General features: G+C 35.7%; 5 protein-coding genes and 2 long non-coding RNA genes across 16 annotated transcripts; 5 read left to right on the forward strand and 2 right to left on the reverse strand.

Moving 5' to 3' along the window:
* Positions 1-3095: 3095 nt before the first annotated feature.
* On the forward strand, positions 3096-6762 carry LOC141617556 (uncharacterized). Its single transcript, XM_074434744.1, has 3 exons — positions 3096-3103; positions 3235-3884; positions 6572-6762. The coding sequence occupies exons 1-3, from the start codon at positions 3096-3098 to the stop codon at positions 6760-6762; spliced, it is 849 nt and encodes a 282-aa protein (XP_074290845.1).
* A 52-nt stretch (positions 6763-6814) lies between these two features.
* On the forward strand, positions 6815-7468 carry LOC141617557 (uncharacterized). The gene has a single exon (XM_074434745.1). It carries the CDS (start codon positions 6815-6817, stop codon positions 7466-7468), a length of 654 nt encoding a protein of 217 aa, XP_074290846.1.
* Positions 7469-7611: 143 nt separating this feature from the next.
* LOC141623379 (ABC transporter G family member 7) lies at positions 7612-21472 on the forward strand. Its single transcript, XM_074439492.1, has 12 exons — positions 7612-8124; positions 8725-8915; positions 9007-9157; positions 9568-9700; positions 11292-11493; positions 12608-12881; positions 13341-13472; positions 14688-14908; positions 18571-18783; positions 18886-18970; positions 20796-21069; positions 21141-21472. Exons 1-12 carry the CDS (start codon positions 7855-7857, stop codon positions 21149-21151), a joined length of 2157 nt encoding a protein of 718 aa, XP_074295593.1. The 5' UTR covers positions 7612-7854; the 3' UTR covers positions 21152-21472.
* Positions 21473-25993: 4521 nt separating this feature from the next.
* Positions 25994-26425, reverse strand: LOC141617559 (putative mitochondrial protein AtMg00820). Its single transcript, XM_074434746.1, has one exon. It carries the CDS (start codon positions 26423-26425, stop codon positions 25994-25996), a length of 432 nt encoding a protein of 143 aa, XP_074290847.1.
* Positions 26426-30741: 4316 nt separating this feature from the next.
* LOC141623382 (uncharacterized) lies at positions 30742-31909 on the forward strand. The gene is made up of 2 exons (XR_012533342.1): positions 30742-31188; positions 31258-31909. It is a non-coding gene; the product is annotated as an uncharacterized LOC141623382 (long non-coding RNA).
* A 6713-nt stretch (positions 31910-38622) lies between these two features.
* On the forward strand, positions 38623-40061 carry LOC141623383 (uncharacterized). Its single transcript, XR_012533343.1, has 2 exons — positions 38623-38760; positions 39740-40061. It is a non-coding gene; the product is annotated as an uncharacterized LOC141623383 (long non-coding RNA).
* Positions 40062-45322: 5261 nt separating this feature from the next.
* Positions 45323-52194, reverse strand: LOC141623381 (uncharacterized). 10 transcript variants are annotated; one of them, XR_012533334.1, is made up of 8 exons: positions 51862-52194; positions 50796-50984; positions 50574-50650; positions 49999-50042; positions 47602-47691; positions 47431-47511; positions 46624-46794; positions 45323-45780 (listed from the first exon to the last, which is right to left on the reverse strand). XR_012533334.1 is itself a non-coding variant. In XM_074439493.1 (7 exons), exons 3-7 carry the CDS (start codon positions 50635-50637, stop codon positions 45658-45660), a joined length of 402 nt encoding a protein of 133 aa, XP_074295594.1. In that variant the 5' UTR covers positions 50638-50650; positions 50796-50984; positions 51862-52187; the 3' UTR covers positions 45323-45657. The 10 variants fall into 10 exon arrangements, 3 of the variants coding, with proteins under 3 accessions (XP_074295594.1, XP_074295595.1, XP_074295596.1); XR_012533337.1 differs by having other exon boundaries at positions 47431-47715; positions 51862-52191; XM_074439493.1 differs by lacking the exon at positions 46624-46794 and having other exon boundaries at positions 51862-52187.
* Between the last annotated feature and the right edge of the window lie 19895 nt (positions 52195-72089).

The following is a 72089-nucleotide window of genomic DNA, read 5'->3' on the forward strand; positions in this document are numbered from 1 at the left end:
TGTTGCCTTCTTTGACTATGGCATGGAGATGAGTAATTTGGATTTTACTCTAACTGTTGAATGATTCTTAACGTAACCATTAAAATATGATGTTAGGATGAGTTGGTTACGTTATGAGTTTTCCCTACGAGCTATATTATTATTGGATTGTATGAGATGTTGGAGCGTATCAGTGAGGTAGGTAGCTTAGCTTACTGGCCTGACTAATTTCGAGAGAGTTCATAAGGTGATCCACGCCCCTCAACTAAGGAGATATGTTAGTTACTTGTCCCATTAGATTGTCGATCTTGATGACACGTTGATTTGCGAGGAGACTCTTATGCAAACGATTAAGTTCTGTGAAACCATATTGATGAAAAAGAGACTACTTGGAATTGAATATGCTATGACAGACAAGTAACTCATCTTTTGCCTAAGGTAATTTTGTGCTTCGAGGACGAAGCTTTGTTTTAAGGGGGATAGAAAAACCGCATGCTTACTTTAATTTTCTTTTGTTTATACATTTTGTCTCTTTAATTTGCATGCTTTGTGTCGCTATATCACATTTTAATAATGTGAATTGAATATTGTTGTTTAACTTTGATCTTGTTTATAATGGGTTATTGTTGGTGCTTATTGCACAACACGTGTTATTGTTATTACAAATTGGTGGTTTATTTGTGCACAACGCACATATTGTTGATTTACTCGTGCATAATGCACACAAATAAAATTGGCAGTCTACTTGTGCATTATACGCACTTATGGAATTTATTTATTTATTTTTTTGAATTTGTGAAATTTGAAAATTTGAAACATATATTTTTGAACTCGAAAAAAAAATGTTTTTGCAATCCGACATACTCTTAGTTTTGTAGCTATTGACGCTTTAACCTTGGAGTTGACGAAATGATGAGAAGTTCGTAAGGTGGTGTATTTGGAAGTAATTTATGGAACGAGTGTTGTATAAGGGTTAGTAATCAGGTGAAATTTTGGGTATATGAAGTAAGTAGACATTAGAGTGTAAGTAAGAAGGTTCGCGTTTTAAGGGAGAGTTTAAGTTTCGGGGACGAAACTTTATTTTAAGGAGGGAAGTTTGTAACACCCCGTTATTTACAGAGTTATTTACGAAAGGTTATTCCTTGTGTTTTGTACATGTTTGACTCTGAGTTGAAAATCTTATAAATTTAGTAATTATTTATTTATATTAGGATGAGAAACGAAAACTGTTTTAAGCTATCGTATGATAAATCGGCTTGACTTAGGTGGAAAGTACAAGATACTCTTTCCTACCTTGCACCTAAATCACAGCTACTTCTATCTTCCCCTTATACCCTTTCTTTTCCCTAATTTATACAACTCATCTCTCATCTTGCGCTGCCTCCCTCTTTTCCCTTGCTTCCTTTTCAACTCGCATATCGTGTTTCATTCAGCACTTCATCGGAGTTCCGACCTCAATTTTCGATCGCCTCTTTTTCTCCCTCATATTCCTTGCATCATGTAAGTAGATTTTTAATAACTTGATTTCTCAAATTCTAATGTAGGTACAAAAATTCAAAGTGTGGTTTCATTATCAATAAGGATGTTAAATTGTTGTTTGGATTAATTATTATGGGGCATATTGATGTGAGCAATTGTATACTATATTGTTGATACCAAGCATATAAATTGTCCTGAGCATGTTTATTCGACAGTAGAATCGTATGTGAGCTAATTGGTCTGTGTACTTGAGAACCGAGAAAGATTTACGGATAGCTTTAGAATTTGGCTGCAAGTTGATGAATAAAATTATTATAGTGATGCTAAACATGATGTAAGCAATGAGTGAGGAGAAGTAAAGTTTGGTAAATTATATGGAGACGTTGATAAATTTCGTGTTTAATAAGCTTGTGTGCAACTAGTCTGTAAACAATTGACAAAATACTTCATGGAATTGGGTGTACGAGATTTGAGGTGTAGATAGATGAAGTTCAATATGAGAAAATAGTGTAGAGTATACATCGTGTATTGAGTGTTGTATGGGAACATGTTAAACAAAAAAAAAAATATGATGTGGGATGAGTTTACATGATAGTGAGTCGTATGGTAAATTGGAGATACTTTTATGTTGAATAGTGTAGTAATTGAATAATTTGTATTACTTGTAGTTTGCGGATTTGAAGAGAAATAATTTTTCTATTAAGCTTAGCTATGGTTAGCCGTCTTGAGAGGTAAGGACTTTTACCTTTTTCAAATCTAAGTAAAGAGCATGTTCGGTTTGACATTTAAACAGTTTTTGCATACTATTTGGTAACGATGAATTTCTGCTGGCATTTGTGAATTTTGATTATTGTTTTATGTGACCGTGAGTCACCCATTGGAATTATTTGGCGCAAGCCATCTTTGAAAAGTAGCAGGCTCTGGGAGTCCTGCTGGTCTAGAAGGTTTTAAGGTGCGTCAAAGACGTCCCTGGGATTACGTCCCGAAAACTGAACTCTTGGCCCGAGTTCCATTTGGGTGGGGTTTGACCGGCCCCCACTCGCTAGGGGGTTAGACTTTCTCCTTTAGCAGCCTCATCCTACTGACTGTCCAAATGTGAGAGGTGCGCACTATTATAAGTCTGACCAAACACAGGTAGTACCTATAGACCGTGTCAAGGGTAGGACCTTGGCACACAGGTGGTGAAAGTTTTGGTTTTTGAATGTTTTGATAATTGTTATTTGAAATGCTGGTTTCAGAATATTATTTTATTCTTATTCTTATTCTGGTTTTAAGTTTGATTAATTTATCTTTGTAAACTTAACATAGTTTATTATTTCCCTAAAACTCAGCTTTGCTGACGTCCTTATGTTTTGGGTCGTTCCCTCACTAGAACCTGTACCTATTTATGTTTTAGGTACTGTTGATAGGTATAATTGAGATGCTTGAAATACTGCATGGGCGCATACCGAATCCGGGGATTTGTACGAGCGTGGAAGGATTTTGAACAAAGACTCCATCTTAATCTATTTATTATTTTATAATATCGTTGGATTTGAATTTTATTTATTGTTTTATATTTTGTAAGACTTAAGTCTTCCGCTGCAACGTTTTAATTATTTGATAAAGTTTCAAGACATGCATTTTGTTTTTAAAGGATGACCCTGTATTTACCTTGCATTTGGCATTTTCAGTTAAGTGTGGAGTGACAGCCGGGAATTTTCCATCTCTACTTTATCGTTTTGGTCGTGAAAATTTAGGGCTGTTACAGTTGGCATCTCGTGGTCATGATTAAAGTGACGAATCTTTAAACCAAGGCAATTTCCTGGAGCTTAGAAAAACATTTGCAAAGCGTAACAGTGATGTAGCCAGAGCTCTTTTTGATAAGAAGATACCTGGAAATTGTACTCTTACCTCATCTACAATCCAAAAAGAAATTATAAGTGTTTTCGCAAATGAGACAACCAAAAGAATCATAGAAGAACTAGATGGTGGATTTTTTGGTATTCTTGACGATGAGTCAGCAGATATATCTGATAAAGAACAAATGGCTCTTTGTTTGAGGTTTGTTGATAAAATAGGACAAGTGAAAGAAAGATTTTTGGGTGTTGTGCATGTGGGTGACACTACTTCTTTGACACTTAAAGCTGCAATAGAAAAGTTGCTAGGTGCAAATTCTCTTACTCTTTCCAGTGTTAGGGGTCAAGGTTATGATGGTGCTAGTAATATGAAAGGTTCAATTAAAGGTCTTAAAACCTTAATTATGGAGGAGTCTCCTTCAGCTTACTATGTTCATTGTTTTGCTCATCAATTCCATCTGACACTTGTTGCCGTGGCTAAGAAAAATGTTGATTGTAGCGTCCTTTTTTATTCACTCGCCATTTTACTTAATGTGATTACAAGTTCTTGTAAACGAAAAGATATTCTACGAGAAAAACAAGCTGAATGTAACACCCCCATTTATTCGGGAGCCTTTGGCTAGACATTCCCAAATAAATAGGACTGTTACCATCTCGATTTCCCGAGGTAGTAGATACAAAGTCCAACTCACCAAAGTACTTTAAATAAAAACTTTAATGATTACATAAGTTTTACAATTTTAATCAACTAAAACTTAATATAAAAATAAATACAACTCGCAGCGGAAAATAAATAAGTGATATAACTGTATATGTGATTTAGACTTCATCTACGGTTCCAAGTTTGGCTCTCATCCCAATGCACCCAAGTCAGCTACTCTTTGGTACCTGTTAAATCTGCTCCCCATAAAACGGTTCACCGCAGGTGTTCACGAATACACAGTCAACCGTGAAGTTGAGTAGGAATAAAACTAAACAACAAGAACATACAATTATCAAACCAATTCAATTCACTTTCATTGCACAACCCCCTGACAACGTGGTCCTTTCCTTTACTTAGCACAACTCCCTTAACAACGTGCTCACATTACTTTGGTACCCCTCCCTTAACAACGTACCGCAATATGTAATAGTACCCTCCCTCACAACGTACATATTACCATCACCCCAGTGTACAAACTCCCTCAACAACTTACAACTGACTGTCGCACAACTTTTCACAATAATCACATTCCAACCAATGATAGCAATTCAAATCACCTCATCAATACTATTAATATTAGCCAACAGAAATCAATATAATTCACCCTCCGAACAATTACGATATGATCAATCAATATATGCAACATAATTCTCTCTTCCAACAATTACGATAATATCAACCAACACAATTCACATACGATCAATTCACTTTAACGTAAGTAATCTACCATACCAAACATAGATAATTAAAAGTCGAGTTGAGTAGGATTATCCCTACCTGGCAAGCAAGCACTCCAATTACGCATTCCAATAATTAAAGCTCACAAATCCAATTATAAACTCTTCACAATTTCCGTCACCTATATAATAATTACAACAATTATAATTACTAACTTTATTTATTTATTTATTTATTTATTCCTTTTATTTAATTATTCAAATTAATTATTTATTATAATTATTAAAGGTTTATGATAACTAAAAACTCGATTCAATTACGAACCCAACTCACCCGAACTAATTAAACAATTAAAACCCGTCACAAAACAAACACACATCACCCTATACACGGTTTATAAACCGTGACCAACACCCCTCATAAAACCCACCAAACCCGACACCACAAGCCACCACAACCACCACCCGACCTACCTACCTTCTCCCTACACCACGGACCATCCCAACACCCACTCACCACCCATCAAACCACCACCAGCAACCTATAACCCACGCCCTAAAACCACCCGACACCAACCAAACCCCTCTGACACACCCACAAAACCCGTCCCAAAACACCCCCTAACACCACTTATGCCGCCACCTACAACCACCACCCAACTCACCAGACCACCCTCGACAAAAGCCACCAGAAACCACCCCAACCCAGACCTCCTACAACCACCAAAACCCCCTCGAAAACCGCCTGCCCAGAACACGTCCTTCTCCCCTGTTTTCGCCACCACCGCCGCAAACCGCCACCTGCCACCATACCACTACCACCAAAAGGACCAACCACCTTCCCCCGTCACAACCCCTACATACCCAGGTCAAGACGAGGTCAATTAAGGGTTCAATTACCCATTCCAATCACCCACAACCAAACCCGTATAACCTCTGACCAGCCACCTTTAGCCGCCCTAAACACCACCCCACCACGGTCAATGACGGTCAACAATGGCCAGGTCAGAAACTTGGCAGTCCAATGTCGCTATAGGTCCAATTCCCGAGTCCTATGGTGGTCTATATAAGTCATACTATCAATCTAAAGATGCTTGCATGAAAAGAATATAAATCGATTTAAGATGAATAATTACCTCGAGTTGATTAATTGATTTATGTTAATTCCTTCTTCCTCCGTCTCCTAAAGCTCCTTCTTTTAATTTATGAATTATTTTTCAGATTTAAGGTGGTATTTATAGTGTAAGATTTAGAGAATACGAGGCCAATTAGGAAACTTTGTAACTTTCCTTATTCTAATTAGTATAGGAATTGTCATTATAATTATATCATTATTATTATCACATATTATTAGCCTTACCTTAACTATGATTTCCTCATATAATACTTACTAATTTATTATTTGCCATAACTTATTATCATTATTGATATAATTATTATTACTTTTATATATTATTATTTCCATATTATATTATTATTAATTCCCGATATAAATCCCGATTACACTCACACTAATTTAATAAATTTTGGCCCAACCAATCAATGGCACGCGGTCCAACACTCGATTACCAACTAAGCCCAAAGCACAAATATTAGCCAAACCCAACTCCCGACTTGAACTATTAATTTATTATTTAATTAACGTCTTACTTGTATTTATTATTAGAAATGTCATTTAATCACTCATCAAATTACATAAATTATTCTTATAAATTATTATTAAAATACGGAGTATTACACTGAAAATGTCTTAAAAGCATTACAAAAGGGTGAACTTGTGTCAGGAACTGGCTTGAATCAAGAGAAAGGTTTGTGTAGGCCCGGTGATACTCGTTGGGGATCTCACTTTAAAACTATTTTACATGTGTTTGATTTATTTTCGAGCATTCTTGAAGTTCTTGATGCTATTGGTGAATTTTGTGATGGGAGTGAGCTAGTAAAGGTGGAGAGTCTGACATTTACTATGAGGACATTTGATTTTGTTTTTATTGGGCAAATGATGATTACTATTTTTGGGATTACTAATACATTGAGCAAAGTCTTACAAAAGAAAGATCGATATCGTGAACGCAATGACTCTTGTTGATGCGACGATAAAGAGTTTAAAGAAGATTAGAGAAGATGGGTGGACTGCTCACATGGAAAAGGTGACATCATTTTGTCAGAAGAATGAAATTTGTATTCCTATCATGAGTGATATGTATGTAGTTCCAGGGAGATACAGACGCGGAAAGAAACAAGTGGATAATGATCATCATTTTCGAATCGATGTGTTTCTGATCTGGGTTGATCAAATATTGCAAGAGATTGAAGATCGATTTGACGAGAGAAGCAAAGATCTACTAATTTGTATGTCTTGCTTCAATCCTAAAGATCGATTTTCTTCATTTGATATTCCTAATTTGCCTCGACTTGCTCGCTTCTATCCTAGTGATTTTTCACGTCTGGATTTACAACACTTAGAATATCAACTTGGAAACTTTGTTGAAGATGTTCGAAATGATGATCGATTTTGGAATTTAGAGAGTCTAAATGATCTGTCAATGAAGCTTGTTGAGACGAAGAAACATTTGATACACTTAAAGGTCTACTTGCTCCTCAAACTTGTATTGATTCTTCCTGTGGCGACAACGACTGTGGAAAGGGCTTTTTCGTCAATGACTTATATAAAGAATAAAATTCGTAATAGTATGGGAGATGATTTGTTTAACGATAATTTAGTCACTTTTATAGAGAGAGATCTATTTTGCAAGATTACTACCGAAGAACTCATAACCATTTTCAAAATATGAGAACTCGCCGGTTACGATTAGAATAATAGATTTGCGTTGAGTTTGTAATTTGGTATTTATGACTATGTTTTTTTTCCCCGATTATGATATATATTTTTTCACTACCTTTTATTTTTAATCCTAGCTTCGCCCGTGCTTGCAACAAATGAGATTGTGATTGTGACTTTATGAGGGAGACTCTCAATTTAGCAAGCACGGGACACGGGAGCACCATACCTGCGGTGTAAATTTAGTCCTACGACTCAAGTCCAATCCAATACGAATACTCGAATAGTATAAGATTCCCGTTGCGTGTGATATCGATTATCAAACATTAAACCGGCGGAAAATTACAGTATCAGACTCTCAGTGTCACTCCCCCAATTTGAAAGGATAAGAAGAGAGATATGCTGAATAAAATGGCGAATATAGACGGCAAGAAGGCGCAACAATTGTTCTCCAAAATTGGCGGCAATGGCGTCGCCCAACTCCTCGTCGCCACCGCCGCCGTAATCTTTGTCCGCTTGCTTTCGGGACCTGGTAACGAAATTGACGATGAAAACAACCCCAATGATTACGACGACACCGAGGAGTCTACCGCTGACGGAAAAGTGTTCCCCGTGACTATCCGTTGGAGCAACATCACCTGCTCACTTTCTAACAACAAGTCTAATTCTGTAATTTTCTTCTCTTCCTCTTCTTCATTCATTCCTTCATAAGGGCTCCTATCTCTTATTGCCAACATGCGCCAGGTTGACCATAAAGTTAATACCAAGTTAAATAAATGAATTATGACGGCGGGAGGCGTTGTCAAAGGAGTGATTATAGCTCTTTCTTCTAGGAGATTATATACCAACTTTGGTATGCTGTGTTGGTTGCTCATTAGACCTAAAGATAGAGGTGTTGTTTATTTCCATTATTAATGGAAGAAGCGAGCTATGTTATTGTGGACTAGGTCTAGGACTGAAGTTTAACCGTTGATTAACACCGATATGATGCCAAGATCCACAATTTACTTCATAGTGGAGCATGGGAAACGAAAGGGCAGTTTAGTACGTGATAACGATGAAGGACTAAGGAGTAGAGTTCACCCCTTTATTATCCACTTTTTGATTTGTGTTTTTTCTAGCATTCAGCTAACTGTTTGAAATGATTCATTTGTCGTTTAGCCTAATACTTTGGCAGTAGATATGTTCTAGGCAACTTGATCTTGGCTAAAGTCTTGTTTAGTTTCCCAATGGATAAAGGGGTGTAACATTCGAAGATTTTTCATCTAGGTAAAATTTCTGCTGAACAATATCAGCGGTGAGGCTAAACCTGGAAGGCTGCTGGCGGTAATGGGGCCATCTGGGTCAGGAAAGACAACATTAATCAATATTCTAGCTTGCCAGCTTGCAGAGTCACCTAAGTTAAAACTGTCGGGCCTTTTGGAGGTCAATGGCCAACGCACTACAAAGAAATTGTACAAGTATGTGCAGTTTGAGTATGAATCTTATATCAAAGATGGTCATACAGAGTATTTATTATATCCTAATTTGCGTCTGCTCTTGCTGTTCTAGGTCAGCATTTGTAAGACAGGAAGATCTCTTCTTTTCTCAGTTGACTGTGCGTGAAACACTGTCTCTTGCTGCTGAACTCCAGCTTCCACAAATGTCTTCAAAAGAAGAAAGAGATGATTATGTTAATAATCTTTTGAGTAGACTGGGCTTGGTAAGACGTTTGTTTTGAGTACATTTTTCATATTGGGTTGAATTTGGAATATAGTTTTCTTTTTACCTTGTTTCTTATTGACTACCTCCATCCACACTTTTTTCTCTTCTTTAATTTGTTATTGCCCTTTCCCCACACAATAGAAATAAAATCATTATGGTTCACCGTTTGATGTCTTTAGACCTATAGTTTTGGTAATAAAATTTGTCTTAGTCTGTTGTACAAGGGTTCCTCGTATGAGGCTTACACTGATGTTTTCCGTATCTGAACTTCGACAGGTTCTTTGTCAGCGTGTCAGTGCTGTCGAAGAACTAAAAATTTATGTCTAAAATATTTGTTTGCGCTTGTGATGAACTTCATTTCGGGAGTTTCAACTGTTAGCTGTGACTTGGTACTCATTTCTTCCAAAGGTCAGCTGTGCAGATTCAATTGTAGGTGATGCCAAAATTCGAGGTATTAGTGGTGGAGAAAAGAAGCGTTTGTCTCTAGCGTGTGAACTAATTGCTAGTCCTTCAGTCATATTTGCAGATGAGCCCACAACTGGTATGTCTGCTTTTGTTTTCGTATTGCATGCATATATGCCTTTGCTTTTAAGTTTAGTCTCTCTTCATTATTTGGCATATGCACATTTCACCAGTTAAACTTAATATCTCTATTTCCTTTGTCCCATAAAATTGGCCATGTTTCTATATTGGTTTGTCCCTTAACAAACTCATCACTTCCTAAATTTTAGCAAGTTCAATGATAAAGGAAATTAAATTGTTCAATTGGCAGATTAACAGAAAGTTTTTAGATACATGGACATTATGTGATTTTTTTCCATGCTTTCTTGAAAATGAGTTGTAGACTTGTGTTTAACTAGTCCAATCTGTTTAAATGGGGGAACATTATTGCACTATTTTGCAGTTTCTATCTTGATGGAAAAGATCATTGATTTACAGTCTGTTTTAAACAAGTACCCAGGTTTCATGCAATTTAATTTCTGTTCCCCTCATAAATAGACATTTGGGGCAATGGGGAAAAATGAGGCTAATTTGATTGTTTATGATACTCTTTTCAAGTACTATTTCCTTTTATGAAAGTAAGTATCCCAATTTGGGTATCTTAAGTAGTTGTCTGCTGTACTAACGAAAAAGTATTTCTGCAACGGCATGTGTCCAACCACATGACAGTATGACACCTTACACATCTGAAATGATTGATAAGTTAAGCTTACGAAATTTTAATTTCTTATATAGCCTAGAATTTTTTTTCCCTTGAAATGGATTTAGAGTTTACTGTCATACTGTGAGGATGCTTTTTAGCTTTGATGAATGAATGTTCTCGACAAAGCTTGGGCTTGCAAGGTGCTGGCAACAAAGCTGGACCCCCATTTTCCTTCTTAGTTACTTCATTTATCAATCCTTTTAGATCTCGGAGGTGCTGTGACGAGTTTATCTATGTAATCTTGTTTACTTGGGGTGTAAGCACATCTGTGTGCCTGTTATGGATCTGCTATCTGTATGAGATTGAAATATTGAATATAAGTGTTCAGTAAATTTTCTTTATGTTACGCGATTAAATGGCATCTTGGATTTCCAGTTGTGAATAGAGATACACCTTTGTGTCCTCATCATTCATCAAGTGACAAATTATATCTGGACCTAAGTTGGACTGTTGGGTTGATGATATGAAAATGTGGCTTTATATTCTATTAGGCAATTTCTGAAATTCTGATGCACGAGACTTCTAACCATTTGTCTTCTGAATTATGTATATGTCACTCAGGTGAGGTCTCTTGCACAAATGTACAGGGATAGGCCCTCTTTCATCACACCCTCCCTTGGCCTCAATTTGTAGTTGCTGTTGTAATCAATTTGCTTGTTTCTATACACGTCAGTTATTTTGAACGTATATAGGTCATTGATATACATCTTTCTCCTGTTAATTTATTTCTTGGTTGAAATCTGAATTACTATTCTAAAATCTAAACTTTATGATGTGCCTTTTCACTTTAGGGTTGAGGATTTGCAGTTTACCAATACGTTTGTAAAGAATGTAGTTCTATTAGTGCGTGAAACCAAAAATATTGTGTGTGTGTGTATGTGTGTGTTTGTGTGTGTGTGTTAATAGCCTTTCTTTTTTTGATTTTCAGGGCTGGATGCCTTCCAGGCAGAAAAGGTTATGGAAACGCTGAGGCAACTTGCACAAGATGGTCATACTGTAATTTGCTCAATTCATCAGCCTAGAGGATCCATTTATTACAAATTTGACGACATTATCTTGCTGACGGAAGGTTCACTAGTTTATGCTGGTCTGGCAAGAGATGAACCTTTGGTATACTTTGCAAAGCTTGGGTTGGTAACTTAACCTTATGTGTTTTATCTGTTTTACATTAATAATACGGGATTACATCAACAATAAGTACATTATGTACTACCTGACTACCTCTTACATCTTTGCAAATTTGCTTGAACTATTAGGTTTTGTTTAGTTTTTGTTATTACGATTTTGCTAAGTACAGGAAGTTAGGCTAGGGCAGGTGGGACGGGAAAGTTCGCTAGTGCATGCATCTGTCACTAACTTTTTAAAATGTATGGGAGCCAGGTTATGGGGTTATACTTGCGAGGTATCATATAATAGGACTAATGACTTAATGAGCTTTAGTTTGACATTATTCATCATGCCTAAAGTACTAGAATTATGTAGTATGCAGATTGTATATGTTAGTAGCCATCATTTTATGATTCAGCGAGTTTCCCGTTCGAGTACATGATGGTTACTGAATTCACTTATGTATATAGGACTCGGCTTTGATGTTGTTTTGTTCTATTTAGTGGCACAAGGGGTGGGCAGTATGTAGGATATATCTGGTAAGATATACTCTTAAATCTCGGGTTTGGTCACGGTCGGTGTATTACTAATCTCTGTTAATATGACCAAGCCTTAACCTGGTAATTTTCACAACCTTTAGAAAATGGCCGAAGTTTGCGACCTTGATGTCATACCATGGTGTAAGAGGAGAGAGAAGAAAAGTGAGGTGGAAAATCCATCTTTTCCTCTTATGCTCCTTATCACTTATCAGGAACAGACACATTATCTTTTGTCTATCGTATTTCACTTGTTCTTATGAATAGTTTGGGAGATCTTGTTTTATTCAAAACTCTAGTGACTCAGAGCAAACTTCAAAAGCATACTGCACTAGTTTTCTAGACATTTCAGCTTATGACAGGGTTTCCATTTTGAATATATATACTTTTGGCTATGCATGGAAGCTTAGGAATGATATGCTTGAGTGTTCATTGAAATGTTAGACCTTCCTTTATCGCTAGAAGACTACTGGCAATCATCTGGTGTATTTTCTTACCTTTTTGACTGACTAGCATGTCTCCTTATTTTTCTATGTCAATTTATTGGTTGGCTTAGTTCTGTTATTTCTTTGGGGTACTCTCACAGTGAGTCATTGAACAGGTACCCGTGCCCAGATCATGTGAATCCTGCTGAATTTTTGGCTGATCTCATATCCTTTGACTATAGTTCTTCTGAAAGTATTAGCAGTTCACAGAAAAGAGTAGATGCACTTGTGGAGGCATTTTCTCGACAAACTGCTTCTATCATTTATGCCTCCACACTATCCAGAGAAGACAAATTTATCAGAAGCATGGATTCGGGAAGGAAAACGGCCGTAAGGAAGTGGGGTTGGTGGAGGGAGTTCTGGCTTCTTCTTAGACGTGCATGGATGCAGGTTTATTTCCCAGATGTCCTGTTTTGCTGCTTATTATCTGCTTAATAGATGAGTTTTGTGGCGTAGGTCAGTAATAATTTCTAGAGGTATAGAGGATATTTTATGTTTTGATTTTTATTTTAATTCTGCATCATAAACTCAGTATAGGAAAGGACAGAAAGTTTTGTCACTAGGATGAGTCTGATGAGAGTAGTGACATATTTTTGTTCACTAAGAATTGTTCTTATTAGTGCCGATACTAAAATGTTGTTATACTGACTTAGTTTTGATCAATCACTGTATGTTCTATGTGGGTTGTACATAGAGTTCAGCCGGTCAGTCGCCTATGCGCTCTTACCTACTAAACTGACATGCTTTTGTTTTAGACTTTTATACTCCAGAGTTTCTCAAAATATCTGCCGACTTAACCAGATACTGTAAACTTTTGGGTCATTCTTACTAATTATGTTGGCTTATCAGGCATCTCGAGATGGGCCAACAAATAAGGTGCGGGCTAGAATGTCAGTCGCATCAGCAATAATATTTGGGTCAGTCTTCTGGAAGATGGGATTATCTCAGACATCTATTCAGGATAGAATGGGTCTGCTTCAGGTACATTCATGTGCTGGTAGTTCATTTTATATAATGTCGCTAAATACTGCTTGTCTGCTCCCATGGTATTAAAATTCTCCCATTAAGTCGAGGCCACGAAAGAAGACACAACTGTTTTGTAAAGGTTTTAATGATTACTGTGACTGCATTTTACCGTTTGTGAGGCAATATGGGCTCTATTAAGTGAAATTAGGTTGCGACTGCAGTCCATACCTGACCGTGACCAAAACCAAGAATTAACACTACGGTAGTGGCACGCGAAAGTTCACAAAAATTTACAGTACGTTGAAATTTGTTGCCTTTCATAATATCCTATATGTCAATCATCACCATTAACCAAATATTCCTCTCTGGGCCTTTTTTAGACAGTAAATTGGTAAAAGAGCTTAAAGTACGGTGGGTTAGGACTAAGGGTAGTTTGCTATGCAAACTTGAAAAAGGACTTAGTGATAAATATTAAATGGAATGTTGAAAATAAAAACTATTTTTTTATTTATATTTATGTAGTATTTGTTTTAAAAAAATTATTTCATTAAAGGTTGATTTCTTTCCATTAGTGGTCTGAGAACATTCCTCCTTTACCAAAGTTAAAACAACAACATTACCCCAGTGTCGAGAGGGCTTCCGCAAAGGGATAGTGCAAGAGGTGGGGGTGGGGTAGGGTGGGGTGTTGAAGATGATCCATAATGAAAATTGCTTCAAGAATTGCATCAAATGACTTCAACCTACTAAGTTAAAATGTGAAGATGAATAGTGAGACTCTTGAGATCAGTTTCCCATCTAATTAAAGGGCACATGGATAGTGTGAACCCCAGTAGTTTCTTTGAGAAAACTTGCTCTAGGTTTGGCTAGCCATTTTCTCATACAGTACTCTTAAATGCACAATGCAAGGCCCTCACCTGTTGTCTGTTGATACGCATAGTATAATCTGTATTTTGAGTAACTTTGTAATGGGAATGCTTTTTTCTTGTCTATTAATCCCTCCAACTCTGAATACCTTTCATTTTTCACTATTTGGTTGTCTCTGAATTACTTACCAATATCCCACCTGCATTTCATCTCAGCCACACATTTACCCCACTTGGCCCACTTGTATCACTATAGTGGTCATTATTGTTTATATTTATACTCTTTAACACACAATTTCCGTATTTTGGAAAGTAATTGTGGGTCGGATGGAGTATATGATTTTGTATGCCTTTTGGAAACTGTTAGGTTGCTGCTATAAATACTGCTATGGCTGCTTTGACAAAGACTGTTGGTGTGTTCCCCAAGGAGCGTGCAATTGTGGATAGGGAGCGGGCAAAAGGTTGCTATATGTTAGGTCCATATCTACTCTCTAAGTTGCTGGCTGAAATACCTATTGGAGCAGCCTTCCCTTTGTTATTTGGCTCCATTCTTTACCCTATGGCTCGTCTTCATCCTACTTTGTCCAGGTGAAGTTTTAACTTCAAGTTCTGTGGACCAGCTGTTTGATTGAGAGAATTTGGCTAGTACTGCTCTGTGATCTGTCTAGACTCTAGAATTAACTATCTGCACAAACATTTAAGTTGATTGACTTCAATACATGATTTTGCCAGCTGTGAGATTAAATGGGGGTCTCTTTGAGGTTTCGGATTAAGATTATGCTTCCAAGTTTGACTTGTTGGGAATATAGCTGTGCATGTCTTCAGCTACCACTTTTCCATCTACTTTCAATACCACCCTTTGTGAACTCAACTCTTCAGAATATTTGTCATAGTAAAGGTTAAACTTGCAACGTCTTTTACAAAAAAAGCCTTGACTGCTATTACTTGATTAAATATGGGAAAGGTGCCTTAGTTGAACAGACTTCCATTCTGGTTATCTTGCTTAAATGGATGTCTATGTTTATTGTGATTCATGACTACTCAACACAACTTTCTCTTCATATTTCTGTTATTCTGGATGCTACTGCTGTTGAGTATGATGACCTTAGCATGACATTTAGATTGCCTCTTAGTATTCATTGACACCTAAAAGGGTTATGTATTGGGAACTAAACTATAGAGGACACGGTTGAAAAAACTCTTTTTGTTTTAAAACGAAGTGTCCAAGTATCATACCCATGTATTGATTGTTGGACACGGGTACACGAGGTAATATGAAGTGTCAGAGAGATCGCGAACACGGCATTTGTCTTTCCTGTAGTAAATGAATTTCTATATATTGAATCTTCCGAGTGGGAACTCGGATAGATGCTAGTTATAATGGAGCAAGAATCAGGAGTAAGAGTGTTTAATCCAAAATTATGAAGTCAGTGAGTAATATTTGACATAGGCATTGATGCTGCATCAAAATTTTGCTTGTGCTATGTAAGATAACTGCAGTCTGCATGTAGTGAATTTCATTGTGTTGCATCAGTTTTTTGTTGAACTTTCAAATATTTGTCATGGTGATTGTATTTGCCTGGAACTATGTTGAATTTGTTGCTGATTGGCAAACCTTGTCAGGGCTCTTAAAATCTCCTTGAGGAAGTCTGAAAATGTTTATAACAAGAGTTTTAAAGTTGGCTAGCAACTTGAGTGAAAATGCTCGGCCGAGAACTTGTTATTCTTGGCTCATAACTTTTTTTTGGGGCTGATCGCTTCTTGTTAGGGTTTGATTTAGAAGCTAGTGCTTTAGCGTCTTATTTCCATTTTGTGCTGTTAGTTTCAATGTTGCTAGGAAGTTCTTGCTTGTGCCTTTAACTAAAACTTCGGAGTGTAGCTGTCTATAGTCTTAACATATATGAACCCTGCAAGACCAACTAATTTCAGTGCCTCAGTTTTGTTTGGAGGCTAAAATATTGAAGATGATAAAGCCCATCTGTTTGGATGCAGAAATCTATTGGAAAAAGTAAATTTCATGGGACAAATAAAGGAGTAACTGATAGGATTGTTTCGTTTACTTTGGTAGTGGAAAGCCATCCTGTCATTATTCCTCATTGTAAACTTTGTGCGAGTTTACATTTCTGGCAAGGTTTGGTTGTTGAAGTATGAGACTTTTAGTGTATTGTAGAAGTTTCCGGAATGTTCTAGATTTATCCGGAATGTGCTAGAATAATGTAGAAACAACTAGAAGAGTCTAGAAGAGTCTAAAAGGATCTAGAAGAGTCATGTGTGTTCTAGGTTTATGTAGAACAACCTAGAACCTTCTAGACATGTGTATAAGTGGTAAGGAACTCTAGAGAGTTCCGTGTCTAGGTCACTCTAGGATGTCCTATTCTAGAATATTCTTAGGAGGAGGAGGAGGAGGAACACTATAAATAGAGGACCTCTCCTCCCATTCCCATGTACCCAAGGGTATCCCAAAAAAATTCACAACAAATCAATACACAAACTAATTCCTTCAAACTAAACTTCAACTAATCAACCTTCAACTAATCAACTAAACAAACTAATAACTAATCTCCACTCTACTTCCTATACTCCCCCATACACCAACATTGGTGAATTTGGTTGATTGGACATTGTGAGGCGATCAGAAAAGTTTGACATCTCTGTTAGTATCAGAAATGGATTATGTTCTATAGCTTGATGTACCCTTGCCGAGCACAATCGAACAAACCAATAAGCCTAAGGACATAGATATATTCCTGATTCTTGACATGTAATGGTAAAGCATAAAATCTTGGATAGATTTAAGAAACTACGAGTACTATTTATAGAACATATAGGAAGCCCGAGGAGAGAACAACACCCTATAAAATTTCTGGTTGGTGTTATATGTTCTAGGAATCTGGCAACATGGAAATAACTGGAGCTGTATTTCCCAAGCTTTGTATATCGTCCTTCTGGGCCCTGGCTAGAATGTAAATGTTCCCAGTCAGATAATAATTTTGATTTGCGCTTTTATTTTATTTTGTTACTGTATTTTTTAGTACCAGCCTTTATTTTGGAGTTACTGTTTCTCTTTTCTGTGTATTATATTTTTTGGTATGTAACTTCTCCCCAATGACTTGTACAGTTGTACTTGTCATCATAAAAAAGTTCATTACAGTAGATTGAATTAGGAGTTTTTAATTAATTGATGGCTTTTTGAAAGGTCTAGGAGTTCTACAGTCCCAAACTTGTCATCTTTGCTTTTCACATTATCAATAAGCACGAGTTTTGCTCATGCTTGCTACCCAATGGCGGACCTAGGATGTTCGAGATGGGGGGGCACATTTTTTTTCCTACGTTTCTCCGTCTTGTAGTGTCCTTCAAGGACCACATTTTTTTCCTATGTTACGACTTTAGGAGTCCAAGAGTAATTCCTTCGTACATTACCAATATATATATCGTACAATTCTAAAAAATATTACGCGGGGAATAAAATATTAGAACTTTTCGATAGTGTACTTATTTTATATCAAAAATTTAAATCTCCAATTGATACCCCATGATTAAGTCTAGTAAAATTTTTATTTCTGATAAATATTTGATGATTAAAATTGCTAGAATTTTAAAAATCCTAACACAAATTGACGGCTACAAAAATATAGCTTGAGCTTTTGATTTGTATAGTTAATTTTAGGTTTTTGGGAGTGGCTACCTATCTAATTATGGGAGTTCTACTAGTGTTTGGTGTTGTGAATACATGCCTTGTGGCTGTTGGAGCTTGAGATGTCATTGTTTGACATTGTATAAGAACGCTCATCAGCAGGGGTATCTCGAATACTACATCCATCCCAAATTTATTGGCCCCATCTGACTCTGGTGGACAACCCATGTCAACTGTTACCATAAATTTCTCTAAAAATTGTGAAGTTACAATGTAGAATATATCGTAGTTGATTTATCAAACCAACTATTTTCACATCATCGTTTCAAAAGCAAATAATTATTGTACATTATGAGAAAATATCTGTCAAAGACCCGTCTCAAAGTTGACATATTTTGGCCACCAATGTCATATGGGAACAATATTAGTGAGATGGAGGGAGTATTTCCTAAAGTTTCAGTATCAGTTTTCAGAATTCATTAATTTCTTAAATGTCTGTATCTGTAGTTCAACCCTCTGCTCATCGATTGTGAAGCCAGTAATGTTAGGGCTACAAGTGTCGAGTTATTTTTGAGAACTATAATCAGAGTTGCTGACCTGGTTTCCAAACTTGTAGATTTGGGAAGTTTTGTGGAATCGTCACTGTTGAGTCTTTTGCTGCTTCAGCTATGGGTCTAACTGTGGGAGCCATGGTTCCGACGACTGAAGCAGCCATGGCAGTGGGGCCATCTCTTATGACTGTTTTCATTGTTTTTGGAGGATACTATGTTAATGCTGACAACACGCCCATTGTGTTCCGCTGGATTCCCCGTGTGTCCCTGATCAGATGGTAAGTATATTTTTGTACAAATATAATTGTTTTGATAGAATTTTTAGTAGCCTATTTCGTCTGCAGTTTACTCATGAACTGAAATCTTTTCCTTTTTGCTAGGGCTTTCCAAGGACTTTGTATTAATGAATTTAGAGGGCTACAATTTGAGCATCAACATCCATATGATGTACAAAATGGTGAACAGGTATTTCTTAACATTGGTCAATTGATAGTGCCCAGTTGGGTCTCCTCTGTGCACTTCCCTTTGAATGGCCGTATCTCCTTCATTTCTTATTTGAATGGGGCGTGTGTTAGAAAGCTAACGAAACATTCAGCCACCTTTTATTGGTATCACCTTAAATATCATCGGTAAACCTCAAGATATGGCAGTTTAAAGTCAACCCTTGTACACAAGGGTCTTCTCTCTTTTGTTTTGGAGATTTTGCCTTTTCACTTATTTCTTCTTTATTCTTGGCTCCACTTTGCTTTTGCTCCTTGGCTTTTCCTTATCTTAGCACCCACATAATATGACATAATATAGGAAGCAATATAGAGACTTTTGAGAAATGATTAAAATAAACATTAATTAGATCGAAGCGACGATAGCACTAGTTCTTGTGTGAGAACTGCGAATGATAGTATTAAGGATTGATCTGTGTTCTTACATACAATAACAGTCGTAACTGAACTCAGTCTGTTTGAAAGGATGTTTACTTGCCTTTGACTCTATTCCATATCATAGAGCTTGCGGGCATTAGCCTAAAGCCTACAATTAAATCTGGTCTATACAACTTGGCCACTTGGGAATGATACCTCTGAGAGTTTACACTTTCTTGGAAAAGCCAAAAAACCTAGAGACCATCTAGCCTTGAACTCTTGCAGCCATCATAAAAGAGTGCAGATCTGTCCGCATAAGATATATTACGAAAATTCCCTAGCTATGAGGACGAGCAGGTACAAAAATTGAGTGATCTGTGCAGGTCCTTTGTTTTTCCAAATGGATTCATACATCTCCTTTCATTTCCATTTCTATTTCCAATGGGGCCGCACGCTCATTTTTCTTTGGTTCTAAATTATGTAACAGTCTTCATGCTGTTCTCTTGGTGGTGTTCTCGACACCATTTTCATTTGGGTTATTAGGAAACAGCCTCTCGATGTTAGTAAGATAAGGTTGTGTACTTCTCAATCTCTTGCCTCACGATTTCCGGAGATCTGTAGACACGGTTTAGTGTTATTGTGTTAATATTTCTCCTCTCCCGTATTTGGACAGAAGTAGAATTCTCATCTTCTAGCGCAATGTCAGTTTTATGATTTTGGACTGAAGTTTCTTTTCAGTTTTTAAATCCATCTGAGATTTCTTCTGAGCTCCCATTCAAAAGGATCTCCTCTTTCATACAATTTCCTTTTCTTTTCTTCGCCCTTTTTTTGCCTATCTGGCTTCATCCTTTTTACTAGTGTTTTCCAATCTCTCCTCGTTGTCATTGTTTCCCACCTAACACTGACAGTTGCAGTTCCACAAATTTCCTGTTAGACAACCCATAGTCATAATATGAATCGGCCGATATGCGACCATCAGACTGGCTGTGATGGCTGATGCAGTTTGTAATCTGCCCATATTTTAGCAATATATATAGCTGAACATAGGCCTATATAACTTACACAATCAACATAACGATTAATATGGACCAAAACAAAACCAAGCCATGAAAAACACCGCCAAGCCTAAGCATGACCGACACGATCGGTGCAATGGATATGAGAACGATCTTCTCTTGCCTTTTTTGTTCACACCATCAAATTCACTTTCAGGCAAAGGTAAAAGCCGTAGAGACTAGAGAGGTGTTTTTTAAAGCAATTTGCCATAGATAAATGTCGTCTTTTCTTGTTCATGCTTCAATTATGTTCTGTTGGGCGTTGGCTATCAAAATTCTCAGAATGTTAAAATTAATGTTTCTTATTGTCCTCCCCCGCAGCTAAAGTAACCCTAAGCTTGCTTTTTCTTGTCTAAAGATGCAACGTTTGATCCACAGGCTCTGGAACGACTTTCCTTTTCTGACATTCAAATTAAGGAGACTCTGTTCGCACAAAGCAGGATGCTGCTATTCTGGTATTCTACCACTTACCTTCTACTTCAGAAGAATAAACCAAAGTACCAGGCACTCGAAGCTCCTTCCATTAATCAAGTTGCTAACTTGTCGTTACCTGAGAGTGACGATGATAAAGAACAGCCTTCGGATGACAAGACCGAGCTAAACGAACAGTTTGAACCTTCGAAAGAACAAATCCAACCGTTCATCCTGGAAGGTTTGTAGAGTCTTGGGCATATAAATGTTGGCATAACATGAAGAGTTCTTTTATTGATCTATGTCGTACAGGTGCCGAGTAAACAAGAACATTCTAGGTGACAGTCTCGTGGCTTTTCTGTCATGAGAAGATATAAACCCGTCACTTTGGACATTAATTGATGCTATGAGCGTGGTTTGCTACCATCATACAAGATCTCGTGGTCCTTTATCGAAGTACTGTCGTCCAGCTTGGAGGTGTAGCATATTGGGGCAGACAAGTTATCCGGATGTTTCTTATTAGTACCCCCTTCGTTTTTTTGATGTAAAAATTTGCCGCGGACTGTAATAAATTTGCCTGAATGTATTATCTTTCGCATTGTTTTCTTTGCTCTGGTTTCGGAAAGTAACTAAAGTTAATCCAACCTACACGAGTATTTTTTTTTTTTTTTTTTTTTTTTTTTGACAACAGCCGGAGAGAAACTTACAATGTTCTATTAGCAACAAAGTAAGTTACTCGACTAAGTAGCACCAGAAACCCGAGAGCTAAAACTAGCACTATAAAGTCATACCTAGGCAAGACATAAATATTAAATAAAACTAAAACTATCACATATAAGCTAAATCTGCGACCATAGGGTGGAAAAGGGCGGAGGAAGGGCCACGAACAACCGAACCAGCTTCAAAAGCACACTTGACTTCCAGAAGACATCGACGCCAACGAGCCGCAGAGTGTCAATGATACGGTGCACTTCGAAGAAAGACAGAGATGAGCGAGACGACGAAGTTTGCCATCGGTGGAGATAAATCTCCTACACCTTAGAAATCGAACCCTTTGGCCAAAAGACCAACACATCAGGAAATCCACCATGCAAAGAAGAAAGGCCCAAAGCAGTCCATTAACTAGAACCCAGTCAAAAGAAGCCATAAAACAGCATCTTCTGGCGAAACCCACTCGCACATCACTGCTAAAATCCAACTCACCAGGGCAGAGGAGGGAGATGAACACAACATCCACCGGATATAAAGTGACAAACGTCTTTATTAACCCGTAACTGAATATGAAACAGATTGACCCAACTAAAGCTAGGAAGATAAAGCTAGGAAACGGTTTTTATTTGAAAAAACTGTAAATAAGGTAAACAAAAAACAAGCATCAACTAGACCTCTTTAAATGACGAGTACTTCTATTATCTATATATTAACTAGACTTCTTTCTATTTACTCTTATGTTAAAAGGTCGTCATTTGAGCTCACATAAGAAATTTAAATGATTTTTAATTAATTAAAAGATGACGTCAAAGTCTCAAAGATGAATTTGGAAAAAAAGTTAATTGCATAAACACATACAGGAAGAGTTGCAATGGTCTCATGATGATATGAGTTCTATTCAAAGAAGGGGAACTCTCCAACATTTAAAATACCCACACGACCATACGAGTTATTGATGAACAAACAATATGCGAATAGGTCTGATATAGAAAAAAACTTTCGCTTCGTCCGGCCCCAAAGCTTTTAACGGATGCATTTGATTTAGTGCCGCAATAACTTCCTCCCCTATAATCAGCTCGAAGTTCTTATTCATATCCCCGTTAATGATTACGACTCCCCTATTTTCAAAACCACATGGTTGTGAGGAAAAAAAAGAGTAGGGAAATAGTCAATTGCAGCCGTCTTCACCGCCCTTTCTCCTTCAAAAACCGTGTCATGCCATCTAAAATTCTGCCAATATGTGTTTTTGTTTACATTGCCTGACCATACTTAGTGTTTTGGTCCTCATTCTTCACTCACAATGCCCCCAACGTTGCCCTCTCTTCCTCCTCTAACCATAATAATCGCTTTCTTTTCGAATTCAAATAACTTAGGATTTCCCCAATACTCGCCCTCTTCCATTTTTGATGCTCCTGAGCACATTTTGAAATAGTGCACAACACATCCCAGTCATTCTCATCCCAAACCTGTTTAATTTTTATTCCTTTGGATCCTCCTCCTTGACCCCATATTTGCTCAAAACAAAAGCCTCATCTTAATGCTTACATTTCATCTAAAAAAAAGTCTCATCTTCCCCTCTTTGAGACACCCCCCCCCCTTAAAAAAAAATCAAGGATTACTTTAAATGGCAAATGATCAGACCATTCACGATCCATGTGAATCAACTTAGGATGGGGAACAACTCCCTCCAATTCTCCGTTTGTATAGCCTTATGTAGTCTACATTGTCTATTAGTAGCACCTTATTATCCTTTTATCAAATGTGAATTCATAACATCAAAAACCAAATCATTAAGGCAATAAAATTATTGCATGAAATTATAGTCGCCTAACAAAGCCAAGAAGACTGAGACTTTGTTGCTAAAATCCGAAGGAGTTGCCAAGAGAGATGTCTATCTTGCACCGTTGGCTATCCACATAGAAACCCATCATTCTCCACCTAATGTTATCTTTTTTAATGTCAAATCTATGCAATGAACATGCGTGGATAAAAAAACCCACAGTAATCTCCTTCTTCCGATCCATAAAAAAGTAAGACATTCTGCCCGATTGACACTATCACTTCCATACTCACATAACCTTCTAACTTAGACGTATCTTTCTTCATTTCTATACTACTCAGTGTACTCACACAAAAACACCAACATTGGGGCCTCTCTCCGAATCAGATTCCGAAACCCTCCTAGTGCGTCGGCCGTCGGGGTTGTCCGACCCCCAATTAAGGCTCAAGAGATCAATGGGGTCCAATGGGGTGGAACTTCCTCAACCACCAGCTCAACTGAACATACATTCATGTCGAAATTAAACCTTTTAACCTTTATCCCCTCTTGTTCATCCCGTTCTCCCTTAGATCATTTCACATTAACAGCTTTTACCACCATTTACTCGTTATTCTCCTTATACACGCTCAGGATTTTGCTCCATTTTCCACCACCAATCTCACCCCATTCTTATACATGATATTATATCCACCCCCGCATCTCCTCCCACTAGCTGCTACTATCCACATCTGATCCCTTCGTGTTTATTACATCTTCCCCACCCATTTCTCCCCCGTTACTAGAATCAAGACCCTCAACCTGATCGAGACTAGAAGAGTTTTGCTCTTACTGTCCTTTATTCCTTGATTTCTCCCACTCATCCCCCCAACCCATTTCTCCCACTCATTCTCTTAATGTCCTTTATTCCTTTTTCTTTCTTTCTTCCTCAAATGTGGCTGACAATGATTAAGAAACATTCAACTTAACCTCCGTGATCGTCTTAACCACTTTCCACGATGAGACCCTCAACCATTCCCCATATTTCAGCCCCTATCTCATAATAAGGTCCTTCATCTTCACCATGTGACCGAAATCACGCCCATAACAAAAATTTAGGACACTTTCATGCATATTGTTGAATTCATAGCCAAAGCAGGAAGTAGAAGACATTAAAGAGATTTGAGAGCATAGCAATGTAGTTGTATTAATTGTGTTTATCTGAAGTGAGTGAACAAAGTGGTACAAGGTGGTTGTATATACAGTAATTAACAAAAGCAAAGACCCTTGGACAAAATCCTAAACTGGATAAAAGCATTCCCTCTAAGACAACTAGTTTAACTAGTCCTTTTCCTAGATTGTCCTAGATTGTTTGATTGATTGTTGAGAATGTACTTTTCTGTACACTTGGATTTCCTCTGATTTCTTTCTTGCACTTGTGGACGATATATATTATCCTCTTTACACTCCCCCTCAAGATGTGAGCGGAGTCCTGATGAAACTCCCATCTTGGAGAGTAAATACCTGCGCTGGTAAACAGGACATGATTTGGTGAAGATATCAGCTACTTGTTCTTTGGTATTGACATAGGAGGTGGTCATGAGACCCTGTTGGATTTTCTCCCAGATGAAGTGACAGTCTACTTCAATATGCTTGGTGCGTTCGTGGTAGACTGGATTAACAGCTATGGCCAAACCTGCTTGATTGTCACACTTAAGGTGGGCAGGACCCAAGTGTTTGAGGCCAAGGTCCTACAAAAGTTGAAATAGCCAAGTGACTTCATAGGTGGTCATGGCCATAGCCCTGTACTCAGCCTCAGTAGAAGAGCGTGACACCATTGTCTGCTTCTTGGATTTCCAGGAGATGGGGGAATTGCCAAGCAGAATGCAGAATACAATGGTTGACCTTCGACTGTAAGTACAAGAGGCCCAATTTGAATCACAATATGTTGTGAGACGTGCTGTTGAGTTGCTGGGAAAAAGAATCCCTTGACTAGGAGCTGACTTGAGATATTTTAAGACTCTTCTTGCTGCTTGCATGTGATCAGACGTGGGACATTGTAGAAACTGACTTAACAGTTGAACTGAAAAAGCAATATCAGGTCTAGTGATGGTGAGGTAGATCAACTTCCCAACCAATTTTCTGTAGATATCAGGATGAGGAAGAGGTGTGCCTTTCCCTGGTTCAAGTTTGAGGAAAGGACTGACGGGGAGTTGAATTGCCCTGGACTTGTCCACCCCAAAAGTCTGAAGCATGTCAAGGGTATATTTATTCTGAGAGATGAAGGCTCCTGCTTCATTTCTCTCAACCTCCAAACCAAGAAAGTAGGAGAGTTCTCCCAAGTCTTTCATATGGAAAGAGGAATTGAGACAATGTTTCAAAGCTTGAATTTCAGAGGGACTGTCACCTGTGATGACCATGTCATCCACATAGATGAGGACAGCAGTGGTATACCCATCTTGTTGTTTGACAAAGAGTGAGTGATCAGCATGAGACTGCTTGAAGCCACATGTGAGTAAGACCTCTGACAGTTTAGAGAACCACTGTTTAGGGGCTTGTTTGAGACCATAGAGTGATTTGAGTATTTTGCAAACCTTGCCCTTGGAGGCCCGAGTGTGAGTCTCCCCCTGGCCAGAGAAGTGACGGATGTCATCACAGTAGCCTTGGGGTAGCTTCATATAGACATCTTTAACCAAATCTACATCCAAGAAGGCATTGGCCACATCCATTTGCAGGTTTCCCAATTATTCATGGCTATAAGAGCAAACAAGGCTCTTACTGTGGACATCTTGGCCACTGGGGCAAAAGTTTCATCATAGTCTATTCCTTGCATTTGCCTAAAACCCTGAACCACCAATCGAGCTTTATCCACTGACCTATCTGGGTTATATTTTATTTTATAGATCCATTTACACCCTATAGGTTGTCTGCCCTTGGGAATATCAGTGAGGATCCAAGTGCCATTATCATGTAAGACTTGAACTTCCAGATTCATGACTGCTATCCACTTGGGATCCTGGACTGCCTCTTTGAAAGTGAGAGGATCTAGAACACTAGTGACACTAACATGGCCTACAAAGGGTTTGTTGAGATGTAATTGAACAACATTGCCAATTGTAGCTGGGGCCATGACAGGGTTATTGACAACAAAATCCTATGTCCATGCAGGAGCACGTCTGTCCCTTACAGGTCTGGTGGAAGTCTCAGCGACTACAATATCATTAATAGGAGTCTGAACTTGGTCATCTTCTGAAGGAAGAGTGGTCTCCTCAGTCTTGGTGGTCCTCAGAGGGTCAGGTTCCTCATAGGATATGGTAGTTGGTGTTGTAGCAGGTGCATCAGAAAGGAGAGGATGATGTCCTGACTGTAGAGAGGAGATATATTGGATGAACTTTGGAACCCTGCAAGGGAAGACAGTTTCATAAAACTTGACATCTCTGGACATAAACACAGTCTTGGTGGTTATATCATACACCCTGTAGCCTTTCTGAGAGAGAGGGTAGCTAATAAAAATGCATGGAATGCCTCTTGGTTGAAATTTATCCTTGTCCCTACTAGGATTATATACCATGGCCAGACATCCAAAAACTTTCATGGTGCTGTAGTCTGGTGTCTTGTGGAGCAATGCCTCAAATGGTGTGCTGTTCTTTAGCAATGGGGTGGGGAGCCTATTAATGATATAAGCAGCTGTAAGAACACAATCCCCCCAAAAGGACAATGGTAACTCAGAGCTAAAGCTGATTGCCCTGCTAATTTCAAGCAAATGTCTATGTTTTATTTCAACCACCCCATTTTGTTGAGACCTGTCAATGCAACTGGTCTGTTGCCATATCCCTTTGGACAATATGAATTTCTTACTATCCCCTTCTGTGAGTTCCAAGGCATTGTCAGATCTAAGCATCTTGATAGGTTTACCAAATTGTTTCTTGATGAAGTTTTAAAATTACATAAGTAATGATGCAACTTCAGATTTGTGTTTCATAACATAAACCCAAGTTTCCCAGGAATGGTCATTAACTAGAGTCAGGAAGAACCTATGTTTTCCTCTTGTTTCCTTTCTATAGGGTCCCCAAACATCTAGGTGGACCAGATTAAAGGTATTTGCAGCTGTCTCAATTCTATTAGGGAATGGTAATTTGGTTTGTTTAGCCATTGAATAGATAATGCAGATTTTGTGACCATTTAAGGATGAGGAAGTGATAGTTGGTATGAACCTCAACTTGCTGTCAGAGGCATGCCCCATTCTTAGAAGCCACACATCATTAATTTTGTCATTGATGATATGAGAACCATTACATAATCTGTCAGGAGGATTACAAGAATTGAAAACGTGCTACCTGATCTTTGTCCATGACAAGCAAAAGTACCATCTAATTCTACATTACATAAACTAGGTTTTTCTAACCTAGTGGATACAATAGTTATGTTGGGGTGGGATTCTCTGTCCTTATTTAATAAGTAATAAACACCCCTAATTTATATTCCAAGTCCCTTAATCTCCTTGGTTTGGGAGTCCTGTATCACACACATGTTAGCATAAAACACCACAAGACATTTCTCATCTCTGGTTAGTTTATGAACAGATAAGAGGTTGTGTTTAAATGCTGGAACAAATAAAACATTCTTTAAAACTATTCCATTGTCAAATTTGTATGTGCCACCGTGAGAAACTTCCATAAGGAGATTAATTTTTGGTGAGTGCTGCAATTTTACAACCTGATCCAGACCATTGAGGTAAGATATAATATGGTTGGAGACCCCAGAATCTATAATCCACTCACGTTGTGTGTCTGAGGCAAAGTTGCAGTGTAAGTGAGTCATACCTGCAACGTTAGCTTCCATTTCATCTTCAGTTTCTGGGTAGTGACTGGGTCCCATTCCCTTGCTCATCAATTTCTCAAACTGCTGAGTTGTTAGAGTGATGGTGCCACCAAGGTCAGTCTGACCTTCTCCCATCTGAGCATGGGCAGCCATCCTTCCATATTTGTTGTTGTATTTTCCCTTGTTCATACCTGACCTAAACCCTCTTGAGCGAGTTAGATTTTTTGGTTTAGTTTGACGTTAAGAGATGTGGTACATAAGGAATGAGTCATAATAATTATAGTAATCAGGGACTTTGAATTTTGCTGATTGGGTTACTACAATCTTGATTTAGTGGGTCAAGTAATCTCGGATGAATCTTTGACGATACAATGTCTGTGAGACGAGTTATTTATCGTGTTCGTGTTTTGATGAAGAGACCGTATCAGGCTAGTGTAATATGGTGGGACGTCTAATATTACTTAGCAGGTTACTAAACTACTTCATATTATTTGTAGCTTGCGGGTTTGAAGAGAGAATTTTTGTACTAAGCTTAGCTTGGTTGGTCGTCTTTGAGGTAATGACTTTTACCCTTTTCAAATTTAAGAAAAAGCATGTTCGGTTGAACTTTTAAATTGTTTTTTTATAATATTTTGGCAGCGATGAATTTTTACTCGTATTTCTATATTTTGAATATTACATATTGGAATGGTTTTGGCTCAGGCCGCTTTGGAAAAATTTGGTTTCTTCTGGTTTAGAAGGTTTAAGGTCGTCTTTGACGCTCTTGGGATTTCGTCCCAAAAATTTATCTCTTGGCCCGAGTTCATTTGGGTGGGGATTTGTCCGGCCCCCACTCGCTAGGTAGTTAGACTTTCTCCTTTGGCGGTTCCATCCTACTGTCTGTCTAAATGTGAGAGGTGCGCACTTATATGAGTCTAACAAAGCACAAGTGGTGCCCTTAGACCGTGTCAAGGGTAGGACCTTGGCACACAGATGGTGAAAGTTTTTGTTTTTGAATGTTTTGATAATTTTTATTGGAAATGTTGGCTTCGTAATATTATTTTATTCTTATTCTTATTCTGGTTTTAAGTTTGATTAATTTATCTTCGTAAACTTAACATTGTTTATTATTTCCTTAAAACTCAGCTTTGCTGATATCCTTATGTTTTGGGTCGTTCCCCTACTGAAACCTGTACCTATTTATGTTTTGGGTACAGTTGATAGGTACAATTGAGATGCTTGAGATGTTGCATGGGTGTATACTGGATTTGGAGATTAGTACGAGCGTGGAAGGATTTTGAATAAAGACTCTGTCTTACACTATTTATAATTTTATAATATAATTGGATTTGAATTTTATTTATTGTTTTAGATTTTGTAAGACTTAAATCTTCCGCTGCAACGTTTTGATTATTTGATTAAGTTTTTGAGGCACGTACTTTGCCTTTTGTTTTAAATATTAACTATGTATTTACCTTGCACTTGACATTTTCAGCTAGGTGTGGAGTGACAGCCGTGAATTTTCCATCTTTAGTTTATTGTTTTGGTCGTGAAAATTTAGGGTTGTTACAGTTGGTATCAGAGCCAGGTGCGTAAAACTCGTAGAAGTGAAACCCACATGGTGAAAGTTCTATGGAATAACAACAATGTAGAGAAAGCCACCTGGGTAGTTGAATCCGCCATGAGAGATAAGTACCCTCACCTTTTTATTTAAGGTAATTTTACGCTTCGTGGACGAAGCTTTGTTTTAAGGGGAGTGAGATTTGCACGTTTACGCTCCTCTTGTGGCCTTAATGCATGTGTTTCACATACACTGTTTAAGTTTGGTTGTACTCTGCATACATACTAATCCTTGCTTATGATTATCATGCATAATATTTTTTTGACGTTCATTGTGCTTAATGCACAGTATTGGCTATCGATTCTCATTGGTATTGGTTATGAATACTATCGGTTCTCATTGGTAGCTTACTCACTGATGATGTGGTATGTGGGCCGCCTCTGCATATTGAGCACTTCTTGGAATTTTTATTTTTAGTTGGTCTGTGGTCTGCTTGTGAACATTGAACACTTCCAAAAATTTCTATTTTATTTCTTTATTTCTTTATTTACTCATTTTTATCTGGACTTGTGAAATATAGAGGTGGTTGAAATGTATTGGTGCTTCTTCGGAAAAAAAAAAATTATTACTTTCCGACATGCTTTTAGTTCCTTAGTGACACTTTTACCTTGGAGTACATGAGATGATGAGAAGTTCGTATAGTGGTATATTTGGAAGTAAATTAGGGAATAAATGTTGTATATGGTTGAGCAATCTGGTGAAATTTGAGATATACGAAGTAAGTAGACATTGTAGTATAAGTATGAAGGTTCATGTTGAACGAAAGGTTTAAGCTTCGAGGACGAAGCATTGTTTTAAGAAGGGAAGTCTGTAACACCCCGTTATTTTCCAAGTTATGTTTACGGGTTACTCTGTCATTTATTTTATTAATACTGACTTTTAATTAAATGTTGTCAAAATTAAGCATGGCTTTGGAAATAATTTTATTTACACGTCGTATTTAACTATTTCATAAAAAAAAACATCAAAGTTTATATAAAGCCCAAACTTTTGTGTTGGATTTTGAACCAACTTATAAAAAAAAATATTGTTAAAACCCTATAACCCGTTCTATTGCTTATACCACTTTACTCTTTTGCTTCCCCTATACCACCTCATTCACCTTAGTTTCCTCTTTTCTCAACTATTTTCAACTCTGTTCTGGCTATACACTGTCGTCATCCTTCAAACAGTTGGCGGGCTTCGACCACGACTAGTTAATCAATCGTCCTTTCCCCTCTCTTTGGTGCCTTATAAACAGTAAGTAGCAATACCCATCTAGTTTTCAGTAATTTTATAATTCTTGTTTTTGAAATTTTGATTGATGAATCGCTAAATTATATTCCGAATTGTGTTCTGAACTGTATTGTGATTATTACTATCATATTTGGGATGGGTTTATGTCTGATACGGACTGCAGACTGGTTAGTTGGATTTTGATGTCGGATAATGACGATGTGACGGTGCGTGATTAACGAGATTTATGCTTGGAGGTGTGCAATTAATGAGATAGATTTTTGTCATAAAAATTATTTAAACTACTGCCTTAATATGTTAATTAGAGGTTGAGTTGCAGGTAGGCTATGGTGACTATATAGATTTTCGTGCTTGTGAAAGATATACACGGACTTGCATATACCTTGAGGTCTATTGTTTCGTTAGATGAGGAATAAAGGGGAAACTATGACTACTTGTTGGACATCTATGTAACTACAGAAGGTATTATAATGACTTTTGGACAATTAAAGTTAATATATGATCTACTATTGTTTAATGGTCTGGTGTTTGTACTAAAGCAACAACTAAGGGTGAGAGAGTTAGATTCTTTGGTTTAGTTTGACGTTAAGAGATGTGGTACATAAGGAATGCGTCATAATAATTATAGTAACCAGGGACTTTGAATTTTGCTGACTGGGTTACTACAATCTTGATTTAGTGGGTCAAGTAATCTCGGATGAATCTTTGATACAATAACTGTGAGACGAGTTATTTATCGTGTTCGTGTTTTGATGAAGAGACCGTATCAGGCTAGTGTAATATGGTGGGACGTCTAATATTACTTAGCAGGTTACTAAACTACTTCATATTATTTGTAACTTGCGGGTTTGAAGAGAAAGGATTTTTGTACTAGGCTTAGCTTGGTTGATCGTCTTTGAGGTAAGAACTTTTACCCTTTTCAAATTTAAGTAAAGAGCATGTTCGGTTGAACTTTTAAATTATTATTTTTTTAATACTTTGGCACCGATGAATTTTTACTCGTATTTCTATATTTTGAATATTACATATTGGAATGGTTTCTGCTCAGGCCGCTTTGGAAAAATTTGGTTTCTTCTGGTCTAGAAGGTATAAGGTTGTCTTTGACGCTCTTGGGATTTCGTCCCGAAAATTTAACTCTTGGCCCGAGTTCATTTGGGTGGGGATTTGTTCGGCCCCCACTCGCTAGGTAGTTAGACTTTCTCCTTTGGCGGTTCCATCCTACTGTCTGTCTAAATGTGAGAGGTGCGCACTTATATGAGTCTAACAAAGCACAAGTGGTGCCCCTAGACCGTGTCAAGGGTAGGACCTTGGCACATAGATGGTGAAAGTTTTTGTTTTTGAATGTTTTGATAATTTTTATTGGAAATGTTGGCTTCGTAATATTATTTTATTCTTATTCTTATTCTGGTTTTAAGTTTGATTAATTTATCTTCGTAAACTTAACATTGTTTATTATTTCCTTATGTTTTGGGTCGTTCCCCCACTGAAACCTGTACCTATTTATGTTTTGGGTACAGTTGATAGGTACAATTGAGATGCTTGAGATGTTGCATGGGTGTATACTGGATTTGGGTATTAGTATGAGCGTGGAAGGATTTTGAATAAAGACTCTGTCTTACACTATTTATAATTTTATAATATAATCGGATTTGAATTTTATTTATTGTTTTAGATTTTGTAAGACTTTACTCTTCCGCTGCAACGTTTTGATTATTTGATTAAGTTTTTGAGACACGTATTTTGCTTTTTGTTTTAAAGATTGACTCTGTATTTACCTTGCACTTGGCATTTTCAGCTGGCCTGGAGTGACAGCCGTGAATTTTCCATCTTTATTTTATCGTTTTTGTCGTGAAAATTTAGGGTTGTTACAGTTGGTATCAGAGCCAGGTGCGTAAAACTCGTAGAGGTGAAACCCATATGGTGAAAGTTCTATGGAATAACAATAATGTAGGGAAAGCCACCTGGGAAGTTGAATCCGCCATGAAAAACAAGTACCCTCACGTTTTTATCTAAGGTAATTTTACGCTTCGTGGATGAAGCTTTGTTTTAAGGGGAGTGAGATTTGCACGTTTACGCTCCTCTTGTGGCCTTGATGCTTGTGTGTCACATACATTGTTTAAGTTTGGTTATACTCTGCATACATACTAATTCTTGCTTATGATTATCATGCATAATATTTTTTTGGGGTTCATTGCGCTTAATGCACAGTATTGGCTATCGATTCTCATTGTTATTGGTTATGAATACTATCGGTTCTCATTGGTAGCTTACTCACTGATGGTGTGGTATGTGGGCTGCCTCTGCACATTGAGCACTTCTTGGAATTTTTATTTTTAGTTGGCCTGTGGTCTGCTTGTGAACATTGAACACTTCCAAAAATTTCTATTTTATTTCTTTATTTATTTATTTTCTCATTTTTATTTGGACTTGTAAAATATAAAGGTGGTTGAAGTGTATTGGTGCTTCTTCGGAAAAAAAAATTATTACTTTCCGACAAGCTCTTAGTTCCTTAGTGACACTTTTACCTTGGAGTACAGGAGATGATGAGAAGTTCGTATATTGGTATATTTGGAAGTAAATTAGGGAATAAACGTTGTATATGGTTGAGCAACCTGGTAAAATTTGAGATATACGAAGTAAGTAGACATTGTAGTATAAGTATGAAGGTTCATGTTGAACGAAAGGTTTAAGCTTCGAGGACGAAGCATTGTTTTAAGAAGGGAAGTTTTGGGTTTTGAATGTTTTGATAACTAGTTTTATACCCGTGCAAATTGCACGGGAATGCTATTTAAATTTGTCACTATTAAAATCTCTTGAAATAAAGTAATAAATTAAAATCTCTCTACTTTTTGTTAAACAATTTTAAATTATAGTCATATTTAAATTTTTAGATTAAATCATAAATTTCATTTGCAATTAGCCCAAGTGATTTATTAGGATCAATTGATCGAGTAGTTCTATATGTCGTCTTGCTTAGCCAAAATTGAGTTTCTACTTTATTTTATTACTTGAGCGGTTTCATCCAAACCCGACTTATATATGAGTAAAATTATCGGATAAAAAATAACACAAAATTAGTAAAATTGAACATTTCTAAATAGTTGCGATCTCGTGCAATTTTTAAAAATGTTTTTCATTTTATACAACTCTTGCGCGTCGATAGATCTTATGCACGGAGAAAATGAAAATTTTGACTCGTGCACGTTGAAAGTAACAATTTTAACCCTGTTTTATTTAGAACATACTCTACCCTCATTCCCAAAATTCTTTACATTTTATCCTGCATAAATTTTATTAAATATAAGACGCACTATAAATAACGCTATATATGTGTAATCTAGTCATATACCTCGCCTAAACAAACAATTAGTTCAGCAATTCTCTTATAGATTTGTTGTTTAAGAAGTTGTTATTATAAAAACCCGTAGGTATAAATTATTATACTGTTTAAAAATTTTAATTTGTCAATGTAATAGTTGAGTTATAAAGTTAGAAGTTTAGATTTGAATTAGATATTTCATTTGCAATAGTATAAATGATACGTTAGGATCAATTGGTCGATTGGTAAAAGCGACGGGTTTGTTATTTAAAGCTTAGTGTTGTATCAAATTATGTAAATAGAGAAGATTACTCTTTTTTTTTTTTAAGTTATATTTAATGTTTTCAATGCATATCATAATGTCATTTGCAATTAGCAAGTTTACCTATCAGATGTATCTAAAATATAATAATAATAATAATAATAATAATAATAATAATAATAATAATAAAGCTAGATGCTAGCCCCCTATGACGCATTGTATTTCGTATACCCTTTTTTTTTACTACATGCAGCTTATATATCTAGCCCTAGTAGTAACTAAATTCTCGTTTTGCCCTTGGTACATAAGTTAATGCTATAGTGCTATAGACTTATAGTAGACCTGCCAAATTTTGAGCTCACCTGAAGATCCGGTGATTTCGACTCGCCGACCTGTTTGACCCGTTATTTTAGGGTTGAAACCCGATCTGAATGGGTTGATCCGTTGGGTCAAAGGTAAATCGAGAATTTTATTAAAATATTAATATTTTTATATTATATTGATAAGATAATTTTTTTAAAAAAAAGTTAATACTTAAAATTACAAATGCAATTAAAAAATTAGTTTTATATAATTTTTATAATAATACTAAAATAATTGTTTAAAAAATTATTTTAGTAATTACGTCAAGAAGTAATTAATATAAATAGTGAATATGATTAAAATATTAATTTTAAACTACATCTTCTAAAAATATTTTTTAATTAAAAAATTTGTAAAAAAAAGCGTTAGAAACTACTTATTGACTCTAACCCGACCCATGACTCGTGTGACTCGATCCACATTTAACCCAACCCATATTCTGACCCGGGATCCAACCCGCCCACCCTTTTTACACTTCTAGCTTATAGCTAACGTAAAATACCGTTGGAAAATACTTGAGATGGTATCTTAGAATGCGTTGGATTGTGTTGTGATGAACATTGATGGAATGGGCCGAACATGTAACCTATATACTTGGACCATAGTAACCTCTATTTAAAAGCCTTTCCAACGATTATATAAATACACACCTCCAAACAAACCCTACCCATCACTTGTACACTCATGACTCACCCGCCGCACAGCACACTCAGTCCATTTCTCTCTTTGAATCCTCCATTTTTGCCACTCTTATCTCTCTCAAACTCAGATTTTTCTTTAAATCTCTCATCTTTTCATCCTCAATCTCAACACTTTAATTTTGTTTATTTCCATCTCGTTTTGATGATTATTGCAATTGTTTTCTCAAAATCATGAGATTAATATTGCATATCGATTGAACTTGAAATAACTAATTCATTTTGATTAGTTGTATTTAATTAGATATTTGAGACAATAATTATTTTCTTATTCTTTTGCATGTATCATCAACGCAATGATACTCATCCTCGTGCATTTTAAAGAGGTTAGCGATGCAGATCAATCTTGGTGTACATTCTAGTTCGATCGTCAATTTATGCGATTTTTTTTTTTTTTTTTGCATTTTAAAGAGGTCATTGTTGTAGAACTATAATTTTTGTTGTGAATGACTGATTTCATCAACTCGAGATAAATGAGGTTTGTTATTTTTGAGCTATTTAATCGATTAGTTTTGTATTAATTATTTAAGCAAAGTAATATTTTTATTAACTATTACATTTTTCATGTTTATTGGATCTCAAACTTTGTAAATCCAGTGGATGTAAGACTCATTTGATGAGCATTTCATTCTATTTATTTCTATATAGAAGATTTAAATTTCTATGGTAGTTTAATGTTGAATGAAATTTTAAATAAATTAGGTGTTTTACTATGGTGTCTTTAATTTATTTTGTGACATTAATTGTCCGATCCTCTTGTTCTTTTGGATTAAATCCAGTGGAAGAATAAGAAAATTATTTGTGTAAATTACATACTTTGTTTTGAATTCTAATTGCTTGTTTTAATAATTACTCATGTCAAGTTTTTTTTGTCATTTTTGTCTCATTTCTGATAAATTTATGGGTTTTCTTGCCGTTTTGATTAATTATGGGTTTGTTACTATTTCCGTTTCTTTATAAAAAAATTGTAAATAATGTTATTGGACATATTCAGTAGGCACAAATTTTTATATTGGAAATCATCATTCAATGTAGAGGACATAAATTTTGGAATTGAACAATGAACAATTGGATAATTGAGACTTGAGGAGAGAGAAACCAAGGATCTAATGCTGCTTAATTAATTCACATATAGAACGTGGTACTGGAAATCAGGAAATAAAAAAAATAATTTGACTGGTTGACTTTCAACCACAGAGCGACACATAGGCTCTGTGGTTGTTCCTTTAATGAATAGGATTGTTATTGGAAATGCTGGCTTCGTAATATTATTTTATTCTTATTCTTATTCTGGTTTTAAGTTTGATTAATCTATAAACTATATTAAAAGGGTAACCTTAAAAGGCCACGTAGACAAAGCCACATAGGCGGAAAAAAAGCCACGCGTGCATTACGAATGCCACATCTATAAATCTATATAATCTATACTATATAGTTAAAAGGCAACTTAATACATTTAATTTTTTTGCCATGTAGTATTATCATAATTAAATTCTATTAATTTGTATTGTTAATATTAAGGCTACTTTAATAAATTTATTAAAATTCATTATAAGGTTTAGTAATATTTTTTTTTTATGTGGAAACCATAAGATCATGATTTAAATTATAAAAATAAATTAAGAATTTAGTCTCATCATTTAAATCATTCAATTTGTTCATCTAACTCCTCCTTAACCATAAATATAGTAGCTAAAAGGTCTTATATAGTAAATAAAAAATCTAATAATTTGGATTATAATGCTACTAATATCTACAAATTTATAAATATAATTAAAAAGAAAACCAAAATATCTATCATCATCAATATGTCATATTTTAACTATATAGTTAAAAAGCAGCTTAATACATTTAATTTTTTGTCATGTAGGATTATCATAATTAAATTCTATTAATTTATATTGTTGATATTAAGGCTACTTTAATAAATTTATTAAAGCTCATTATAAGGTTTAGTAATATTTATTTTTGTGTGGAAACCATAAGATCATGATTTAAATTATAAAAATAAATTAAGAATTTACTCTCATCATTTAAATCATTCAATTTGTTCATCTAACTCCTCCTTAACCATAAATATAGTAGCTAAAAGGTCTTATATAGTAAATAAAAAATCTAATAATTTGGATTATAAAGTTACTAATATCTACAAATTTATAAATATAATTAAAAAGAAAACCAAAATATCAATCATCATCATCAATATGTCATATTTTAACTATATAGTTAAAACGCTGCTTAATACATTTAATTTTTTTGCCATGTAGGATTATCATAATTAAATTCTATTAATTTATATTGTTAATATTAAGGCTACTTTAATAAATTTATTAAAGCTCATTATAAGGTTTAGTAAAATTTATTTTTGTGTGGAAACCATAAGATCATGATTTAAATTATAAAAATAAATTAAGAATTTACTCTCATCATTTAAATCATTCAATTTGTTCATCTAACTCCTCATTAACCATAAAGATAGTAGCTAAAAGGTCTGATATGTAGTAAATAAAAAAAATCTAATAATTTGGATTATAAAGCTACTAATATCTACAAATTTATAAATATAATTAAAAGGAAAACCAAAATATCTATCATCATCAATATGTCATATTTTAATTACATATACAGATAACTTTTTAAACGACTTTCATGCAAAGTGGAGTTTACATGAAAATTTTTTTAATAATAATAATAATAATAATAATAATAATAACAATATTAATAATAATATTATTATTATTATTATTATTATTATTATTATTAATGCAAACCTTTTACATACCATTTCTCATTTTCCCATATTTATGTTTATATTAAACTTCATAATAATGAAAAATGGATGCTCAAAGGTCATGAACTTGATCTTTATTTACACCTATATTAAATTTGATAATAATGAAAAAATAATATTTAATAGCCATAAAACGCATCCTCAATTGTTTATATATTTTTTATGGAAGGCAAAATTTGTAAGCAGAAAATTTCTTATCTCTATCGTTAGTAGAATGGTATGTGTCACCGATATTATTAACTAATTTTTTTTATTTTTTTATTGGAAGTTTCATTGGGTTATGAAGTGTTCCTCACATTTTCAATTTCGCGTATGTGTTTGTTTTGTTCTCATTTAGGTGCTATCAAGATTATTTATTGTGTTAACTCTTCCAAGGTAAATATACTTACATCTCTACGATTTGATTATCATTCCCTCTTTTTTTCATTACTTAAGGTGAAACTAACTTAATAACGATAATATTGCATAAAACAAATTCCACTATTATTGTATTACTTTTTTTTAATAGGTATGATTTATTGAAGAAAGAAGATTATATGGAGAAGTGAAATACTAAGATTGCGTAAACAACTATATTTTACATACTAACTAAAGATTGGTGACATCAATGTGGAACCGTGGATGATTAATAATTTTTTGAGCATTTATTATATATATTTTGAAATATCACAAAAAGGTGGAAAATTTGAGGGGATGACATAACATTTTTTGTATAATATTGTTTAATAGGTGAAGTATTCGGTAATAATGATCCAATTGTTGTTCAAGTTGTTGCTGCTTTAAAATTTTTAGTTCCGCAATTTATTATTGTATTAGCTTCAATTTTATGGGGGTATAAAATGTTAGTTTTGTCATAACATTTTTAATTGTGTGTTTTATGTTATTTTAAGAATTGTTGATGAAATTTTGATATCTAATTTGTGAGGATGCTCTATTTTTGGGGATCTTTGTTTGATAATATAGTTTTGTTTAATTTGATTATATGAATACTTATATTATTAATTCATTTTAGCTTGCATTAAGTTACTTTAGTTTTGATAGGGGTATCTTAGTATATCTAATGTATGAAATTTTAATTTCTGATAAACTGTTGTATAAAAGACTAATTGAATTTATACAACCCTTAAAACATGAAAACCGTAAATTGAATTGATCGTAGTATGTTATTGTATTAAATCACTAAAGTATTACACTAGAAACAGAACAACCCATGAATTTCACGGGTCACAAAACTAGTTTATCTTTGTAAACTTAACATTGTGTACTATTTCCTTAAAACTCAGCTTTGCTAACGTCCTTATGTTTTGGGTTGTTTCCCCACTGGAACCTGTACCTATTTATGTTTTTGGTACAGTTGATAGGTACAATTGAGATGCTTGAGATGCTGCATGGGTGTATACTGGATCCGGGGATTAGTACGAGCGTGGAAGGATTTTGAATAAAGACTCCGTCTTACACTATTTATAATTTTATAATATCATTGGATTTGAATTTTATTTATTGTTTTAGATTTTGTAAGACTTAAGTCTTCCGCTGCAATGTCTTGATTATTTGATTAAGTTTTTCAGTCACGTACTTTGCTTTTTTTTTTTTTTTTAAAGATTGACTCTGTATTTACCTTGCACTTGGCATTTTCAGCTAGGTGTGGAGTGACAGCCGTGAATTTTCCATCTTTAGTTTATCGTTTTGGTCGTGAAAATTTAGGACTGTTACATCTTCAAACACGCATAATAATAGCTGGCTCGTTAAAACCTTTCCATGGAAAACCCATTGGGACGAAACCATGGATAAGGAAAAAGTGTACAGCGCGTGTCAACTCCCCCTGATGATTACATAACTTGATAAATCTTCAAATGAACCATGCTTTTATGTAACTTCTCGATTGTTGAATAAAATCCATTGTAGTTGATAAACTTGATATCTTCAAATCCTTGATAATTTCAATCTTCATATTTCTTTAAGAATTCACAGTCTGCATATAATCATTTCATAATAACTTTTGGATCTTCATTTTAATTAATACTTCTGCAATAGTGATATATAGCTTCTCCACAATAAATGACATAACATTATATGTCGAAAATAATTGTCATCTCAACAATACTGATGATCATGACTATATCGTAATAATGCGCTTATACTGCTACCTCGTTAAAAACCTTGCTAGGAAAAAATCCGTTGGGACAAAAACCTTAGTCGAAGGGAAAAAGAGTGCAGTCATCATTCCTTAATTCCTTATATTAAGGAGAATTAATCCGATAATTATTGAATAAATCATCCAATTACTTTGAGCTATTTTATTTGATAAACCACATATGTATGGATTAACATTCTCATTGTAGATTTTGACTACATTATTTTCCAATCGTTATGGTACTTCTGGACCATAAACTAATTTCACATGTTTAGCAAGTCGCTCATTTAAATCTGAATTCTCATATGCTCAAACTTCAGGTTGAGACAATAATAATTTCCTTCAAGTAAACTCTTATAGGAGTTTGAATATTCCATTTTGGAAATAATGATAACCTTTCAATCGTGTCATAGAGATTCATATATAATCATGATGAGTTCCCAAAACTCAATTAATCAAACATCATCATTTGATGATCATTTATAATAGACTCCTATAGGGATTTATCCTCGTTGGAGTATCTCATAAGAGTTTAAACATTTATTAACATGTGCATGCATATGATATGAAATAAATTTCTAAATAACATATTCTAAACAACATTTCTATAACAATGCAATAATAAAACCTATAAATCTAAATCTTAAAACTAAAATGCAATGATGAAATTACTATCTATATGCACATGATGATGACTCAAAATGCAAACTGTACAGTTTCTTTTTCCAGTATTCATAATTTTAATTGACTTCAGGTCAATGGATGGACTTAAGGTCCATGAGCTCATTCATAATCACTGATTATGTGTCGACAATAAAATTGGACTTATTTATAAGATTCCTATTATTTAGTCCATTAAACTCCACGCGCAAATGCATATCGGTTCTTTAATTATATCGATATAATTTCAATATCTCGTGATATTGTTAGTACTGAATTAGTCATATCTGAATATATATATATATATATATATATATATATATATATATATATATATATATATAGAGAGAGAGAGAGAGAGAGAGAGAGAGAGAGAGAGAGAGAGAGAGAGAGAGGGAGAGAGAGAGAGAGAGAGAAGATCTAATGAGTCAACTATAAATATTGAGTCCATAAGTCCTCTTAGAGGCCATTAGATCAAACTAGGTGGATGGATGAGATTAAAAACAAAAAGCACACACCCCACCTAATTAAAGTACATATGCACTAATTAATTACTCATTCACTAATTAATTATCTTTCTCTCTCATAGTTAAGTTTATGACATTTTAATATTTTTAGAGTGTAACTTTTATTTTTTTCGAGTGTACTGTTTTACAAGTATAACTTCAATCTTTTACGAGTGTAATTTTAAAGCTGAATAGTGTAATTTTATACTAAAAAATAATTTTGACTTATATTATTTTGATTTTTTTGTAATTTTAAAACAAGTTTATGACATTTTAATATTTTTAAAGTGTAACTTTAGTTTTTTTTACAAGTGTAACTTTAAACCTAAATAGTGTAACTTTATACTAAAAATTGATTTTGATTTATATTATTTTGATTTTTTTTTAATTTTATGACAAGTTTATGACATTTAGTATTTTTAAAGTGTAACTTCAATCTTTTACGAGTGTAACTTTAGACATGAAAAGTGTAACGTTATATTAAAAAGTGATTTTAACATTTTTATTTTTATGTTTATAATTTTAAAACAAGTTTATGACATTTTTATATTTTAAAAGTGTAACTTTAGTCTTTTACGAGTGTAACTTTAAACTTGAATAGTGTAATTTTATACTAAAAAATGATTTTGACTTGTATTATTTTGATTTTTTTTTTCAATTTTAAGACAAATTTATGACATTTTAATATTTTTAAAGTGTAACTTTAGTCTTTTATAATTGTAACTTTAAATCTAAATAGTGTAACTTTATACTAAATATTGATTTTAATTTATATTATTTTGATTTTTTGTAATTTTATAACAAGTTTATGACATTTTTGTATTTTTAAAGTGTAACTTAAGTCTTTTAAAGGTATACCATGAGTCTTTAATGAGTATAACTTTAATCTTTTGCGAGTGTAACTCCAGTCCATAAAGAAAGTAACTCTAGTCTAATGAGAGTGTAACTTCAGTCCAATGAGGGGGTAACTTCAGTCCAATGGGAGAGTAATTTTAATACTTTTATGGATGTAACACCAAATAAACAACCAACAATAATGGATAGTGTTGTGATGCCTCGACATTCTGTCATTGTGAGAATGGTTGTTCAAAATGGTCTTCCCACTGTGGATAACTTGATGAAAAGAGGATTGATTATGGTAAACAGGTGCAGCTTGTGTTATGCAGCATTGGAAAGCATAAATCATCTCTACTTCATCTGTCTTTTTTCTAACTCAGTCTTGCAGCAAATTTTATTATGGCTTGGCATCACTAGAAGACCTTTGTGCCTTAAGCAAGAACTTCTTCATCTTGCTAGATACAAAGGGCGTGGTTGGAGGAAGAAATGGGCACACTGTTGTGCAGCTGCCGTGGTGTACTTGGTCTGGCAAGAACGAAATAGACGGCTGTTCAATGGTTCATCTAGGACTGTTGAGCAGCTAGTCAATCAAATTAAGTATTATGTGTCAGTTAGATTATTTTCTAATGTTAATGATAGTCTGCTAGATGAGATAGTAGCATCTTTGGTTCCCTAGAATCCTGTATGTTGTTTTAGTGGATGTACTTTGTAAGAAACTCTTTCTTATTTTAATGAGAAGCTGATTTCTTCAAAAAAAAAAAACAACCAACAATAATGAGAACTAAAAAAAAATTCAACACCAAATATATTTAGTAGATCTAAGATTAAATAAAAGGTTCACATAATAAAAACGAGAATTAAAAAAATGTGGTGATGTATTTGAAAAACAAAATTTGAAAATTAAAATCTGAAAAAAAAATATATATTTATATAATAAGACGAGATTTGAAAAAAAAAAATAACAAAACGACATCCTAAATCACCGAACAACCGCACCTCACACCTCACCACCCCGACAACCTCCCTTCACGCATACCACCACAAGCAGACCACCACAGGCCTCCCTTTACTCTCCTTTCACGTCCTCACGGCCATCACCACCACAACCGACGACCACCGCACCTCACACCTCACCACCCCGACAACCTCTCTTCACTCTCCTTTCACGCATACCACCACAAGGCTCCCTTTACGCTCCTTTCACGCCCTCACGGCCATCATTACCACAACCGACCACCACCGCACCTCACCACCCCGACAACCTCCTGTCGCCGCCACCATCAGCCCTAACAGCCACTCCACCAGAAATTTTATAAGGGTTGTCATTTTGTGAATTTTTTTTTTGAAATTACTTGTAGTCTTTAGTAGATCTGAAATTTGATATAAGGAAAATAAGATTTTACATAAAAAACACAAAAACCTTAAACCTAACATAATTTTTCTGAAAAAAAAACATAAAAACCTTCGACCACCACCAATAAACAACAGTGGTGGTAGATCTCGCTTCGTGGTGGTAGATCTCGCTTCAATAGTGGTAGATCTAAATACCAAAAGAAAAAAGAGAGATGGCTGGAGAGGAGAATGGTGGTGGCATGGGTTGTCGAGGTGGCTGTTGGCAGTGGCAGGAGGTTGTCGGGGTCAACGAAGAGGTTAATGGTGGCGGCGTCGACGCGTTGTAGAGAGGGGTGGTGGTAGAAGGGTGGCCGTTTTTTTGCTCAGATTTGGGGAGGTGATTTATTAGTTTTTTTGGGTGTGATTTATGAAATGAGAGGATTGAGATGAGAGTTGAGAGAGAAGTAGGATAGAGAGAGGGATGGGAAGGGGGGGGGGGGGGGAATTGTGAGTAATGATAGAAATGAGAGAAAGGGAGTGCTTAAATTAGTGGGTTAGTGATTAATTAGTGAGATAATGAGTGAGAGTGTAATTAACCATCATTTTTTTTGCTTCCAATCTTAACCACCCATCTTGAAGATCTAAGGGCTTGTAAGAGGACTTAGGGACTCAACACTAAAGGATGGACTCACTTGATCCCATTTCTATATAGTAGTTGTTGTATGGCGCGCTTCGCGTGCCATACCTCAAGTTAGTTACATCAGCATAGTTTGATTTTCTAAACGTAGCGAGCTCACGAAAGTCCCTACAAAAAACACGCGCAATTAAGACCATATTTTTTTCTTTGTGGCCGTCTCTCTAAAGAGTCTAAACACAATTTTGGGGTCAGAATCATTACAAAATTTCATTCGAGGTATACAATATAGATCTTTGTCTGTGAAAGATTGGATCCAAATTCATCACAGTTGTACCATTATAGAGCGGAGTTTCCTTTTTTGAGTGATGTAATTGGAGTAAAAACAAAAGAAATCCAAAGATTTTATCATGACTTGAAAAAACTTAAGTTTTGGCATTCAATATCAATACTCGTAGGTGAATGTGCACATGTCCTAATTCTAGTCCGAGATAAAAATATAAGTTTGAATTAATCAAAGTTGTAGTTCATATGCTATAGCTAAAATTTTATAAGAATGTTGCAAAGTATGAAAATAACTACATGACTACATGAGTTCTTAAAAACTACTTAAAATTGAATAACTTTAGTGGAGTGTGCATTTTAAAAATGCATTTTTGTTCGATAGCATTGTAAAAATCTTAGGGTACGGCACGCACAAGACCCCAAGAATTTTAAATCGGCGCAATTTGGATTCCTAGTATAGCAATAGTTCTTCATTATTTTCGTTAATGCACATGTGACAAGCATCTAATTGATCTCTATTTTTTGGGTCCTACTGATTGCTAATATTACTATTGGTAAACTTCCAAAGTTTTTGGAGATATACATTCCCAAATATGCGTTGCTTATTTAGAAAAACAGAAGAAATTACACTTGATTATAAAAGAAATAGCATACTGCAAATAAACCCCTCAACCCAATCAAGGAGTAGCAACTGTTACCTAGCAAAAACATTTGTGTCCATATTTTTCATCCATCTTTTACATTGAATTTGAACATTTACATGTGCATAAAAAATTGTACTTTTTATTAGGACGGCTAGACCTTCCCAACAGATGTTGACGGACCCTGGAAGGGTGGTGCATGGTGCATTAGGTCCATACGATTGAGCTCGAGCTGTTAAACTTCTACCTCGACCACTTCCAATTAGATAAGCAGCTAAAGCTATGATTAGGAACAACAAGATAACTGGCACACAAATGACGATAACATATCCCATTAATAATCCCAGTTCCTCTCTTTCCCTTCTCCTGCACATGCACAATAATTATATGAAACATAGCTGACTATATTTACGTGATTTAAAGTTAATGTGGCAGGAATTATGGAGTAAGATAATGTATATACTCTTCTAAACTAACGTTTTGACTTTGAGCTACATAAAACATTCTGCCCGTAGTAGCATTAGAAATTGACAGCAGCTATATTACCCAGTGCCTCTAGACACAAGCAAGTGACAATAACAACGCCGAATGTATGCTACCTAGCACCTCTACTAAATTACGTACACATGGCTACTCCATCTTTTCCCTTTTCCATCTTAGCCTTACTTCCCATGTTCTGGATACATGGAGTTGGGTTTACTTCCCCAGATTTCCATCAAACTAATTTTAGGACAAAACCTACTTAGTTATCACCACTTATGAAGCATTGTTTTCTCAATTTAGTTTTTATGAAATGCTACTTCCTCAGCTTAGTTTTTTTCCAAGGCAAATTTCATCACTCGTTGCTTGGGAAAAAATAAAGCTATTTTGAAGGTCAATCATCAATATAACAGTATAATTCGAAATGGGTGACATCTTGACATTCACGAATACCAAATGAAAGAGCATTTTCAAAATTATTGTTACATTTCAATGGCCTTAAATGCAAAGCAATGGACCTAAAACTCTTCAAGACGCTTGAACAAACCTGCAAACCCTCTTACGACAAAGGTTTTGTCGTTGTTTTCAATAACAAACTGAATTCAAGGATATGATACCTCCAGAACTGTACCAGGCCATGTACTGTGATGCTTATCCCTTAACTACTTATTTCCAGAAGAATTATTAAAATATTGAAGAAATTACTTTGAAAAATATCGATAAAATTACCTTCTCCTCAATCAAATGGTTTTGAATCATCCGCACATACATAAGTAAATAACAACAATAGTAGTTTGATGCTTCCTTAGCTGTACTCTTGCCTCTCTAGTTGTTTGTTTCTATTCTCTTTTTCCCCTACAAGTCTTCTCTTCACTCTCTCTTTTAATTTCCCCTTGTTCTCTGTTAACACGAGTATTCTAACAGATGAATAAGACAATATGTTTCAGTTTGAAATTTTCTCAAAGACAATATAGTACCAATAAAGTTGTTTACCATACTAATGTTACAGCCCGCATATAATTACTGGGCTATGACGGCTTACAGCCTACCACAAATAAGCACACAGACGCAGCAACCGGAATAATTATCCCAACTACAAACAATTACCTAAGCAATCTTTTAGTGATCAGGTACAAATAAAACAATGATAAAAAGTCAGAAAGAGGCGTTAAATACATCATTGTTTGATGCACCATACTCTTCTATAATCTACAAAGATCACTTGATGTATATGACTATGGCCCTGTTTGGTAAACGACATATTGACCAATTTTTAGCATATTCAAGGGTTTTAGCATGTTTGACCAATCAATATGCTAATTTTAGTGTTTGGTAAACAACATACTGAAACAGCATATTTAGGGTCAATATCTTTGTTTTACAATATCTTCGCTTACCCCAAAGATATTGGTTAGCATATTGTAAAATAGGAAATTTTTCTCCATTTCACAAAGAAAACTAACAATCTACTAATCGTAATCTGCCAATTACCAAACACTCAAATTAATTCTGCTAATTATAATATGTTAGTCAAACCTTCTGATAAAATCTGCCATTTATAATCTGCTTTTGCAACCTGCTTATACTGAAATTAATCCGTTGTTTACCAAACAGCGCCTATATGAAGAAAGGGAAGTACAACACACATTTATTTACAAGAGTATATTAAGAGTAGTACACTCGGAAGAAGATCAACATAACACTAACCATATATGACAAATTGAGGGCAAGTAGAAAAAGAGCCATTTTTTTATTCTCTTGCCATTTTTTCCACTTCTGGATCACTGGTATTAAAACCTATTCAACGAGAACAGTAGGTAACTAAAAGAGGAATTAGAAGAGAGTAAACATATATATGACAAATTGAGGGCAAGTAGAAAAAGATCTAGACACTTCCCACTAACTCTCCAAACCGATGCTCGAATTCTAGAATGTCTCGTAATCCAAACTATTTTCAACTGCCAATTTATGCAGCTAAGTGAACAAATTATCCAAATACCCCTGTAATCCTAAGTAAATAAATAAATAAAAATACCCAAAAACACTAAAAAGAGTCAAATTTTCCACAAATATGTAAAATTCAGGAACTATATCGTACCCGTCATCTAAAAGATAGTGAAACTTTTGCAACTTTGCTAGAAAATAGAAGTAACCCATAAATTATAAAGCACCAATCATCAAATAAACACATAAAGTTTGGAACTTTAGCAGAAATAAATAAAGCCCATAAATTATAGAGTACCTATCCTCTAAAAAGCACTACATGGATTGAAAGTTTGCTAGAAACTAAATGAAACTCAGATATAATTGTAGAATAATCATCAAATATACAATAGAAACTGAAAAGTTCAATACTTTGTTAGAACATAATAATAAAACCCAGAAATCAGAGTAACCATCATAAATAAATAAAAAAATTACTGAGTTTGAAACTTTGCTAGAAATTCATGAATAATCTCAATGAGGTCCTCACCATTCCTCAGCCACCATTCCTCCTTCCTCTGGTAAATATATGATATCTTCCAAACACATTTACAAAACAATTCAAAGTTTGCCAACCATATATAATGGGTTAGAACGAGATCTCCTTTGATTTTGTTCATATATTCATCCCTTCCCACTCACTCCCTCTTTCCCTACCACCCTTTCATTTTTGCACTTACTTCCTCCCTTTCTCTCCGTCTCTTTATTTCACATATGGTCACATATTCATTCATCCCGCCCTTCCCTCTCATTACATCTCTTTCTCTCTTCGCTTTTGTTCACATATTCACCCATTCCCTCCCTCTCCTTCTATCTCTCATTCACTTTTGTTCACATAGAGTATAAGATAAAACTGCCAATTCCCTCTCTTCCTTTTTCTCTCCTTCTCGTTCTAACCCATTTCATATCTAGCTCACTCTCCTACACATATTCATTTGAGCAGCCCTTAAACAAACACCAACACTGCAAATTACACCTCTACCTACAAACAAACACTTACACCGCAAACAGTCACACTAAGCAGTACCCTTGCTAATTGCCAAATTCTCACACACAAATAAACAAATTCATTGGAACCAGTCCCCTGGAGAGTACTCATTACAAGATATTTTTAGTTTTGCTCTACAAACCAAATGACAACTGGCCTAAAGGTCCCGCTCACAGAATCACAATCCTCACAATGCCCGATCGAATTAATCCTTGTTCTACCTGAAACTACACTATGCAAAGTTCTGACCTCAGAACATCAAAATGAATGACAAGTTTGTCATCATTCTCATGTACCAAAATAAACCATTACTATTTGGATTTTGTGGGTTCGGTTACGACCATCTATGCGAACGACTGTAAGCACACGAGATCAAATTTATGTTTTCCGCCTACATGCAACCTGTTTTAATGTCCAAATCTAACGACCCCCCTCCCTTTACAAGTCAATATCCATCCTCATAGTAAGCCCTTTCCTTTTTAGTCAGAATCACTAAAAGGCGGAAACATATATACATCACCCAACTAGACACATTGCAACATACCACTTCACCCTACTAACCCATTCAACTACAACCTTTCCTTTTCGTTAGAGAGGGGGGCAGCCCATAAATTACAAACTACACTTTCAAAACAGCAAAAACAAATTCTTAGGACTACCTTTCGACGAAGCCCACTCTAACAAATAACTACTTTTTAGAATTCCTGCGTCCAAATCCTAGAAGCTGGCAACCTCTACCAACAATGATTCATAAACAACAACAATTTCAGAGTTTTCCAACATCTTAGCCAAAAGTGCAGAGGCCTAAAAATAATCCACAAAAGTAACAGTTCAATTACAAGCACCCATACAGGTAAGACCCTCTCAAAAGAAATAGATCCACATAATCGCTTTTCGACCCAGGCCACCTCCGGGCAAATATGAATTATGTAAACTATTTGGCCCAAATCCCCTAAGGTGTTACCTTCTACCAAGCAGAATTCCTAAACAGAAACAATTTCAGCGCTTCTCATGAAGTGCAAACACCTATAAATACATCAACATTCACATGAGCAACCACGATCATTGTCAACCACACAACATTATTAACACAGTGGCAAAGGCAGTTAAACAAAATACACAGAACAGAGTACCTTGCGAACTTGGTGCAATCCTGAAGTTGTGGATTCTTGGTTTCCTGCAAAAGGCAAACCCAGAAACTAAGACTCAAACAGCCTCATAATAAAATAAAATAAAAGATAAGGAAAATATACAGGTAAATTTCTAAGATGCAACATTGAAAATGCCCATAAATAAAATGCCTCACGTGGACGTATTTGCATAACTATAAATAAAAAGGGGGCATTTTAAGGAGCAGGCTCACATGTGTACAAGAATGAAAAAAACTACTCGTGTGGTTTATATTGCTAATTTTATATCGACTACCACCAAGGACAGCTGACCTTACCAGTTACCACAGTTTTTCAACTACAAGGGGGTCTTACCTCCCCTCCCCTCCCCGATATAAGAGGTAAAATAACATGACATGACTGTCTCGCTCTGTTTCTATTTTTTTTTATCCAAAAGACTACTACCCTATCTCCTAAAATAAAACCATTTCACAGGCAAGCTATTATTATGGGTAATGCAAAGCAAAGATTGGCTAACAACAACAGAAAGATTAAAAAAAAAATATATAATTTCGTTTGAAAGAAGTTATTAAAGATACCTAACAAACACATCATTCTAACTGAATGCAGGTTCTTTCTTGGTATTCTGAATGTTAGGTCCATCGAGACGAGCTATCTGCACCAAAAATATACAACCAAGATAATTGACTTGATAGATCAGGCAAACTAAGAAAATAATAATAGGATTACAAAAGTAATAACACACAAAAATAATCTGAAAGACCAGTAGCAAGCAAAGTCAGATAAGAAGAGTCACATACCTACATAGCTCTTATGATATTTCTAATACTCCCAAAAACAACAACGAATCATGGGAGTCGCACGATGCAAATATGAGGAACAACTCGTAGAAAAAGAAAATTGGACCAATGTAAGGTACATGGTTTCATACAACACCAGGAGCTACATCTCTAGGTGTCGACTGAGTTTTACATTCAAAACATTGGTATCTGCAATTGAATAAATAAAAGGGTTAAATACTTGGATACATTTTCCTGCAATATTAAGTACCATCTTATTCTTCCTGAATTATCCGGATACCTTTTACAAGTTTCGAACAATCCTTTTAGTAAAATAAAATAGAAAACTCTAAGGATCCTTCATTTCCATCTAATTTTTTCTCAAAAACGATAATGAAGTTCATCACAATTGACTTAATTGAAAATATAAAAGAACCAACTCTAACAGTCACTGTTTATCACACACACATACTCACTGTCCTTGTTGGAGGGCCCTAAAATACAAACTATCCAGTTGATGAAATTTAGATTACATAATGTTAAAATCCAAACTTTTTGATTGATAAACTATCATCATTATAAAAGGTAAAAAGTAAGAATACCCGATAACACAAACCAACCAAATAATCAAACTTTATATTTAAAACACCATAAAATATGAGTCATAGAACAAAACGGAAAGTAACCCGATGGCCCTAATGAAATTACCAGTAGGTAATGTAGAGATGTTCCGAAAGAGGGAATACAGCCAAAATGGCAGCAACGTCTCCCTCGAGTTTCAAGCTAGTTGGATGTAAAATAAACCTAATTTATTACAATCAAATGAAAAGCCTTTCAATAAAGTAAAATCTACTTCAATCATATAAAAAAATAGAACACTCCGAAACTTTTAATTGTAACCTTACCATGCCCTCCGGAGATCGTTGATGAGATTATGGGTTTTCTTTAAGAGTTAGAGTACAAAACATTGACGTTTTATATTCAGACAACACATAACCAAGAACTAATAAGACTAACTGCTAAACGAAATCCAAAAAATTAAGACACTGCTAATGGCATTATATTCAGTAAAGAAGATGGGAACAACCTGAAATCTTCAACGTGACAAATTAAACCATCGTCGCTGCCGCCGCAATGTCCTCGGATGCTGATCCAAGTGTCTTTGGCGGCATAGTTGTCACCATCATCAAAATTAGGGTTTGAGGAAAGGACAATAGGCAAAGAGGATGAGAATGAATGGCTTTGGATGATATGGAAATAGAAAGGAGAAAGAGAGGAGGTGAGAGGTGAGAGCGAGAATTTGAGGGAACGATGTTAAAGGCATGTGCTTCTATTGAGGGAAGATAATTGAGGTGAGAGTTAAGCACAAATAATTGAGGGGAATGAAACGCTGAGTTTTGAAGGGAAAATGAGCAAAGTGATGTGCTTGGTTACTGTTCATTATGAATAGTAACTTGTGTTACCCATATTTTAGTAAGGGGTGTGTGTGTATATATATATATATAAATAGGATCATGTGCGAACCTAAAGTAGGGTGCGAACTTATGAACCAACTTTGAAATAGTCAGATAAGGACAATGACCTCTCACCAACCCAACACATTTCTGTGAGTACTGACTCCAAATTTCTCTCTTCTTATCTTCTTTTCTTCCACCTGCAACATCATTCTCCAACGCCGACAGACCTCCGACTCCGACCAACAACGCCGATAATACCAAGTCGCCATCTGCTGCTGTCGGCGCCGGAGTTCTAGCAACCTTCACCATCAGCTGTTAGCTCGCCTTGCCGTCGAGTATAGGTTCTGATTGTTTCACCGGAGTTTGCGAGTATTCAGCCATCAATTTCTCTTCCCCTCTTTTATCTCTACTCTGAAGTCATCCTTCATAATCTTGTAGGACAATCGGCAGCCCAACTCTTTCATCCGTTGTTCATACTATCGCCGTCGCTATCGTTCATACTATCATTGTCGACTTGTCGCCGTCGTACATAATTTCATAGGAGGGACGATAGCTCCGGCGATGCAGTTACCCACTTGAACCTCTTTTCATTCTTGGATTTCAGGTTGGTAGATCTGAACAATTAAAAGACGATGAAGACGTAAGAGCTGTTCTTGCGTTCATGGTGGTTTAAGAACGTTGGTGGTTGGTTGTGTGGTGTTTGACGAGGAGCCGTCTGGGTTTGGGTGAATGGGTGGGGAAGAGAGTGATTATGGCAGTATTGACGGTGTTTTTAGTTGGTTTGTTCTGTTCGATGCGGTTATTGTAGGGGTGTTCGTAGGATGGTGACAGTAGTGGTGGTGGTGGTGACGGTGGTGGGATTTGGTGGATACACAAGGTATTAGTACCAGATACACATGGTATTACTACGGCATACATGTGTATCTAGTAGTTATACCATGTGTATCTGAGGGTGGTAGTATGTGTATCTGGAACTACTAATTTGTGTATCTGAAGTATTATACTGTGTATCTGAATAGTTCGCACCTGACCCCAACCCTATATATATATATATATATATATATATATATATATGTATATATATATATATATATATATATAGAAATGGGATCAAGTGAGTCCCTTAGAATAGGTGAGTCCCATGAGTCCTAATATAAGCCATTGGATCTAAAAAATAAATGGCTAAGATTAAAGGTAAATAAAATGATGACATATAAATACTACAAACCCTAATTTCTCCTCACATTTTCTCATTTCACTCCCTCTCTCTTCCTCCCTTCTCTCTCTAACCGACGGTCAGAGCACAACCCGCCACCTCCTTTATTCGTCCTCCACTGCAACAACCCGCCACCGCCTCTGCTTTTTTCTTCTCCCGCCGCTCTTCTGCCTCCCTCGGCCACCACCAGAGACGACCCCTGCTCTTCTACCGCCATTCGCCGCCTCTCTCTCTCTCTTTTTTTTTTTTTTTTATGGCGTCGTGGTTTTGTTGTTTTGGTGCGTCATGTGTGGCTGCCGGCTGTTGGCCGTGGTAGGTCGTGGCTGCCGCCTCTATTCGTTCTCTTTTTTTTTTTTTTTTTTTTTTTTTTTCAGATTACGGTCATGTGGAGGTGTTGGTGGGTTGTGGCTGCCGTCTCTACTCCTACTCCTCTCTCTCTTTTTTTTTCGAGATCTATTGTGGTGGTTATTGTTGGTGGTTGTGGGTCACTTGTAGGGATAGAGGCGGTGGTGATGTCGTGGCCCTCTTCTATGTTTTTTTTTTTTTTTTCAGATTGGTGGCGGTTGTTGCAGGCCAGACGACGTCACGGTGGAGGGTGTGGTGGCTGGTGGTTAGAGGTGGTGTTGATGGTGTTGGTGGTGTTGGTGTTGTGGTCATGGGCCGAGTGGCTGGACGAGATGAGGGTGGTGGTGGTTATTAATATAAAGTTTCAGCGGCATGAGTTAAAGTTAAGCTTATACGGATTAAAGTTACGCTTATATGGACTAAAGTTATGCTTTGATATGGACTAATTATATTCACCAAGGACTTATATTACATAAATTCAAATTACAATCCTAAAAAAAATGAAGATAAAGTTTTAAAAATTACGACTAAAGTTACAATTTTAAAACATTAAAGTTACCTTCATAAAATTTATAAATCACAAACATTAACTAAATTCAATTTTTTATATTAGAAATTGTCAAAAAATAATTAAAGTTTCAATTTTTAGCATTAAAGTTTCACTCGTAAAACATTAAAGTTACATTTATAAATTAAATAAATTCAAATTTTTTTTATTAAAAATTGGTTAAAAATTGGTCAAAAATATTAAAGTTTTGATTTTTAGTATTAAAGTTTCATTCGTAAAACATTAAAGTTTCATTTATAAATCAGTAATATTAAATAAATTCAAATTTTTATATTAAAAATTGTCTAAAAAATTAAAGTTTCAATTTTTAGCATTAAAGTTTCACCTTAAAATATTAAAGTTATACTCAAAAATTGATTTTATATATTTAAAATCAAATTTTATAACATAAATCTAAATTTTTATTTATAAAATTATTTTAAATATTAAAGTTATAATTATAAAGAATTAAAGTTACAATCATAAATTAAAGTTTCATTTATAAAACACTAAAGTTTCCATCTTAAAATTTTAAAATCTCAACCATCAATCTTAAAAGATCAAGGGCTAAGATGAGGACTTAGTGGACTCACCATTTTAGGTGGACTCATTTGAACCCCTCTCTCTCTCTCTCTCTCTCTATATATATATATATATATATATATATATATATATATATATATATATATATATATATATATATATATATATATATATATATATATATATATATATGGTACCATTCCTTTTTTATATAGGCCATCTATTATTATTCAGATATCTATGTCACTATCAGGACATCCAAATTTCTTTACTCCATAGGAGTACCAACTGCCCATGCTTGCCATTTTCTTATTACTTGAAATATGTGAACCGATATGACTCTCACACTACATTTCACGTGTGGATATTGTTTAATTGGCAAGAATCTAATTTTTCATTACATATATTTTCTATGACTAATTTATAGCTCGCTATACTACATATAGGGCTAATCTGTCTATAATTAAATCATAGATTTTAATGTAACATATTACATTTTGATAAGGTGATCAAAGTGGTATCATAATACATCTTCATAACCAAATAAATACCGTCATTTCTAATTCCACTTACCTCTACTTGATGTATTTCATATTGAAAACAAACTGCTGAACTTCTGGTTCAGTTGGGGATAATATACTTTTTTGTTTTTACCAGCTTTTCCTTATCATTCTCCCCCTAAGGTGGTAAAAACCATAACCACCTCAGGCCTTAATTTCTCATATTACCGACGAGAATTTATATGGGCATTTTTGTACAATAACAAGATATTTCGGGGAGTAACATGTAATGCAGTTGGATTTTAAGTGTGCTGAATCACAATGCCCAATTCGGAGACTAACGATTCCAAATAATAATCAAACTGTGATCTCCAATATTAAATATACTCAGTCTTCGTGTAATGTCTTGCCTTTAATAAATTTATACAAGAGAGTTTTCAGCATTTATGTTTTCTTTAGGATAAGCTTCAGGTTTATCAAAACGAGTATAATAAGAACCCGGATGGCCTTAAATGTCACATCTTAACCATTTCATGTCAACTTTCTTAGTTTGCCTACAATCCATGGCAATCTTTCATAAAAATAAAATGTGTGTCAATCACTTATCATACAACACAATTTTAGTTGACTATATTTCTCATGCTAATCTTATGGTTAGCAATACTTTATTCAACCGGATAAATGATGTGACATAGGACACAATAGGTGTCTCATATATATAGGCATGACTTATCAATATTCCTTCAGGGAACATGAATTTCTTTTCTTTCAATTACTTAAACAATTATAATAATGTTTCCATATTATACATTGACAATAAAATATTAAACATGCAATACATTTAATACAACTTATATAATGCGGCACATTTATAAAAGATTATATACAATGTTGTGTGTGGACTAAATGGCAAATTTTTAATTGACCGCAATATAATTAGCTATTCAAGGAAAAGTTACAAATATGAATCCAGTTATATTACTCATGTATGACTTAAACAAGAACAATTAGTTAGTAAACAACACGAAGTATATAAGTTGTGATCCACTATCCCAACGTAATCATTCAATTTCTAAAACCCATCTAATATCTTGTTCAAAACTTTCTACAAGTTAAAAAAATAATAATGATGTCCAGTGTCCCAACTGTGAGTTGATAGTTTCGATGAACATGAAAACAAAACAAAATTATTCAATTAAATCCGTAATAAGATATGAATCTCTCAACTATCAAATCTTTATAATACTAACATATTAAGGTTGATTCCCCTTTTCTCAGTTGGTGAGAGCCTAGAGGTATGTATATGAATTTCAAAAACAAACGTCCATATGATATTAAAGATATATGTTTTGAGGTAAAACAATACATATAAAATTCACCTATTATATGTAAAGAATAGGATGAAAGTAATATTTGCATTGATAATTTCATATGAATACAATCGATGGGTATATATACAATTAGACGAGCTTGACTAGCAAGGCACCTATCCTAGACTTACCATAATTACAAAGATACGGTAAATATAAAATATATACAAAAGATTACGAAGGATCTTTAACAGCCTCCCGCAAGATGGACGAGCTAAAGGCGAGACCAAGCTTGGACAACAAAAATCGATGACGATAACGTAGCAAGGGCTTAGTGAGAATGTCTGCCAGTTGATCATCGCCAGAAATATGTTGCACTCGAAGAGTGCCAGATTGAACTTGCTCACGAACAAAATGAAATGCCAACGCGAAGTGTTTCATTCGAGAATGAAAAACCGGGTTAGCGGCATAATGAGTAGCACTTAGGTTGTCACAATAAATGACGGGAGTGCCAGATGGAAGCACACGAAGTTCAGTGAGAAGGGACTTGACCCATGTGAGTTCGGAAGTGGTGTCAGCCACTGCTCGAAATTCCGCTTCAGTTGAAGATAAGGCGAGAGCTCGTTGCTTTCTAGAAGACCATGAGATAGCATTCCGACCCAAATAAGTAATATAACCAGAAGTTGAAGTATAAATGTCTTTGTCACCTCCCCAGTCGGCATCACAAAATGCGTGAAGGCAGTGAGGAGATGTGCGATAGAGCTGCAAACCAACGTTGCAAGTGCCATTAAGATAGCGTAAGACACGCTTTAGGGCAGCCCAATGAATGTCAGACGGAGCTTGCATGAATTGGGACAAACGATTGACACTGAAAGCGATGTCAGGACGAGTGAATGATAAGTATTGTAGGGAGCCAAGAACAGCTCGATATTCAGTGGCATTTGCGGACGCGGAGCCACAGTTACGAGTAAGAGATGGGGACGGTACCATGGGTGTGGGATACGGCTTAGCATCCACCATCTTAAACCGCTCAAGAACATCATAAATATATTTGGATTGTGTAAGCAACAAACCTGCAGGATTGGGGGTGACTTCGACACCCAAAAAATAGGAGAGCGTGCCCAAGTCCTTGAGCGAGAACTTCCGGGATAAGAGATCAATGAAGTCATTGACATGGGTTACATCTGAACCTGTCACAACAATGTCATCGACATAGACTAATAGAAACAAAGTATGAGTAGGTGCGTGCAAATAAAACAGCGATGGGTCAGATAAAGAGCCGCGGAAACCCGAGGCAATGAGAAATTCCTTAAGAGTGGTATACCACGCTCGAGGAGCTTGCTTTAGACCATAAATAGCTTTCGATAATTTGCAAACATAATTGGGTGTGTCGGGATGAAGAAACCCCGGTGGTTGAGACATGTAGACTTCATCATTTAAGTTGCCTTGAAGGAAGGCATTATTAACATCCAGTTGGCGAAGACACCAACCTTTGGTCAGTGCAATGGAGAGAATCAGACGGACCGTTGCAGGCTTGACCACTGGACTAAACGTGTCAGAGTAGTCAATGCCGGGTCGTTGGAGAAAACCTTTCGCTACGAGACGCGCTTTATATTTGTCAATAGTATTGTCAGCATTGTATTTGATGCGAAATATCCACTTACATCCTATTACATTCATGGTGGGTTGAGAGGGGACAAGAGTCCATGTTTGGTTGCGAAGAAGAGCATCATACTCGAGTTGCATTGCCTCACGCCATAGGGGATCGATCAATGCTTGTTTTACTGTTTTGGGTAGGCGAGAAGGGGAGGAAACCGTGGCTAATTGTGCATATCTCGGGTTGGGTTTCACAATGTTGTGGGAAAGGCGAGTGCCATGGCCATGAGTAGGTGGAGGAGGAGGAGGAGGTGGTGGAGGTGGTGGGGTTGGTGTGGGAGTCCGTGGACTGGGTGGTGGGATGGGAGTTGTGACAGCGGGTGTTGTGGGTGTGTTGACAGTGGAGGGGGTGTGTGGGGCAGAGCTAGGAGGAGATGAGGATGTCGGGGTAGAGGGTGGAGGTTGGGGAGCCGTGGGAGGGGGGACAATGGTGACTGTCCAGTCAGTGGTGGAGTGGGGAGTTCGCAGTACTGGAGAGGAGGTGAGGCGAGCATAAGGAAAATCAGTTTCGATGAATTTGACATGTCGTGAGACATAGATTTTCGAAGTAATGGGTTCTAGACAGTAGTAAGCACTTTGCGTGGGAGAGTATCCGACAAAGATGCAGGGTGTAGACCGAGGTTCGAGTTTATTGTGGGTATATGGACGAAGCCATGGGTAGCAGAGACAACCAAAACAGCGGAGTTTGGCGTAGTTTGGGACGTAGCCAAATAAGCACTTAAAGGGAGAGTTATGTTTTAATGTGGGAGTTGGGAGACGATTGATAAGATACACAGCTGTGGTAAATGCGTGAGGCCAGTAAGTAATTGGCATGGAAGCATGGGTAAGAAGAGCTAAACCAGTTTCGACAATATGACGGTGACGCCGTTCAGAATACCCGTTTAATTCGGGTGTGTGGGGTGGAGTGGTCAGATGACCAATGCCGTGGGTAGCAAGGGAGGGAGCTAATTTTATATACTCACCACCATTGTCGGAGTAAAGTTGTAGGATAGGTCGTTTAAATTGTTTTTCAACGAGTGTGCGGAAGCGATTAAAAATTTGTGTGGAATCGGACTTGAGTTTCATGGGATAGAGCCAAATGAATTTGGTAAAATGATCAACAAATATAATGTAATACTTAAACCCGTCATAAGACATAATAGGAGAGGACCAAACATCCGAAAATATTAAATCCAAAGGAGCATTTGAACGTATTGTATTTTGATGAAAGGCTAACTTATGACTCTTGTGTATGTCACAAGAATTACAATTATTGGTAAATGAATGCGGAATAGGTAAGCTAAATTTAGTACGTAAAAACTTTAAAATTTGGATAGACGGATGGCCAAATTTGTGATGCCAATCCGGTGTTGATGAGGCTTGACAGGCGTGAAGACGAGGGACAGAAAGAATGCATTCATAGACTCCATCCTTAAGCTGTCCGTGGAGAAGTGTGCGGCCCGAGAGTTTGTCCTTTATAAAACAAGAATTAGAAGTGAATTCACAGAGGATATTATTATCATGACAAAGTTTGGAGATGGAAAGAATATTGCGAGAAAGACGAGGTACACACAAGACATCATTGAACTTTAAAACAGACAAGGAGTGCGAAAAAATGAACGAACCTATATGGGTTATGGGTAAGGAAGAACCATCAGCTATAACAATCTCGTCACCACCGTCATAGGGAGAGTGAAGAGCGAGAGTGTCGAGGTCCCGAGTGAGATGGTGAGAAGCACCACTATCAAGGAGATAGCTAGAGGACGAGTTAGTGACAGGGGGAGGTCCGGTGGCAGCGGTGTGGGCCTGTGGATTGGGACGTGGCTGGCGGTTTAAGGTGCGAGTGGGTAAGATCACATTGGGGTAATCACGTTTGAATTTGAAGCAGAAGAACAAGACGTGTCCCTTTGCACCGCAATATTGGCACGAGCCTTTGAATGGGGGGTCTTGTTTGGGTTGGTTTGTATCACTTGGTGGTGGGGTGGCAGAGGTGGAAGGACGAGTGTAGGGAGGGTTGGGTCGGTTGTGGTAAGAGGCGGCATGGACAGTGGCAGGGAATGGTGTTGGGGTGGTATGATGAGAGGTGGTTAGTTCAAAATTTAGAAGCTTTTCATGAAGGGACTCGAAGGAGATGGGTTCGTCACGAGCTTGAACGGCATCGATGACGGAGTGATAGATGGAGTAGTCAAGACCACGAATGATTTTGGCAACAAGGTCTTCGTGGTCCATGGGTTTTCCAAGAACGGCCAATTTGTCGGCACATGATTTTATAGCATGCATATACTCAGTAATGCTTTGAGTTGTTTTGCGAATGGAATTGAGACGATCTTTTATTTGGAGGATGTGGGCTCGAGATGGATTGGCGTAAGTGGCGGCTAGGGTGGTCCAAACATCACGTGTGGTGGGGGCTCGCATAACGAGGGAGTGAATAGTAGGGTCGAGGGTGCCTAGGAGAGCACCTTTGAGAAGGTGGTCTTGGCGTTTCCAGGTGGTGTAGGCTGGGTTGGGAATAGTTTTGGCTTTGGTGGTGTCGGTGGGGTCAGGGATGGTGGCCGAGGGGCATGTGTGAGTGCCATCAAGGAATTTGAGGAGATCGTAACCATAAAGGAGTGACTCGATTTGATCGTGCCATGACATGTATGTGAGGGGTGTGAGTTTGTCAACTATGGAGAGATTGACAAGGAGAAGAGGAACAAGAGGTTCATTGGGGTTGGGTAGAGTGGCAGCGGAAGTAGCCATGGGAAAAAAAATTTAGGGTTTTGAGGTTTTAGGATCGTAGTATTCTGATACCATGTAAAGAATAGGATGAAAGTAATATTTGCATTGATAATTTCATATGAATACAATCGATGGGTATATATACAATTAGACGAGCTTGACTAGCAAGGCACCTATCCTAGACTTACCATAATTACAAAAATACGGTAAATATAAAATATATACAAAAGATTACGAAGGATCTTTAACATTATATATACTGCCAAATCTATTTGATCATGATTTATATGTGATAGTTGTAAACTAAACTGCATGGTGTGTAATGACAGTCAAATACGGTCTACGGAGTATATTATTAGTATGTAAATACATTAAGGCATATTAGTGCTGTAACAAGTCCCACAAGACAACAATCATGCTTCATGTCTAATTGATAACTTTGTTAAGTAGGTAAGATGAAAGGCTGAATATATACACACACGGTCAATTAGTCACAAGAGACTTATAATGAATGCACTAACTAATGCGTACATCACAAAGCGGATTTGTGAAACAGGAACATTGTTGTCAAACGTAAAGGTTAGTAGTTAGTACCAATTTTATTTCCTAATCAATACAAAAACGTTGCCTCATTAAGGCTCAACGTACATTAGGTTCAATTAAGGCGTCTTTCTTTAGCTCATAAAATGGCACATTATTAAGCTCAATTTAGGCCGCAACATTAGGCTTATCATAATGCCATGTTCTCGATCTCTGTTACCGGCAGAGTTTTTATGAGATGTCACATTTACTTTCAAGAATGGACCAAAATTCAGATTTCATTATACTGTTCAACTTCAAGAGAACATGAATTAATTCAGAAATAATTTGCCCTTTAATAAAGACCACTTCAAACTCAATTGCAGGTCATAAAATCATAGCTGTGAACTTCTTGCCACTAACATTTACATGTGAACTTCTGGTCACTTAATTACACTTTTACAATATGAATATATTGTATTGATGAGACGGTGTTAAAATTATACACCTTTAAAACTTTGAACTTGAGGCCAAAGTTATAATGTGGACATATTCTCTCATCTCTATAAAATAAATCTTTTGGCACTTCGGACCCAAAAGTATTGATATGCCCTTTTTCCCAAAACTCATATATCTCCTATAACAAATATTTCTTTTGAGATACGAGAATCAAAACTTTAACATTATCAAACAAAATAAAGTAAGTACTACTTTTACGTATATAGAAAAAATTGTGCAAAGGAAAACTTACCTTAACTTAACTTGGATGATATGTGATAATACGAGGTGTTTATCTTTGTGTATGGCTCGACATCTTAATTATCATGTCTTCCCCACTTGTACCTTTCCTCTTGTTGAATACTCCGAATTATCAGATCCAAAGGATACATGGTCATCGTTAATTTCATGCTCAATTGGTTAGGGTTTCGTGTTGATAACGTGTTGTGAAATAAAGACAAGAGATAATTATAGAGAGATGGTAGAGAGAAGAGAAAAGAGTCAGAACCATGTTCTTATTTCATTATGAAGGGTATATATATACAATACAATGTGATAAAGTTTCTATAAGACAATATATTCTAGTGTATTATAAGATATAGACATCCATATAATAATATTTCATAAAAATATTTCTTAATTTGGTTATAAATAATCCAAATAAGACTACATAAATGGAAGATTTATTTTGGTGTAATATATGTCCATTAAGAACATATATGAGACTATTTTTAATGTCTGAACTTGCATTTTGAACAAGTAGTTATATGTATAACAAAGATATTCCTACATAAGCATAGTATGTGACCAATTATATAATAAGTTAGAAAAATGATAATGTGGTTACAAATAGTGCAAATGAGACTACATAAATGGAAGATTAATTTGAGGTAATATGTGCCCACTAAGAACATATATGAGACTATTTTTAATTTCTGAATTTGCGTTATGAACAAGTAGTTATGACAAACATGTTGACACAAAAGCATAGAATGTTACCAAATATATATATATATATATATATATATATATATATATATATATATATATATATATATATATATATATATATATATGAGAGAAGAAGAGATCAACTAAGTCCTTCATATACTTATAAGTCCATAAGTATTCATCTAGGCCATTGGATGAAGGGGATGGAGGGATGAGATTTCATCTCAATGAATGGCCTTCATCTCAATGAATGGCCACAAATGAATCTCCTCTAAATGCCTCCTTAACTTAATCATCTCATTCACTAATCATTCATCCATCTTTCATTAATTCATTATCACAATCATCTCCTCCTCTCTCTACATCTCACTTTTCTCTCCTCTCTAAAAAAACCTCAAAAAAAACCAGATCCCATAAAACCAAAACCCAAATAAATCACCCAACTCCTCTCTTCCTCATTCACCACCACCCACCACCACCCAACCCGACACCACCCCACGACCCACAACCACCGCCGCCACCGCATTTTTTTTTTTCGTTTTGGTGTTATTTTTTATGTTTTGAGTTGTTTTTTTCATTCGTTATTTTTATTGTGTTTTATTTTATTTATTTATTTTCTTTTAGTTGTCTTTTATTTTGTTTATTCTTGTCTTTTTATCTATTTTCTCAATTCTCGCTTTATTTTTACATTTTTTTCTTAAGATTTTGGGTTTTCAAATCTCGTTTTTATTTTGTAAAATTCTTTTGTTTTGATCTTAGTTCTACAAAAATAAATCTCATATAATAAGTTAATTTTAATCTTTTGAAAAAATAACCTTATTATCTCGTTTTGTGGTGGTAGTTTGGTAGTGATTGTTAAAGTTATACAAAAATGGACTAAAGTTATACAAAAATGGACTAAAGTTATACAAATATGGACTAAATTCATACAAACAGTACTTATATAAATTCCAATTAATTTATCGAAAATGACTAAAGTTATACAAAAATGAACTAAAGTTATACAAAAATGGACTAAAGTTATACAAAAATGGACTAAAGTTATACAAAAATGGACTAAAGTTATAAAAATATGGACTAAAGTTACACTGTCAATGAACAAAAGTTACACTCAAAACAAAATAGAGTTATATAAACTCAAAATAAGGTATGTGTAACTTCTACTCAATGAATGTATAACTCCAACTCGGATATGTGTAACTTCTACTCAATGAATGTATAACTACATTAAGAATGTGTTGAACTTCTACTCAGTGAATGTATAACTCTAGTAACGATATGAGTAACTTCTACTCAACGAATGTATAACTCTAGTAGGAATGTGTGTAACTTCAATGAAAGTATAACTTTTGTTTTCTCATTTCTCTTTGTTGATAAATGAAAAAAATATAAGTATAACAACAAAAAAATAACAAATAAAAACCAACACTACAAATTTGAATTTATATAAGTACTATTTGTATAACTTTAGTTCATATTTGTATAACTTTAGTCCATTTTTGTATAACTTTAGTCATTTTCGATAAATCAATTGGAATTTATATAAGTACTGTTTGTATGAATTTAGTCCATATTTGTATAACTTTAGTCCATTTTTGTATAACTTTAGTCCATTTTTGTATAACTTTAGTAATTTTCGATAAATTCATTGGAATTTATATAATTTTATGTAACTTTAGTTCAATTTTGTTTTATGAGTGTAACTTTAGTCCAAAATTGTATAACTTTAGTACAAATCGTATAAATTTAGTCCAAATTCGTATAACTTTAGTCCAAAATCGTATAACTTTAGTCCAATATATAACTGAAATCCTAAAACCAGTAATACTAACTTTAAACCAACAATACTAGATCTAAAAAAAAAGCCATTATCTAAATATCAAAATGTAAAATAAGACATATTTGAAAAAAAAATATATAAAACAAGACAATATTTTAAATCACAAGCAATCGAATTTGGAACACCAACTCATTTTTTCGTCTAGTTCAAGGGTATAACTTTAGTCGTAAATAGTATAACTTTAATTTGTGTTGGGTATAACTTTAGTCATAAATAGTATAACTTTAATGTTTTAAAGGTATAACTTTAGTCGTAACTGATAACTTTTATAAACACCAAATAAATCTTGAAAATTAAAATCAACAATTCTAAAACCAATAGATATGAAAAAAAAAACACTAAAATAAGTAAATAAGTAAATAACAACACACAACAAAATAAACCAACAAAACCTAACAAATAAATGTAAATATGAAAAAACAAAACAGAAAAAACAAAAAACAAAAAAACAAAATCAAAAAACAATATATAAAAAATCTGAAATAAATAAAAATAAAGCAAAAAAAAATGAAAACAAAAGAACACAACAACGACTTCACCATCAACAACCAAAAAATCAAGATGTGAAAAAAACAAATCCACCAACAACAAAAACCACAACCACGACCACATTACCGCCACCACGACCGACCTATGATAATAAACAAAAAAAAACACAACGACCCACAAAAATTTCGAAAAAACCGACCACCTCACCATCGTTACCGCAAAACAACCATTCATACGACCCACCAACAACCCACACCCCACCATAACTACCAAGATCTGAAATACAAAAAAACCAAAAAAAAAAAAAAACCACGACAACTATAAAAAAAATCGAGATCTAACTCTCGCCGGCGGGGTGGAGGCGGGACGGAGAAAGGACAGAGGAGGAAGAGTAGTCGGTGGAGGGCGGTAGAAAGGTGGTGGCGTGGTCGAAGGTAGGGATAGTTGTGGTTAAGAAAGAGGAGATGAAGGAGGGTGAGAAAGGTGGTGGGGTGGTAGTCGAAGGTGGAGGGAAGATGTGGTGGGTTGGTGAACCGGTGAGGAAGAAATAAAGGCTGCCGGATTTGGTGAGAGAGGCTACCGTATTTGGTGGGAGAGACTGCCAGAGATGTGTGGGGTGGTTGGGTTGGTGAACCAGTGAGGAAGAGAGAAAGAGTTTTTTTTTTGTTGGGAATTTGAGAGAGAAATGAGATAGAAAGAGAGTAGGAGGGTGGGATAATGAGAGGAGATTAGGATAGGCTGAGTGTTTAAGGGAGCTTGAGTGATTAAGGAAGATAATTAGAGGAGATTGATTTGTGGCCATCCATTGAGAGAGAGAGAGAGAGAGAGAGAGAGAGAGAGAGAGAGAGAGAGAGAGAGAGAGAGAGAGAGAGAGAGAGAGAGAGAGAGAGAGAGAGAGAGAGAGAGAGAGAGAGAGAGAGAGAGAGAGAGAGAGAGAGAAGAGATTAACTAAGGCCATTATATCATATTAAGTCCATAAGTCTTAATGTGGGTCAGTTGATCAAGCAAACCAATGGCCAAGATTGCGAGAAACCCCACTCAACTAATATTTTAGATTTACCTCTCCCCTCTTACCCACTAACCCATGCATGCTATACTGTTATGTCCATCAGTCTGTCATCATTTCCCTCCTCATTTTCCACATAATTCAAAACAACTTGCGATTTTTTTCCCCTCTATTTCCTGTCATTTCGTCTTCCTTTTCTTTCTTTACATTGCCGATAACTCCATTTTCATCACTACCAATTAATTCCAACTCAACAGACGCCATTTTCATCACTACCAATTAATTCCAACTCGCCTGCAAACTCGCCTGTCTCCATTTTTTTATAAGGTATTTTTTCCATTCCTTATTTAGTGATTTGTACTTTGTTTTTTGTTAATTATTGCCTTTGTTAAACTATCATAAAAAGAGTTCATTTGATTTTTCAATTTTCAATTATGGGTTTGCTGATGTTGATTTGTTCAATTGTTAATTATGGTTGTGCAGATCAAATACGAGTTCATTTGATAATTAACAATGATTTTTCCCAAGAAAAATGCCAAGAAAACTTCCAAGAAATCTGAATCAAAGGTAAAAAATCTCGTCTTGTTGGTATAACTCTTATAGAATGATGTATAACTTCAATTAAATATATGCATAATTTTAATCCCAATTGTTTGTCATCTACAGATGGATGTTGTAGAAAGTATTGACAAGGGACTTGATATCCAGGCTAAAAGTTTTGACTTTTATTTATACGTTACTAGATGTATAACTCTGGTTACTAGATGTATAACTTTAGTACTCAATATGTATAACTCAGGTTACTAGATGTATAACTCTGGTTACTAGATGTATAGCTCTTCTGATTCTGTGACCAACTCTTCTTTCATAATGTAAAACTCTAATTGTTATATGTATAACTCTACTTCTATTTAGTTTCTATGCTTAGAGTTATACAATATATGCCTAGAGTTATACATTTTATACCTGGATTTATACAATATATATCTAGAGTTATACAATATATGCCTAGAGTTATACAATATATACTTTGGAGCTATACATTAGATGCCTGGAGTTATACCTAGAGTTATACCTGGAGTTATTCCTGGAGTTATACATTATACTGTATACGCTTACAGTTATACATTTTATGGCCAGAGTTATACATTCTATGGCTAGAGTTATACATTATATAACTTTAGTTTTCAGAATGTCTAACTTTTGTTATTATATGTATAATCTGTCATCGTTATTCCGTATAGCTAACTTTCCTGATTATCTCTTCTTTTGAATGGTGAAAAGAATTTTGGATTTTACAGAATTTTGGTTGAAAAGAAGAGATGACAGACCATTCAAAATTCTTTTTTATATAACTCTTATTGAATTATGTATAACTTCAACTAAATATATGCATAATCTGAATCCCTATTATTTGTCACCTACAGATGGATGATGTACCAAGTATCGACAAGGAGCCGATTCCAAGGTTAAAAGTTTGACTTTTGTTATAATATGATCATTTGTTGTATAACTCGATTACATGTTGAATAACTTCTATTGTCATAATGTATAACTGGAGTTATACAATATATGCCTAGAGTTGTACATTTTATACCCGGAGTTATACAATATATGCCTAGAGTTATACAAAGATATGCCTAGAGTTATACAAAGATATAATTGGAGTTATACATTTTATTAATAGAGTTATACATTCTATGGCTAGAGTTACACATTATATAACTTTAGTTTCAGATTGTCTAACTTTTGTTATTATATGTATAACTCTCGTTTATTCTCGTATAACTCTCCGATTATCTCTTCTTTTGAATGGTGAATAGAATTTTGGATTTTACGTAAATTTGATTTCTGAGAATTTTAGTTATACATAATCTGAATCCATATTGTTTGTCACCTACAGATGGATGATGTACCAAACCGAGAAGGGATCTCGATTCCAAGGTTCAAAGTTTGACTTTTTTATAACTCGAGTTATTTGTTGTATAACTCGATTACATTTTGAATAACCTATTTGTCGAATGTATAACACTTGATATTTTCTGACTAACTCTACTATCAGAATGTATAACTTTACTTATATTTTGTATAACTCTGGCTATTTATTGTATAACTTTAATTCACAGTATATCTATTTCTTTGTTGCAAATATCTCTAATTGCAACTACAGTATGTCTAATTTTGTGTGTTGTCCTTGTTTTTCCCCAGATAGTTGAGGCCAAGCCAAGGGTAAAGAGGGTGCATGAAATCACGGTTTCGTGTCGACCTCAAAGGCTTGTCTCTCTCATTGAAAAGCTTAATGAGGATCATGTGTCCGCTGTTAAGAAAATTGGGTTTGGTGGCCTTTTGGAGCTTAAGATTAGCAGCTTCCCACTTGCACACGTTCGCCTATTCTTGGAGTCCTTCTCTGATGGGTCATATGTGTTCAGGGCTTCTCGGAAGAAGGAGTTTATGATTAGTAAGCATGACGTGCATGACTGTTTTTTGATACCTTTTGGACCCAACCGTCTCCCGTTGGTACCTACTGGTTCGCAGAAGGGGTCCAACGATCCCGAAAATAAGGTGCTGAAGGACAAATGGCGGCAAGCTTACGGGGTGGATAAAGCAAATAGTTCAATAAGTTTAGGGAAAGTTCACAAGCAACTTATGGAGTACGAGGAGGGGGACGATCATTTTTGCCGGCTATTTGTTTTGTTCTCTATGTCTTTATTCCTCGCACCCACCCCAAACAACGGGATAGATTTGAAGCTTTTAAGGGTTGTAGAAGATCCTAAAGCCATTCCGCCTTTTGACTGGTGCTCTTATATTTTGGAAATGATGGTGAAAGCGGGGACAGACTGTAAAAAGGGGGTAACGATGTTGGGTGGTTGTATCCCCTTCCTCATGATAAGCTACTTTCAGTGATATGATTACAAGGGTAGGCCGTGCCTCCACGATCTACCTTTGATTAAGCATTGGGATGAAACTTCGCTTGTAGATAGGGTAAAATTTGAGGTGGCTCAAGGGGGATTGGGTACTTTAACTTTGTCTAAGACCAGGTGTGGACAAGGCCCTCGGGAACTGCGTCCGCGGGATCCACACTAGGCATAATCGACTCGAGGTTCTTTCGAATCGAATTAAGACAAATTAGAGTCGCCACCAAGTTTTTTGGGAACTTGGAACCGTTCAAGTCAACTTTACACCTTTCATCGAAAAGCATAAAGCCAATCGACTACGAGTGATTAAAGATAAAGACTTGTACCCTATATCACTCGATTTGAATGACTCTCGTAATCCAATGGTATTTAGACGGATCCACAAACCATAGATCTTGAGTAAGGGGTGAGGGTACGTGTTAGGAAGCCCATAAGGACACCTAACCCCGCCCGTCAATAACGGCCTCTACTAAGTCAAGTGTCGGATTTCAAACAAGGTCATAGCTACTACGATATATGATATGCAAACATCGTTTTCAAAACCCTAACATGTGAAGTTTCTATGTCGATTTAGATGCAACTAAACTAACTTTGTCAAAGTTGTAATTTAGCATGTGGGTTGATTGATCTAACAACATACAAAACAAAGCAAACAAGGCTTAGGGGGAATGGGGGACGAGATTTGGGATGTGGATAAGGGGGTTCGAACTGGGGTTGGATGGGTAGAAGCCTAGGTTGGTTAGTGTACTCGAGATTCGTGCCAACTCGTAAAGAAAACGGGCTCAAAAACCGAGCTATAATCGAGCTCCAAAACGCGTGGTTGAAACGAGTTTTAAATTTTCAAATTCGATTTTTCAAATCAAATAACACATTAAAGTGAATGATTTTTCAAACCAAATATATTCATAAAATGATTTTTCAAATCAATTATTTATTTTATTTTCAATAAAATAAACTTGAGAAAATAAATTCAAAATAAAATAAATTGAATTCACCTAAAAAAAAGCTTTAATTTAAATATCATTTAAATTAATAAAATACTCCGTCGACAACGCTCATTCTACATCGTAAAACGAAACCCAAATAATGACAATGACAACTAATAAATACATGTGTCCTATCATCATCGGGTGTTTGTCGGGTTCTCTATAAATTCCAATATCGACGGATACGGGTATCTACAGAGCCCCCACTTTGACTGAGGCTTGGACAAGGCGAAAGTCAAAGTATACCCCAGGTCCCTCTCGACCTGAGGATTCTGCGGGTCGTTTATAGTCCATTAGACTTACGTATATAAGCTCGCCAGCCATAAGAAGAGATCATACCTGAAACTTCGTCGGGGATTAACTCTTGCTTCTGTTGCGTCAAATTGTCATCATTGGTCATCGACCCATAAATTTGCATATATGATGGGTTGAGCCTTATCCTTAGGCGCCTACGTATCCATTTCTGACGGAATCAAACCCACGTCGTAGTTCGGCAACTGCTGACACATGCCCAAAGTTTATCATCTGCTGGCACCTGTCCGAAATTCATCATCTGTTGACACTTGCCCAAAGCTTATCATCTGCTAGCAGGTGCCTAAATGGGACGGGACTTTCCGAGGGGGTTGCCGCCACTTTCATCATTTGCTTTCAGCTATGGAATTCTTCCATTTCATACTCTTGTATTGAATTGAATTCTTGGTGGATGTCATCCTTTATATCTTGATAATGGTCTCTGAAGCCAACGGCTTCAGAGCCCCCAGTTTGCAATGGCTCTAAAGTCGAAGACTTTAGAGCCCCCAGTTGAAGCATACCCTGCTATATTTGAAACACAGAAAATGTACAAGCAATAATCATCACATAAGCACATTTGGATCATCGATCCTAAAATTAGATCATTTGAAAGATTGGGTCATCGACCTTGAAATTGGAATTTGAAAATTTTGAATAATTGGGCCATCGACCCGAAGTTTGAATTTGAAAATGTTTAATGATTGGGTCATCGACCCGAAAATTGAATTTGAAAATTTTGAATAATTGGGCCATCGACCCGAAATTTGAATTTGAAAATGTTTAATGATTGGGTCATCGACCCGAAAATTGAATTTTGAATTTTTGAATTTCGAAGGATTGGATCATCGACCCACAAGGATTCCACTACTTGGATCATCTATCCACAATTTGCAAAAAGTATTTGGAATTTTGAAATTTTGAATTTTTTTGAAATCGAACCTTGATGGGTGAGCATGAAATACGACTCAGACACTCTGTATGACTCGTAAACCACGTGGGCGTAGCCCGCTACCGTAAAACAAAAAAGAAAATAAAACCGTAAGTGTGCACGAGTTTAAATTCAATTATTGACTTGTTGGTGGTTAGAAATGTAAATTGGCCGTTCCGGCGCCAAAGATGGCAAATGGGAATCACAAGGTCGTCGACTTGGGAAGGAGATATCGTATGTCATTGGCGTGCTCCCGAGGGCACATGGGAATCAAGATCACTTGGCATTGACAAGGTGGATTAAACTCACAGAGCAACAACGTTGGCTTCGCCCAGACACTAAACACAGACTGATTTTATGAGAACACTTAGACATCACACATCACTCTTGTTAGGAACATTCTGTCACTCTTCTCCTCGCCTCCTTTCTTTTCAGCGAGTTTTCATCATTTCTTGCCACCGCCTTCTTTCTTTTCAGCGGGCTTTTACTGATTTTCTTCCACGCCTTCTTTCTTTTCAGCGGGTTTTTCATATTTTCTGTTCCCAACACAAACCCACACCCACATCTATGTAACTCGGCATCATTGTCTACACCGTTAGATAAAGCTCATTCCGAGACTTG

This window comes from Silene latifolia, chromosome X (genome assembly GCF_048544455.1).
Source record: "Silene latifolia isolate original U9 population chromosome X, ASM4854445v1, whole genome shotgun sequence".
Classification (NCBI taxonomy): domain Eukaryota; kingdom Viridiplantae; phylum Streptophyta; class Magnoliopsida; order Caryophyllales; family Caryophyllaceae; genus Silene; species Silene latifolia.

Bases quoted from the DNA above. Each gene is read 5' to 3' on its own strand.
- LOC141617556 (XM_074434744.1), top strand. The intron at 3,885-6,571 runs GTAACACCCCCA...GCATTCTTGAAG, and splicing joins ACGAGAAAAACAAGCTGAAT to TTCTTGATGCTATTGGTGAA.
- LOC141617557 (XM_074434745.1), top strand. From the start codon at position 6,815: ATGGAAAAGGTGACATCATTTTGTCAGAAGAATGAAATTTGTATTCCT.
- LOC141623379 (XM_074439492.1), top strand. From the start codon at position 7,855: ATGCTGAATAAAATGGCGAATATAGACGGCAAGAAGGCGCAACAATTG. The intron at 8,125-8,724 runs GTAATTTTCTTC...TTTTTCATCTAG, and splicing joins CTAACAACAAGTCTAATTCT to GTAAAATTTCTGCTGAACAA. The intron at 18,971-20,795 runs GTATTTCTTAAC...TTTGATCCACAG, and splicing joins ATGTACAAAATGGTGAACAG to GCTCTGGAACGACTTTCCTT.
- LOC141617559 (XM_074434746.1), bottom strand. From the start codon at position 26,425: ATGGCCCCAGCTACAATTGGCAATGTTGTTCAATTACATCTCAACAAA.
- LOC141623381 (XM_074439494.1), bottom strand. From the start codon at position 50,637: ATGGACCTAACATTCAGAATACCAAGAAAGAACCTGCATTCAGTTAGA. The intron at 50,043-50,573 runs GTATCTTTAATA...TGCCTTTTGCAG, and splicing joins TAGAATGATGTGTTTGTTAG to GAAACCAAGAATCCACAACT. The intron at 45,781-47,430 runs GTTTGACTAACA...GTGCATGTGCAG, and splicing joins ATGGCAGATTTTATCAGAAG to GAGAAGGGAAAGAGAGGAAC.